The 71,890-nt window shown below is 30.6% G+C and overlaps 7 protein-coding genes and 3 long non-coding RNA genes across 13 annotated transcripts in view; 4 read left to right on the top strand and 6 right to left on the bottom strand.

Annotated features, from left to right (window-relative positions):
- The window catches only part of LOC116766774 (uncharacterized), a 32,691-nt gene extending 18,291 nt beyond the window's left edge, over positions 1-14,400 (top strand). The window contains exons 3-14 of one of the 3 annotated variants that reach the window (XM_061521618.1): positions 280-305; positions 1,624-1,660; positions 4,418-4,483; positions 4,895-5,109; positions 5,492-5,608; positions 6,714-6,806; positions 6,988-7,137; positions 10,683-10,872; positions 11,480-11,613; positions 12,157-12,286; positions 12,855-12,945; positions 13,312-14,400. In XM_061521618.1, coding sequence (XP_061377602.1) covers positions 280-305; positions 1,624-1,660; positions 4,418-4,483; positions 4,895-5,109; positions 5,492-5,608; positions 6,714-6,806; positions 6,988-7,137; positions 10,683-10,872; positions 11,480-11,613; positions 12,157-12,286; positions 12,855-12,945; positions 13,312-13,441 — 1,379 coding nt within the window. In that variant the 3' untranslated portion in view covers positions 13,442-14,400. Of the gene's footprint in view, positions 1-279; positions 306-1,623; positions 1,661-4,417; positions 4,484-4,894; positions 5,110-5,491; positions 5,609-6,686; positions 6,807-6,987; positions 7,138-10,682; positions 10,873-11,479; positions 11,614-12,156; positions 12,287-12,854; positions 12,946-13,311 lie in introns of all 3 variants that reach the window. The other 2 variants (XM_032656864.2, XM_032656865.2) reach the window with 2 other exon arrangements.
- A 192-nt stretch (positions 14,401-14,592) lies between these two features.
- LOC116766851 (PCI domain-containing protein 2 homolog) lies at positions 14,593-16,633 on the bottom strand. The gene is made up of 3 exons (XM_032656979.2): positions 16,233-16,633; positions 15,905-16,073; positions 14,593-15,823 (listed from the first exon to the last, which is right to left on the bottom strand). Exons 1-3 carry the CDS (start codon positions 16,443-16,445, stop codon positions 15,018-15,020), a joined length of 1,188 nt encoding a protein of 395 aa, XP_032512870.1. The 5' UTR covers positions 16,446-16,633; the 3' UTR covers positions 14,593-15,017.
- A 3,663-nt stretch (positions 16,634-20,296) lies between these two features.
- On the top strand, positions 20,297-22,802 carry LOC116766749 (MKI67 FHA domain-interacting nucleolar phosphoprotein-like). The gene is made up of 8 exons (XM_061521587.1): positions 20,297-20,457; positions 20,532-20,702; positions 20,811-20,988; positions 21,122-21,222; positions 21,316-21,377; positions 21,570-22,106; positions 22,188-22,309; positions 22,457-22,802. Exons 1-8 carry the CDS (start codon positions 20,377-20,379, stop codon positions 22,546-22,548), a joined length of 1,344 nt encoding a protein of 447 aa, XP_061377571.1. The 5' UTR covers positions 20,297-20,376; the 3' UTR covers positions 22,549-22,802.
- Positions 22,713-24,760, bottom strand: LOC116766750 (protein AAR2 homolog). The gene is made up of 5 exons (XM_032656834.2): positions 24,452-24,760; positions 24,103-24,305; positions 23,763-24,005; positions 23,370-23,496; positions 22,713-23,301 (listed from the first exon to the last, which is right to left on the bottom strand). The coding sequence occupies exons 1-5, from the start codon at positions 24,652-24,654 to the stop codon at positions 22,887-22,889; spliced, it is 1,191 nt and encodes a 396-aa protein (XP_032512725.2). The 5' UTR covers positions 24,655-24,760; the 3' UTR covers positions 22,713-22,886.
- Positions 24,761-29,340: 4,580 nt separating this feature from the next.
- On the top strand, positions 29,341-31,450 carry LOC116766925 (uncharacterized). 2 transcript variants are annotated; one of them, XR_009752692.1, is made up of 3 exons: positions 29,341-29,806; positions 30,198-30,407; positions 30,707-31,450. It is a non-coding gene; the product is annotated as an uncharacterized LOC116766925 (long non-coding RNA). The 2 variants fall into 2 exon arrangements; XR_004353279.2 differs by having other exon boundaries at positions 29,800-29,864.
- A 2,246-nt stretch (positions 31,451-33,696) lies between these two features.
- Positions 33,697-39,683, bottom strand: LOC116766880 (pyruvate kinase-like). Its single transcript, XM_032657022.2, has 9 exons — positions 39,593-39,683; positions 39,381-39,513; positions 38,889-39,112; positions 38,406-38,735; positions 36,666-36,812; positions 36,354-36,455; positions 36,005-36,250; positions 35,641-35,863; positions 33,697-35,310 (listed from the first exon to the last, which is right to left on the bottom strand). Exons 1-9 carry the CDS (start codon positions 39,629-39,631, stop codon positions 35,126-35,128), a joined length of 1,629 nt encoding a protein of 542 aa, XP_032512913.2. The 5' UTR covers positions 39,632-39,683; the 3' UTR covers positions 33,697-35,125.
- Positions 39,684-40,299: 616 nt separating this feature from the next.
- Positions 40,300-48,129, bottom strand: LOC116766875 (pyruvate kinase-like). The gene is given in 10 exon segments (XM_061521624.1): positions 40,300-40,389; positions 40,533-40,722; positions 40,893-41,115; positions 41,269-41,511; positions 41,718-41,828; positions 41,920-42,069; positions 42,152-42,237; positions 42,240-42,474; positions 42,563-42,789; positions 48,011-48,129. Coding segments are annotated over 10 exon segments (1,629 nt in total). The 5' UTR covers positions 48,126-48,129; the 3' UTR covers positions 40,300-40,340.
- A 210-nt stretch (positions 48,130-48,339) lies between these two features.
- LOC133318978 (uncharacterized) lies at positions 48,340-57,784 on the bottom strand. The gene is made up of 5 exons (XR_009752696.1): positions 57,596-57,784; positions 57,299-57,434; positions 54,518-54,556; positions 54,345-54,393; positions 48,340-49,044 (listed from the first exon to the last, which is right to left on the bottom strand). It is a non-coding gene; the product is annotated as an uncharacterized LOC133318978 (long non-coding RNA).
- LOC133318957 (uncharacterized) lies at positions 51,896-52,595 on the top strand. The gene is made up of 2 exons (XR_009752678.1): positions 51,896-52,455; positions 52,529-52,595. It is a non-coding gene; the product is annotated as an uncharacterized LOC133318957 (long non-coding RNA).
- Positions 57,785-65,039: 7,255 nt separating the features above from the next.
- LOC116766879 (uncharacterized) lies at positions 65,040-68,071 on the bottom strand. Its single transcript, XM_032657018.2, has 8 exons — positions 67,975-68,071; positions 67,707-67,779; positions 67,298-67,521; positions 66,645-66,782; positions 66,223-66,309; positions 65,861-66,109; positions 65,564-65,786; positions 65,040-65,350 (listed from the first exon to the last, which is right to left on the bottom strand). The coding sequence occupies exons 1-8, from the start codon at positions 68,026-68,028 to the stop codon at positions 65,166-65,168; spliced, it is 1,233 nt and encodes a 410-aa protein (XP_032512909.2). The 5' UTR covers positions 68,029-68,071; the 3' UTR covers positions 65,040-65,165.
- Between the last annotated feature and the right edge of the window lie 3,819 nt (positions 68,072-71,890).

Here is a 71,890-nt window from a genome sequence, read left to right as displayed (position 1 = left end):
ATCGTGATCATCATGTTGACATAATAGGGGGGTAAGGGTAAAAAGTTAAGTTATATGTACATATCGTAACAACAAGGCATACATTTTAGAAATCTTGAGTTTCAATGCAAAAAGAAGTCTCATATTATACATATAGGATACAGGAGTATATAGGAGATATAGGATATAGGAGTATATTTATAATATATTAGATTTAACAAAAAAAATATAAGTTTTTTTTTTATTATAATACATTTTATACGAATTAATTAAATTATAAAATACGTATATTTGTTCCAGGTCACGAGAATGGCGATCTTCAAGCTGTAAGTACTTCACCAATTACACGAAATAGTTGAGAGGACATTTTAATACGAACAAATCAATTATTCAAGTGACTTTTGACGTAGTTTTACTAAGGATTTTTTTCTCTACATTTAATATTATTCTAGATAATATTATTTAGATAAGCATGAGAGTTTTTGGGGTTTTAATAATTTTGTTTTGTTCCAGAGTATTAATGTATTGATATTGGGGAAAATAAAAAAAAACAGTTGTTAGATTTTCTTTGTATTATATTATATAAATATCCCAGATTAAATTTAAGAACACGTACTCATAGAGATTTAATATAAACACATATCTTATTACACCAAACCCCAAACCTCAAACCTGCCTTTGTCTTAAAATACAGATCTTAGTATAATTTAAGGTAATATTAACTTAATAAATTATTTTGTAATAGAATTTCTAAATTCATGTTACAAAATAATTTATTAGGTTAATATTACCTTATATTAAATTTTAAATTGTACTAACAATAAGTTATTGTCGCATCCAGTTGAAAGCAGTAGAAAATCTCATAATATCCCTTATATAACTTAAGATTAAAAAATTTCCACGTTTTTTGAAATTGTTTCTCAAATTATTGATTTGTTAAGCACGAGGCAATGCACGTGTCAAAACAGCTGAGCAGTTGTTATATTTGCTATATTGAATAATAATGAAATTCAATAGAAAGTTTGAAATAGTGAATTCTTTGTTATAAAAGTCATACGAGCGCAAATAAAGGGACGGTGTTTGTTAAATTTAAATCTTATGTATGTACACATATGTCTGAAATCGAGTTTGGTATCACTATACGAGTAAATTATTGTCGAAATTGAAAAGCGTCTGCATTATTACAGAAATAGTAACATTGTTACAGAAATATAAGATAAATTTTAACGATGATTTATTATTTTAAATCGTGAAGTATATTAATATTCAAAACACCTTGCTGAGTATTCTAAAAGGATTTATTATGGTCGTACAGATAAATGTTTTTTTTTTTTAATTATAACGCTCAAAGAAGATAAAAATTATTTATAGAAATATTAAGATGTTAAAATATCAGATTATATTTGACCATTAGTATTTTTATTAATTTATTTTTTTGTACAAAAATATGAAAATAACTATTATTAGTAGTAATTTATTTTGGTTTTGTTAATATTTTGAATCATGGCTTTTATGGCTATAGAATTAAGTTTTAAATTGATATATCGATCTCATGTTCAGATGTTTAATGAAACGTTTGTTTTAAAAACAAATATTAAGAGTATAAAAGCCTTTTCAAATTGATATAAACCTTGTCTTTTCCAGGATGTTCCCGTTAAGGAATTGGAAAACCTTAAAATGGGTGAGTAATGTTGAGGTTGAATTAATATAATTTAATTTTTATTTGTTTTTTCTGTTTTGGCTAACGATGTAAGCATGACCCGCTTTGATCGAGGATTTGTTTGTAGCTTCCATGACAAAGTAACAAATATTTGTATAAATTTTAAAAGATTTGGTTTCCAATTTACAAATATAGAATGGCTATCATTAATTAAATTGTTTACGGAAAAAAGGATGAATGATAATATCACTGGTTTATATGTTATAAAAGTAAATAAAAGTTTTGTCTAGCATTCAGAGTAGTTTAGAACGTAATATTACTATTGTATGCTAACTTGGTTTTTGTATTTTTACGCAATGTCTATATGTATGTATTATGTAAAACCAGGATTTTATTGTTAAATACACTTTGCATTACAACACTGAGAATTAAAATTTATCATGAAAGATTCATATAGGCACATTTTATTATTGATTGGGTCTTAATCCTATTTGTTGAAGAACTCGTGCCGATGGTGAAAACTATAAAACATTCGTTTTTCGTTCAAACAAATAATATTTGTTTTGGGTTTTATCCGATTCCATATGGCTATGATATTTTAAATGTATTTATTAATTAAATGAGCTTTATAATAATTTCCACAATATTAACTTCCTACACTAAGAATATATATTCTATATATTAATGGTAATATTATTACACACGAGAGAAGTAACAATATTTTTTTATTCTATGACATGATCGTTAACATTTGTTATGTATTGGGTGGGAAAGTATTCTGTGACGATTACTAAGAGCTTTTTTTAGATAACGCTCTCGATAACTCGATAACTTTATCGATTTTAAATGCATTTGTAGATAATAACCGGCTTGTATATATCCTAAAAACGAGTGGTATATATATATATAAATATATTTTAGGAGTAGGAATAAAGCTGAATATCTATGAAATTTATGTCCATTTATTTGAGAGTCGTTACTAATACTTGATTAATCGCTCGGTTTATAAAAAAAATTGCGTGTTGAAAAGTAATAAATTGATAAAGTCATAAATAACAAAACCGTCATAAAGGAATATAGGTTAATATATATTGTGAGATGTATTTTCTTATTACACATAAGTTTAAGCTAACAACCGATGTGTTCGAAGCGTGTCGCAATCGATTCTCAAACATATTAGTATGCGGTAAATCTATCAACATCAATCTAATATGACGTCTTCTCGATCAAACTGTTTTCGGAACACGTGAAAGACCTTTGATGAAAAACCTCGTTGGCTCTAAATATAATGAAAAAGTATAAACTTTGTTAACAAATTTATTGTTTTTATATTTCTAAATGTATAACTACTAAGCAGAAAATTTAATTCTTATTTTATTAAAGTCCACAGCGACATTATTCCAGTAGTTTTTTAATAAATTCTAGAACGAAAATCCCGACTCTAGATTTTTTTATGATTGAAATTCATAACTTTGTAGAAATAGTTAGGTTTCTCCTAAAAGAATGTTATTATTTTAAAAAGTTTAATGAAAAAACTTTTGCTGTTGCTGTGTTTTGAATCATAAAATATTTCGAGATATTCATAAATTATTATATCGTAACTTCTTTGAAGCGTTTTAACGGAGTATTTAAACTTACGTGCTTATTTTTACGTAACATTACAAACAACTGGAAACAATAAATTAAAGATAAAAAATCTATACTGAGAATAGCCAGCAAGCTTTCTAATGAGTGGTTTTCTTATACACAAACATAGGTTGGATAATACACTGAGAAAATTTCGTTATATAAAGCGTCCCCTTATTTATTGTGATATATTTGAGTCTAGATACTATAAATATTAATGCGGCCTCGCCGTCAAAGGTCCGGGGTCAGTCAACAACTCTGAAACTCTAAACTTCGTTATTTACTTGTTTCGTAATTAGGTAGGTACGACAAACATATAGCTTAGTGTACTAACTCCAGTTAGCAATGGTTAATTATCATTTTGTTATCAATTTAATTTGATTAAATATTTTTATTTTCGTTTATTATAAATCATATAACATTTTAAGTTCATAATAGATTTTTTTTATATTCCTGTCTGCTATATAAATACATTATAAATTGTAAACGTACTATATAATTATAAAAGTTAAAGTCAAGTTGAGTATTAGATTTGCCTCTGCATCGCGTCGCGTAGTAATGCTACATGCGATAGATGTAAGAAATAAATTCACGCGATTTAATAAAAAAAAGCAATAAAAAAAAATAGGTTGAATATCAATATAAAATTATTAAAAATATATTTTAATTATATAGGACATCAGTATAATATAGACTAAAAAAATATTAGAGATCTTAAATTGATGGTAAAAATTTTTATTTGTAATAACTATAATAAACATTAATTAAATGGAAGAGTTTATACTATATGTTAGTCTCATGAAGAAGTTAAGCAAGTCAGTCTCAGCTAAGTCAAAGCAATCAAACTTCTTATGACATATATTGGTAAAGGTCAAAAGTGCCGAGAATATACGCCAAGGCTAAAATTAGGTCATATTATTTAAGGAGATACTGAAGATTTATTATGTAAGGATAAGTAAAACATACTCATTAAATCTTCGTTAGATTTCTGTGGTTGGGATTCTGAATACAAATGGTACAAAAATATTGTGTCCTGACAATGGATTTCTTTAATATCGAGATGTATGTAGATATATATTTTCCATTGGCTGTGAGTTAGAATAATTCTGTTGCAAATTATAATATTCATTATATACTTTAAATTAATTGTAGAAGAGTCGAGCAAGGAAGTCGATCCCGGTATCCAGAACAGGGAACATGTGGAAATCCACAGACTTGGTACGTACGATATTATATTTTTATTTTCAAAATAAATTACGCCCTGTATTTGAATTTGTATATTTTATTTATCGCAAATTAATATTTTCTATTATACCCTTATAATGAGAGTTAAGTATAATTTATATCTATCGTAAGTCTATTTTCTTTTTAAGATGTAATTAGTAGTATTTTCATTATTGTTTCATCTATATGTCAATCCTAATGTTAGCCCAAGAAGCTGAAACGACGTCACAACTAAAGTTTACCCGTTTTATGACATATAAATACCTATATTATATTACATATACTCCTCAAGACGCTACAAAACTACCATAAAGTGTTTTTTTTTTATTAAATTAAAGTTTCACGACCGTTATACAAAATGATATTGTTTTTATTTGCGGTGATAATATTTAAGTTTTAAAATAGGCGCTGTACAACAAAACGGTGAATTGGTATCACGTGTAGAACAGCATGCATCCGCTGATAGCGTTGGTGATGAGAAGCCAAAAGTACACGCTCAGACACAGCTTGATGTGCCGGCTGAGGGAGTCCACAAAATGATTATACAGGATGGAACTCATGTTAGTGTATTGGAAGGTACCGTTCATACCACTCCAGCCACTGAGGAACAAACTACCAAGGTAAAGTATAAGTAGTTGCTGATAATAATAGTAGTTACTTTGGTAATGTTAGCAGTAACGTTAGACGTTTGATCGCAACTGAAATTGTTTTTCGTTACACTTAGATTTTGGTTTAATACTTTATGAACTACTATATTAAATAATACGGCTTATTTTTATTTCATCTCTTCCATATATATAAATATTTGTTAAAAAAAAAAACAATTTATTATAAAAAAAATCCCATTCGATTCAAGGTTCAATAACAGTCCTGCGGTACACCTTTCGTTTTGTAATTGAATTTTCTAACAGAATACATTACTACATTGTAAGATAATCATGAAATTAAACTACCAACACTTATGTAATAGAACAAATGACTCTTAAATAACGAATATTCTAGATATTCCACGGAGCTGCGCGTTTGGTTCAGACTGGAGCGGCCGCTAATACTCCAACCAATGGACACACCGCTGTAAGAAGAGCTTTCAACGATGTAACAAAGGAATTTAAGAAGAACGTAAGTAAACATTAATTGTAATGTTATTTCCTGCCAGCTTCATTAAAGTTTTACACCGAAGAAGTAGGAACATTTAGCTTAAAATAGAATAGCGTACTACCAACGTGAATGGGCATCGTTAAGTTGTTTTATGAGTCTCACAGACTGCGTTAGGCCATAAAGAGAGGTTATACGCATACCTGCTGTTTGTCCCCTTTTCCTGTAATATAACCTTTACAATATAAATTGGGATTTTGAGCGTTTTATAGTACTGTATTTATCCTAAGCCCCGCTCAATAATCTTATTTTGATAAATATCATTGAAAAATATCAATTATTCGATGCTAATACATATACCTAAGTGCCTTTGATTATTTATTCAACTATAGCCATTACTCTAGCCTTACTGCATAGAAACCTCTTTATTATCATGAAATATATTCATAACAAAAATTGTGCCAGTATTACAGTTACAGCTATAATATGTAAAGTTACCCTACCGCATATGCTTGCTATATCATGACTTATTATGACTAAGAGCATCAAATAATTTCTAATGTTCAAACATTACAAAAACAATATGATTTAAATGAATTCGTATGGAAATTCTTGGCTGAAACGTGTATAATTTCCAATATATAAAATACGTATATATTTGTAGTCTCACCGACATGAGATTAGTTTTAATATTTAACTCTATAATGATTAATTGTCATATGCTAAATCATGTATTATGATCAGGACAAAAATTTGATCAGAATATATATATATATATATATGACAGTAACATATATCATTTTATATATATGATTCTCTTATAAAGCGATGTCTCATGAGATCTTACGCGGGTACTCATTTAAATAAAACTTATAGTTTCGGATTTAATACGAGTTTATAATTATTTTAACTGAATACTCCCGACGTTTCGGTTACTTTGCAGCGACCGTGTTCATGGGCAGACGAGACGCATATGTCTGTCAGTTGGTCTTGTAATTTGTCGTCTACCGCTGACGATTTCTTTAAGAAAATATGAGTTTTATTTAAAGCTATGTCTCATATATCCTAAGTAGTTGAAGCCAGTTGCTATATGTCATAATAGGAACGCTACCCATACGCTGGTATCCAGTATTCACCTTTAGACATGGCGGAGTACGTCTTCTGGACGGGCGACGAACGTGGCGTCACCACGGCTATAGAAGATTTCCTCCAAGAAGGAATGGTGGGTTATGCACTTTTTCTTTCATACATTGTTTACCACTTTAACATTTTATAAATAATTCAATACACGAATCAGATAACTCCAATTTATTGTTATATTTTTGTAAATTATATTCTTTAAAGTTAGTTATTCGTATTGTCGTACTTGAATCGCAACTTCACCCTTTTATTATGAATTTAAGATGACTAAAGAAGACGCCATCGCCTTCCTACAAGAGATCAAGTTTAATATCGACTACCTGAGAGCTCATTATACGCAGAATCTCAAAGCAGCTGAGGAAAACGCCCAACAAGAAAAGCTGAGAAACTTTATCATGGAACAAAACGCTAAGGTAAGCTTATGTTTAGGTTTTATTCTTATCTGAAATGGAAATAAAATTACAAGAAGGTCGAACAAGGTCATGTTTATTATCTTGATTTTATTTGGTAGATTTGATAATTTCATAAAATATATAAAAATAAGGACAGAGTTTTATTATGGACATACTTTTTTCAGCAAATGTTGATTTATAATAGAATTTATAACGACCAAATATTTAGGAATAAATTCGTACGACAGTTATACATTTCTGCAATGCATAATATCATATATGAATAATTAAATAAAACGCAAAAAAATATATATACATATATAATGAATTTATAATGTCTGAAATTATACATTCCAATAAATTATGGAGGGCCATTCTGATGATAAAGATTTTTAATCGATCTTTAAATGTGACAAATCGCTTTATTGAGAGGGTTTGTCAAAAATTAATTGTTTATCACATTTATTTTCTTAAATTCGAGGAAGGGAATAGAAAATGACTTCAAAAACAACTTTCGTTGACATTGTCACTTATTATATCTGTCAAATGTCAAGAAGTTAGAAATATATTTATATTTTGTGTACAATATTATTTCGGTTCTACGATAGGTAGCTATCGTTTGTTCATTTTCCTTCAGAGACAATTATATTAATTTTCATAATGAACTAATCCTGTTAATAGATTCCTCGCCGTCAAATCTTCGTTATTGTTAAGTACGCGGCCTTAGACGTAATAACGAAATTGTAGTCATTTGTAATTTAAGCAGCTCATTTGTTACTTTGATATTTTAAAATGTACGTTAAAAAAAAACGTAATGTATAGTAATTTCAGGATAGAAATTAAGAAGTCTTTGAATATTTTTTTTATTATTCCATGTGAGATACACATTAATAGTTCTAAATACAAAAAATCTATACTACCGTCAATTTTTTGTTAAATTAGCATATTAGTAAAATTTGAAAAAAATAAACATGAATGTAAGTAATTTTTAATAACAACTCATGCGTGTTCTAGTGTTGTGTACAATATGTTATGGGTTAATTCATCATTCGGGTTTGATTGTGTATCTAACAATGTTGTTTGTTCGCACAAACACATCAAGTTAATAAAACATGTAACATTGATTTATCAGAGGAAATTGGATGATCCGATAAGAGAATAAAGTTACGTTAGACACGTGTTGTTAACAAAAACAACTGTAAGAATCTATATTAAGAATTAATTTATATCGTTTGTATTTTATTTCATAGAAAATGAAACGTAATCGTAGTGATTTTTTTTTAGAATTAAATTTTTTCTTATATAACATAACATAAAATATTTGTGTAGTGAACAAATAAATCTAAATACATATCGTAAGACGTTTGACAGTCGACATTAATTAATTGTCTATTTCAATTTCGATACTAGGATAGAAATGTCATTATGTTTGACATTTAGTGGCAAAACAAACATTGGAAATTTACCCGGATTGACGTATATTCGTGTGTCAAAGTCTTGATAGTGTGATGTTTATTTTAAATATTTTAATATAATATAAAAAAAAACATGGTGCGTTCTTTCATATCAGTATTGACTATGTTAAATTCCACTCCCCGTTCGCGTAATTCGCTTCACATGTTGATATTAAAGATAAAGCTTTTACAGAGATTATATGACATTCATAATTTTCGGTTGTAATATTTCATGACAGAATTTCGGCATATTTTATAATAACTTTGTGCTAAAAAGTTCACCCTTTAATGGCACGTGCGGCCAAAAGCCATTAGTCTTCTTTATTTATAATGAACTAAGTCGAACTCATCACATTTTTCTTTATTTAGTTTCAGAGGCGTTGTAATACTCTGATATGCGTGTTATATTTTATGTTGGTATCGAAATTTTGGATGGAAATTTGTTGCCGCTTTATAGTTTGACGAACTGTTAATAATGAAGGCATGACAGTGGTAAACTGAATTAACTAACACTCGGCTGGTTCTCAAAATGTTTATAAAATAACGTATTATTCGTTATATATATTTTCTCATACAAGAATATAAAAAAAACTTTATGTTCAGAAACTTTTACGAAATCTAATAATAAAGTTTATATTAATCATATTCTACGTATTTGAATCTCAACTGCAACCCTTTTCTCAAAATGAGATGCAGGCGTCATAAAGATGTTGAAGTTGTGGCTCGGGTTCGCGTTATCGTCTGATTCATCAGCTTTATTCAGGGATCGCAATAGTTTTGGGATGAGTCTTAAGGCCATCGTAGCTCTATAAACACCTAAAAGTGTCCAAGAGATATATCCTGGGGAAATCCCAGGATGAAGTCGTTACATCGCTCCCAAAAGACAAAGATAACCCAGAGCTGGAGTCACGACTTCAGTTTATGATAGGAGCACAAAGCAACAGAGTAGGGTTAGGATCAAGCAAGAAGGCCCAAGATACGGACATATTGAAGTCTTTTATTCGGCAAGACGAGAATGATAAATATAAGATCCATGTAATGAGTTTCGAGATGCAGAACGAGTGGTTAGACATAGGAGATTTTTGCATCCCATTAGCACTAAAATGGCGCAACTTAATTCATGATTGGTCGCCAGCATTGCTAAAATTTTATCTCAATGCGTTTCCAATTACTCTCCCAGATCAGTGTAATTTAGTAGGATGGGGTAAAGTTATCGAAAAACTAGCTATATTTGTGGGAAGGCAGTTGGAACTGCTAAGCATTTGCTAGTGGGATGTCGGGTACTCCTGGATAGCGGTCAATACTCGCGTCGTCACAATAGGGTTCTGGAAATCATACGTTGAACGGTTAGTCTTTTGGTAGCACTAGGCTAGCACTTTTGGCACTAGGGCTACAAAAACAAACGTCAAGCCTTACTCTATCCTTAAAGCGGCTTCGGATTGGACTATAATGATGGATGCGTATAAGAAACAATACAAAATCCCAGATGATATTTGTGCGTCGTCCTCCAGACCAGACATATTTATGTATCCGCGAATTTCAAAAGCGCGTTGTGATAATAAGGCTCACGCGTCCTTGGGAAACTAATATCCCCAAAGACCATGCCATCAAGGTCAATAAATATTACGAGCTCACTACCGAACTCACTCGAAATAGGTTCGTCGTGGATTTGTACGCGGTAGAAGTGGGAGCGAGAGGTATAACGGCAAAATCTCTCTACAACCTACTAAAAGACTTGGGCCTGTCTAAAACTAATATCAATTAATTCTTAGAACGTACTTCGAAGGCAGCCCTAGTAGGTTCTTTCCTAATTTGATTAGGCAGAGGGAGGAGCTTGGACGGTGGAGGTGACTGTTTAACGCGCGTTAGATAGGGGCCCCTTAAACCAACACCTGGGTTGCAAGTCCCAGACACTGTTGAAGCTCCTCTCCCTGCAACGCGATGGACCCGGCACGCGCACGATGAAGCCATTGAATGCTAAGAGGTTTCGTCTCGTCTCTTTATGTTACCAAAAATTTTTTAATACTCCACCTCGGCAAAACTACATTTGTTAGGGATCCTTACAAATACTTTAGACTTAAGGCCTAAGGTAAGTGAAAGTACATTTTACAGGAGTACCAATATCGTCCGACGCCTCTCCAATTCCCCTTCGGAAGTAGCCCCGAGGTGTTCAGGACTCTACCCGGGAAGACCTGGGATGTCAACAATCTAGGAGTTATCCCATCTATGCAAGTTTCCAATGACCTTCGACCTGAACCCGTCAAACGGACCTACGACCCAATGCTCCAGACTAATGTTATCAGTAAGATCTATACTTATCAACTAAATTATTTTTATCATTCATTTATTGTTAATATTATGACCTTTTTTCGTGCCAAATATCATCTAAATTCTCTTCACCGTAAAAAGTAATGAACGCAAATGAAAATGGATTTATATTTCAAAAAAACTTGAATTTAAATAATGAACTAAAATAATATATAAAGATAGTGTTTCTTAAGTAAATAACATACATTTTTAAGTTTTCTGAAATAACTAAAAACAATACATACATACATCTAGATAAAACTTACTATACATGTAAGCATTCCAAAGTCTATAACATTAAAAAATTCGGTCGGTATATTAGATACAAATGTACATATGTATGTAATAAAACTAGCTTAGCTATAAAACTATATTCTACAGATGTTTTAGTTTAAAAAAAATTATATAATTTTTTTTAATTGTATACTGGTATATATATATAATTCATTCACTTAAATACTCTACACATGACTATATACATATTATATAATGTACATACAGAGATTATAATGTATCGAAAAATTATATGTACAAGTATATATAGGTTATAAGTTAGTGTATATTCTCTATATAATATACCTATCATATATATAATTATTCAGGCACATCGGACTACGACCGTGACGGTCAGATCATCAGTGAGGAGGAATACGAAGAGATGATGGACAAACTCCGCGCCGCTGACTCGCTCTACACGGAGTATACCCTCGAAGAAATTATATATCAACTGGCGAAGGTACGTTTGATATAACTTGTATTAAGATATTTTACAAAGTAATGCTATAAAATATTATTATTTTTGTCCAATAAACAGTCTTTTATTTCTTAAATGATCAGAATAGGTCATGTATTAAAAAAACATCTATGTTTAGTGTTCTGCAAACTCACAGTAATAACAAAGTTTAACTAAATTAAACTAACAGTATTTACAGATTTAGTAAATTGTACGAGTATATTTTTCATTATAACTCTTATTGTTAGGCTATACCGCAAAACAAATGATTTGAAACTAAAAAATGTTACAAGTTTCGATTGGCTATTTCAAATTTGATTTATAATTAGAATAACAGTATAAAGCAATACCAATGTCAATGTGGTCGTTCGAAAAGAGAACGTATATTATAATCAACCAATAACAACATTTCCGTACGTATTTGTCACCGATATTGAATTATAAAAACAATATAAGGAAATATGTACGTCAGCGTTGTCGTTCGAAAATAGAACTTAAATTATAATAAGCTAATTATAAGATTTCCGAACGTATCTGTCATTACAGATGATGTTCTCCCAGTCTTTGTACCGCTCTCCATCATCAGCGCGCGCCGCCACACAGCGGTTCATGACCTTCCTAGAGCTGGAGGCCGAGCGGGGACAGCTGTCGAGGACCATCGAGAAGAAGGTTTTGGGTGAGTGATGTCACAAAAGTCATTAACACCTTTCTCATATTATGTTTCTGTCGTCACAGCAGACGTAGCTTTTCTAGTTTTCCATACATAATCCCAATTGGTAGTTACAAATTCCATAGTAATTAAAAAACTAACAAAACAAAAAACATACACAATACATAGCATATACATTATCTTTCTTCACAACTCTTTTAGTCCTTTTCTAGATACATGGATACTATACTTACTTAACCTGTGACTTACCTTTATAAAAATCACCAGCAATTTACAACGAACTGCTGTATTTTGACTTGATAATATTAATAAAAACACGTTAATAAGAGATAGAAATTCGGCTTATTTGAATAAAATAATATGTTATTCAAAATTATTCGTTGCGACACTGGCGCCATCTCAAAACATTGTAATGTTTTTTTGAAATCCACTGATATGTAATTGTTTTAGCCGTGTTTAATATATGTGATTATTGGTGTTACCTTATCAAAAAAAAAAAATTCTGTAAATTTTATTACTTGTACTATAAGTACATTGTAATAACTATTGAATTTAAGCAAGTTTTTTTTTACAGATGTAATGATGGCAGCTCTAACGGACACGATCGGTGACCATCCCGAGTTACTTCAAGCGCGAGACGGTCTTGGTATCGCTCCTGCTAATCGGTACGTGTTATCTGTTTAGAAATCAATTATTATAAAAAATATTGAATGACATTCATATAATATAATATTGGTCTTAAGTTAAAATCTGTGTGCAAATATTCAAATTTAAATGAAAAAGGTAGAATGAGTAGTTTCCCGATAATTGCGACTTCTTGAAAGTCGCAGTTGCTGATCATATAAGTAAGTGTAAATAATGAAATGTATGCGTTATCTATTTTAATATAACAAAAAATAATATTCGTGTACATATCAAATTTTATTATATTTAGGACTATTTTTGGTTTTGATAAAAAAATATATATATTAAAATCAAATCAGCGTATAAAAGTAATGTATATTTTTAGAATAGACAATATATATTTTTAGAATAATGAATCAATTTCTGGAAACGAGTGCGTCGGAGCCGAGTATGTCACGCGCCATTCTCGCGGCTTACAAGGACGAACTACTCAAAGGACCCCCATTGCACAAACTGGGCTTCACAGACCGAAACTAAATGTAAAACTAAATAAAAATCTTCATTATTGTAATTTATTTTATTTATTGGATTTTGCTTTATAAATTTTGGCAATATTGTTAAGCCAAATTGTAGCCAAATTGTTTAAACATTTTACGGTACAAGTGTTACCATATTTAAATCAATGTTTACATGTTAGCTTTCATATTCAGTCATTTTAATTTGAGTCCTTTAAGATTAATTAATAGGTACCTGACAATGTTTTGTTAAAAATTATGATGTACAATAAAAAAAATATGTGTCCAAAATAGTTGTAAAATATCAAGTTATTTATTCCAAAAATCTTGAATCTATATTTACAAAAACTATTTAAAAATGCTAATGGCTTTTAGAGAATTATAGCAAGTTTTATCAGATTTTATTATATGTATAATAAAGGTGCTTACAGGTATATTCATAAAAATTACCTCTGGTATATATTTTTTTCCATACCTACTTCAAATACCAAAGACATGTTAAATTTATAGAAATCTGTCGTCTGCAAGCACCTTTCTAGTAGCTTAGTCATAAGTGATTTATATAAAAGTATTATTAATATTCCATAGTAAAATATCTAATCAGATATTCTTATTACATATTTTTCTACTTAATCTTCTTAAAACGTGGTGTGCTTTTTGGATATTATAACAGCATCAGAATTATGAAATTTCTAATGTTTAATAACAATTTGGTCATCAACAAAGCCTCATATCAATGATAGCAACATATCAAAATTCAATATTTTGAAGTTTAAATGAGAGTATGCCGGAAAGCACATCACTACATATCTTTCTATTTACATCTTCCTTAAATGGATAAGACTCGGTGAAAACTTATTAGAAATTAAAATATCTGCAAGACTAAAATTCAGCATTGTTAGGATCGATGCTAAGGGATCGGCGTAAAATTTATTATATTTATATTATTCTTTGACATTTAATAAAAAATATTTAATGTCATTGCTGTTTTATTACAACACAATGTATATATATTTTAATTTAGTACCCAACCCTATTTGACTGGTTTCTTTAATTGACACTTAACTGTCTATAGGCAGTATAATTTCTATTACAGACTTATACCTATCAGACATGATGTTATCTTTACAAATATGTATATCCCAATATATTTTGGCAAAATATATAAATCAGTAAGAGGAACAATTTTTATTCATGTAAGTTTAAGTTTCTTATCTACAATTAGAGAAATTCAACAGTTCACTTTATAAAACGGTATCACAGCCCAACAAACACTACACATCTTTAACTTCATAATAAAGCTGTTACGGCTTTCACAGTTCAGTTGAAACAAATACTATCTTCTGTACATACATAGTTTAACTTTTAACTTTTCTTGATTTCCATTTAATTATGTTTTATAAAAACATACTTGTAAATGTAACTGCATTATATTAAATAGGTGTTATTTTTCAAAACACAATATAGCTATATATTGTGTAGATTTCATGTGCTTAACACTTGATTGTTTTAGATAATAGTTGTGTAGCCAAGACAGCTTCAAAATTTAGTTTTATTTATGCTTCTGTGTCGGTGTCCTGTTGGTCTGTGATTATATCTTACATGGATGATAAAGGCGGAAATGCTGTCTGCTTGCTCACAACAACTTTCTTGTGTTGATATGAAATGTACCCCTTTATTTTGCCTTGGTATATTAAATTAGCGACAATACACTGTGTCTCGTCAGTATCTACATCCTTCTCACCCATCACCTGCAATGCAGCTTGAAAGCTCGCTATGTCTATCTGGTGAGTGTTCTCAACTAGGAAAACTTTCCTGAACAAATTTCTATATGCTGTTATTTTTAATTTTTCAACAATCAAGTATATCCCAGCGCTGATGAAAAACTTTTCATGCTTCTCCATAACACTGTCAATTCCTCTCAAATCTCCATTTTTGACAACTGATACCAAATCCCAAAACTGAAGAAGATTATATTTTTCAAGCAACTGTTTTGTGGGCATATAGCCTAATAGCATTTTGACTGGAACCAGATATGTTAAAATTAATCTTTTATTCTTATGGCTCTTCTTGTGGCAGTTTTCAAATGCAAAGGATAGATATTCATTTGCAGCTTGATACTCCGAATCAAACATGGCTTTTCTCCCAACAAAATATCTGTAAGTAATCTGTTGAGCAAGTGGAAATTGATACCAAAGGGATGAAGAATCTATAGCTCTTATCAATGGTTTGCATAAATGCAATTTGTTAATACGAAAGTATACTTTAAGAAGCTGATTTGCGAGATACAGCATTCCATGTCTTTTGGTATCTTCCTCTGATGTTCTGTTATCGGCACAACAAACTCTGAAACAGGATAACAAGCTCTCCGCAGCCTTTTCTAGGATCTTGCCATTACTTTGTGCTGAAATACAAATCATAGTTATTGTTTATACTATAACCCAAAACAGATTGTATTATTATTGGTAAAAAACAATAATCTTACGTTGGGTAGCTTCAGCTTTCTGGGCAACAAGTCTCAAATCCAAACAAGTTGTGTACATGAGCGGCAAACACCAGTTTTGATCCTTTTGGGACATGAGTACTTTTACAACAGACACCACACATTGACTTTGGTGACTATATGCTGCCAGGTAGTCTTTTTCAATAACAGCCTGTAAAAATGTTTAGTAAATAACAATACAATTATTTTCTAACATAAAGTATTTTAGGCTGTACAGTTATTGTTAATATCTCATAGTTGTGGTGGAATATAATTTAGTAAAGAAAAAATTATACTAAGAAAAAAATGATTAATAACGGTTATATTTTACCTTTACGCATAATAAATGGCAAATAATTATTTCATCAATGGGGGCCACACAGTTTCCTTCAACCAAACTAGCAATATCGCTTGATCGAAGGTTTCTGTTAGTAACATGAGGATCTCTGAGCGATATAAGTCTAGCGAGCTCATCTCCTTCTGAAAGTCTGTACATTCGCTCTACTGTTTGGATATATTGGTTTAGAGTACCGGTTGATGTCATTTTGTATTTTGTTTTAAGTCGTATATAATATTTTATAGAAATATCTTCGAATTAATAAAACATGAACATAATAATAGATTTACATAATGTGCTGTTGTCACAATTTATATAAAAATTCGCTTATAATTACTAAAGCACTGCAATTATAAGTTTTACCATAGATTAAGGTACCTAATACCAAACTTCAGTTTTTGACACGTAATTTTTTAGAATAGATCGACTACAGATTATAGAAAAATTAAAACACTTTTTTTACAGAAAATGTCTTTAAAGGATAATTTTAATTCATCTTTTTAAGATATATTTAAAACAGCTTTCAAAGTATTCATTAAATAATAGTCTTTAAAATGATTCGAAATTACTAGAAGCTCCTTCTTCCATTATTTGAAATCCATATTATTTTTCACATTTCTTTGTGAAAAATAAATAATATCTATTATTATTTCTTGTTACACATACATTGTTCTTATATAAATTCGGAAAGGACTTCTTTAATAAATATGATTGTTACCAAAAAAAAATTGCAATGCATGTTTCGTTTTAATACTGTATAAAATTAAATGTCGTTTTTTCTTTAAAATTTCCCAATTTCAATTATCCGGAAACCCTAAAAAAGTTAAAAGGTTATTACAATTAAATTCTAAATCCACGATGGAGAAGTTGAAAGATTTTAAATAATTTATTAAAAATATTTCAAAAAAATTATAGTTGAGAAATAATTGAACTGAAAAACAATCTTTCAACAAGTAATTCTAGTCAAGGTTCTTTTATCGTTTTAGAAATTCTTTGTTACCTTCTACACCTGTGCAAATAACACAATCTCATTGTTGTTGTTATTATTCCTGTTTAATTTCATAATTATTAATGACTCCATCGCATTGTAGTTTATTGAAACAGCTTATGGCTATATTTTAAGCATGACTCTATAACGTGAGCATTCAAAATAAGGCAAAACTATTTATATGTGATAAATCCTCGTATTTAAAAATATTGGTCTTTCCAATTCTGCTAAGATTCTGTTGTTTAATATTGATTTCAGACCAATAAATAATAAAGCTGAATATAGAGTATTGAATATTTTATTGTTTTTTCGACTTTTGAATTGACCTTCAACCTATCGTTGTTTGGTAACCAGGATGAGAAGGTGGTCCAACATTGGAACTACCCTCAAATTTAGTTTTGGAGATCTCAAGAATGCGCCTGTCCTAAGTGGACGGGTAAGGATTAAGCTGCGTCCAATCCAGAAGCCTCATCTAGTAAGAGAGCATTTCAATTTCTCAAACCATGGATACATTATCATGACATAAGGAAGCTTTTAGTGTTTCTTATGATAGTATAAATAAGAGAATATGGAGGTAGTATAAGAAAATTCGAGGATATGAAAATAATTACTAATATCAAAAGCAATGGCAGAATTTAGAGAAATTCAAACCTAACTTAATATCATTAAAAGATTATTAATAATGTAAATTCACGATCTGTCTCTAATAAATTTAATTTCAAGTAAACGATATCACTACTAAATGAACTACCGTTTCATATTCGTTAATTAAGAACGCAAAAAGACGAATACTCAATGACTGTTATATAATATTATTCAAGTGGCTTATGTGTGAAACGTTATGTGTGAGCAACCGTTTTATGACATTGTTTTATTAAGTTGTATTTAGTAAAATGAAAAGAATTATAATGTTGTTTATTTTATGTGTGATAGTTAATTTGGTAATTTATTTGACTATACGTAGAATAAAGATATATTTAAAGATAATTTACTTAGAGTATTTTGTTTTAGGTAAAAAGTGGTCCCGTTCTTGATGGACTAAATTTTATATATGATAAATTCAAAATGAGTGTTAACAAACTTGTTAGCGACGTGAAAGATGACTTAAACGGTGTTTGGAATAGCACAATGGCGGCTGTAGACCTGTTATTGGGAGCTACAGAAGAATATAGGGAATGCAATGATACTAATTATATATAATAAATGTTTATAACTTATAAAAAAATATTGAATGCAACAAGTATCTTGTTTCCAATAAGTAAGTAAAGTAGTTTATTAACATATTTAGAACTTTAGGTTTTAGTCTTATAATTAATATTTATAATATTAACGCTAACCAAAATTGTTCGCAGTTTTCAAAATCTGTTCAATATGCGTTGTCTTAAGTAAATTATAAATTTTTCGAAGTTTCACTATATATGTATAATTAAAAATATGAAAAATTTGCGTTGGATTTTTTGTAATTTCTATATATTAGAGTATGGAATGTGTCACTTGTTATTGTTGTTTACATACTAAAGGTCAGTTGGAATAAATTAATCATAGATTATGTTTAAGTGATTAATTATATGTGTATGGGGCCGTTCAAGTATTACGTAAGCACTATGGGGGGGCGGGGGGTTCTTTGCTTTGCTTATTTTAGATGACATGGGGGATAGGGGAGTCTAGATGATGATTACGTCATCGGTAGTTATTTACCCTTTTACCGAATGGGAACCCTCACATTGTCTTAGCTTGAAAACGAAAAGCATTTTCGGGGATTCCCGTAAAAAATGCAAACGTTTAGGCGCTCGTTTTAAAACCAAGAAGGGGAATTACCGCGCGCTATTCACTTGTAGTAATTTCCTCTGTCAGTGTATTGTTTCGTTTGGATACTATAGCGAGTAGACTATTGACTTCGTTCAAGTTCTATATCATGCTTCCGTCAAGTCACTAACTCGTCACATCGAGGAGATCCATAAAAAAGTAAACACGCACACTGATAGGAAAGTAAGACCTGTAAGAGTCGCTGCTCGTCGTGCTAATGAACTGATGTGCATTATTCAAAATTTAGAGCACCATGATGTTGAATGATAACGACGTAGACATTCCAAAATTAAATGGAAGGGAGCAGACTCACAATACTGAGCAGCAATCCAAGCAAACCAATGTCATCGAAAACTTAGAATCATGGATACGGGTATCATGGACTGAAGATTGTTAATTTGAATTTCATGCGTGTACCAAAAATTAAATAAGTTTGTTATGTTTGTAAGATTATAATATTTTTGGACCTTACTGTATATTGAATACGGTATCAATCAAATCTAATCTTTATCCTTAATCTATTTTCTTATTTTTAAAATTATAATTATTATAATATTTAAAAAAAATACAATAATTGAAAATGTTTACGTAAGCATGGGGGGAGGGGGTAAGAGCTTTGTTTACTTTTGCTGACAAGGGGGATGGGGGGGTAAAAAATTGTAATAAATCTGCTTACGTAATACTTGAACGGCCCCTATACATTAGTTTTGTCCTCTCACTAATGCTAGTCACATTCTTCGATATGTAGTATGTGGTAAGACTAGGAAGAATTGACTTGACGCACACGAGGGTTAATGACAATTAAACTCTGGATAATAAAGCATAAAGAAGTGAACTATGCTATTCATCGTAATTATGTGCAATGACAATCATGGTTTTATGACTGCCATTATGTTTCCTTGAATTGAAACAATGGATATAAACTTTAAAAAAACTGCCTATATTTGTACTCAGCTATGAGGAATAACATTTGGATTTGCGTTTTTTATAACTTTTACAAAACAAAAGAAACAGTTCATATGCAGCTGACTTTCATTTCAGCATTTTGTTAGCTGATGTAACATAATGAAATCACTTGAAATATAAACGATTTGTAGTTATGGTGCCAAAGTTATGTACATTCAAATATCCAAGAGCGTATATTTAAACTCAAAGGTTACTAAAGTTTTTTAAGCGCAAGTTTAATACAACTTAACCACTATTCTGACTTGTGCATATTCTACACCTATATATTTACTGTCTGTCTTTCGACTATCTAATGACACTTGAGTCTTGACAGTGTCATATGTAATTGCATTTGGTGAATCTATTGATTTTCAAATATTGAATTTATAATTTGTAAAGATGGAAGAGAGTGTAGCTTTAGATACGTCAAAACAGAAACAATTTGTTAAATCTGTAAGAGGTATAAAAAAGCTGCTTAAGGTATGTCACATTTTTCGATTTATACATCAGACTAACCTATTCGTGACAATGTCTTATTTATATTTTTGTTATAGAAAAAGGGGAAAGTTTCGAAACCGCCTGCGGTTAAAGAAGCTGAAAAAGAAGTTGTTGAAGAAGAAGTAGTTGAACAAGAGGTTGTTGATAGTAAGAAAAGTGGTAAGATCACTAAGCGCAGACGACGGGGTTTAGTCTATTTGGCACATATACCACATGGTTTTTATGAGGTTAGTAAACATCATTAAAATTATTATTGTAATTTAAAGTAATGTCAATATTAAGTACCATTTTATTAAATAAAATATTTTGCTACATATACTATCAATTATTTTCAGCATGAAATGACAGAATATTTCAAACAATTTGGAGTTGTCACAAATGCTCGTGTTATAAGATCTAAACGTACCGGTAGTTCTAAGGGATATGCATTTGTTGAGTTTAAGGAGCCTACTGTGGCAGAAATTGTTGCGGAAACTATGAATAATTACCTTATGGGCAAAAGGTTAATTAAAGGTGTGTTTTTTTTGTTTATTGTTGTTTATTGTACACAAACTTTTAATGTTGCTTTTTTAAGCTCTTACAACAATTAACAAGATTATAACAAGTTACTTCATTGTTTTAGTAATTTCGTTATTTAATTTTCCAGCTGTTTACATACCTCCTTCAAAGCAAAAACGCAAAGCTCTTAGAAAAAAATGGAATTATCAAAATAATCCAACAGCTCGACTTAGAATGAGACTGAAAAGGGTATGTAAAAATTAGAACAAATTTTCCTTAATGATTTTTTAGTATATTATTAGCAGCAGGTTTTTTTTCTAATTAACGCAACTTATTTTTCAGCGACATAATGCTAAGAAAAGTGAGGATGAGGAGCTTAAATATGCTCAGAAAATGCTGGCTAAGTAATATTCCACTATGATCAGTCATTAATTGTTGTTAATCAAATGTTTCTTTTTGAGTATATTCCTTTTATTTCATAATATATATATATAGTTTTCATTTTTAGTTATATATATATATATATAACTAAAAATGAAAACTATATATAATAACTATATATATAATAACTATAACTATATATAATATAATTTCAGTCTCAATAACACTAAGAAAAAACTAAGTAATATGGAAATTAATTATGATTTCTTCAAACCTGTTGATGTACCAGCAGAGTTGATTGACAAGATTCAGACTGATTCTATGACTGATGTCAAACCTAAAGAAGAAGTTAAGGAAGAACCAGAAGTAAAACCGAAAAAGGCAAGGAAAGAAGTAAAAAGTGATAATAAATTAAAAGTTACACAAGAAGAAATATCAAAACAAAGTACAAAAACAAAACCTGGAGCTAAAGCTAGTGTAACAAAATCTAAGAAAGTATCAGATCAGAAACTTAATGTTGAAGAGGCAAACAAACAGAAAGATAAGCAAGCTAAGTTAGATAAAGCTGGAGTCAAGGCATTGGAAGATTTCATACAAATCAAAGATTCCGATGGTGATAGTGACAGCAGTGTGGACTTCGATTCAGATGAATATGAAAAAATGATAGAAAATGATAATGATTCATTGTTTGACGGTGACAGTGATGCAGAGGAAAATGTAAAGCCACAGAGTAATAAAAAGAAAATTAACAAGTAAGTATAGATGTTGGAGCACATTCAAATATAAATATGGCTCACTTAGCAATAAATTAATGTATAAATTATTAATTTCAGAACAAAAAAGGATATACTTCCTAAAAAAAAGAGTGTTGTGCAAAATCAAGGCACTAAATTGAATAATAAAAATGTTAATAATAAAAAGATAAAACAACCACAAAAGCGGAAAGCGGCTACAAGTAAGTTATAATATTTTTAGAAAAAATTATTATATCACTTTTGTCTCTGTACATTTGAGTTTTACTGGGATAGTGTTAAAAAGGTGCCTAAAGGGTCAATATTTAGTTACCATTGTTAATATAAAATGTGTCAACTTATTTTATTAGTTTCAGAATCGGCTGTAACAATAAAGAATGCAAAGTTTGAGAAACAAAATAAAAATAAGTCTTTGAACAAAGTAATGAAAAAGAAGAAATAAGGGAACATTTGATGGTGTATTGCTTTTAATTAAGTAACCATTTAGTAGGCTTACTCTATGAGATAGTAATGAGTAGCAAACCTTAGTTATATTCTCAAGAACTAGTTATAAAAAATTAAGATTTCGGTAGTAGTTTCAGGGTGGAGTGAAAATAAAACATTACAGAATTTACAATAACTGTACTATGATCATAGACACATACTTAAGTCATCCAGTATTTTTTTTATTAAAAAATGTGACAAATCAAGTAAGAATTGTGATTTATTTGTTGAAAACTTTTATACCTTGGCCTTATTTAAGTTGGATGTAGCCAGATTTTTTTTCTATATTAGATTGATTTAATCTGTGTCATTTAATTTTACAACCACTGGTCTTTCATCATCTTCATCGGAATCTAATCCTGTAAAGTCCCATTGTAACTTCTGTGACAAATTTTCTTTGAGTCTTTCAATCAATGTGAGTAGACGACCATCAACTTTACTCATGTACGCAGTTCGGAATAGTTCTCGTAATTTTTTATACACCAAGTTTTTGTTCATGACAATATCTGCCAGAAATTCTTCGGGCATCTCATCAATTTGAATTTCAATAGTTTTAATGAAGTGAAAATATATACTTCTATATTTGTGAATTGCATCTTCACAAGAGCAGAACAATATTACCATACTTTTCCAATGTTCAAATGCTTCGAGGGAATGGCTGATGAGAAAACACAAAAATGCAAATTGCATTTCACCTATTATATAAAGAGGCCTGAAAATTATAAAAAATATTACAATTGAATTTATCTAAATATATAAATACAGCGGTTAAAAACTTACTCATCGTGTGCTCTAATCATAAGTTCCAAAGTGTAAGACTGGTCCAAATAATGTTTAGTTATTTCTTGCGGCGCTGAACCAGGTGGGTATTTGTCTTTAGGTATTTCTGTAAATCTCATTGACATTCCTGTGAGAAGTTATCAGATTTTTTGTTAAATGGAGAGTAAGTAAAAAAACTAATATTTGTAATGATTATACCCTATTATGAAATAATGTGTAATAGATAGATAATATTTTTATGTCATTTTAGTTAATACTGATAATTATAGTTGAAAGTGCATGGCTTTTTGTATTTTTATAAATTATAGTTTACATCTTTGTGGAAAATGCATATGACAAGACTAGTAGAAAGCTAATATATATCCATAATTTAGTAATATCCATCTTATATACCAGGTGCAGGTTTTAAGTTTGGCAACATAGCTTCTTCTTTTTCTTGTTGTGTGGATCTTCTAGTCCTTTTGAGACCTGATTGACTGGGAGTTGAAATTTCATCATTATTTTCAGTGATGGTTGATACCTCTGAATTTTCAGTTACTTTAACACCTCGAGGTCTATCAGCGTCACTTGTTGAGAGCAGTTCCACTGATGATCTTATCAAGCCAGTTTCAGGGGATAGTTTTTTTGCTAGATCAGCTAGAAGTAAAGGATAGATTAGCTAGAATAGTCTAACAAATAATTTTGTCACTTGCATAAAATGTTATTACAAAGTCAGATCCTTTATTAGTCTTACCATTGATTTGTGAAGATAAAAGTTTCCATTTCTGCCATATTTCATATGGGTATGGGGCCAAATGTTTATCTATATTAAGTAAATTCTCCCTTAAACGCTGAATACTTTCTTCACTTATTTCTTCTCTACTAATATCTTCCAAATGTTTATCCCACATTTTCACCAAAAATTCTTTTTTATCAAAATAGTGCATAAACCCTGACCTAAAAATTGAAGATTTCAAATTTACACTTTAATAGCTCGTATTCTAATGTAATTACATATTAATACAAAGATTTCAGTGTGGTAATTGATAAAGTATAGAAATTATAATATATATAGTATTGGGTACAAGTAGATCTAAAATTACCTAGGAGAAACATCGCCTGTGTCTTTATTCACTGCAGCATAATGAACATAGTGAAGGCCCGGCGGAATCATTTTTATTCCACGAAAATCCTCATCGGTATTCCAACATTGCATATCAATTCCAAATTGAGTCTCTTGGGGCACTCCAAGAAATATAAAAGTTCCTCCTTCCACTAACAGCTTTTTAGCAGTTTCTTGATCCATTTTGGTCCTAAATCTAAACTGTAGTTTATAGGTATTGGTAACAAATACAAGAAATCTAAAATGTGTTTACATCCTGCAATGCTTTGCTTGAGTTTGACGTTTTGCATTATACTTTTGACATTTTGTCAAAAAAAAGTATTGCTATGCTTATGAAAATTTTTAAAAGCTATTACATATTTTTCAAGCTTATAATTCTACATGTCGAAATACATACATAGATAAAAGCTAGAGAAAAAGTTGAATTTATTATACTTATACGTTGCTTGATTTTGCTATAACGTTTTTTTTAAAAAGTTATTTCTAATATTGAATAAATCTTCGAGCAGAAGTTTACTCAAAAATAATTTATAAAGTTTTGCTTTACCTTATAGAGTCTGTCTTGACCTTAAAGTTTAAATTTCATGTCTATAATTAATTTTTATTCAATTAATTCTTCTTAGTTGGAATATGCTTTAAGGAGTTTAACTTATAAATATATTTTATCTAGTTAATTTAAGGCATTTTATTTTACAGAATTTTAAATTTTGTCAACAAATTTTCTTTGGCCAAATTTTTGAGCAAATATTTGTAAGTTTATGTCTTACTTATCCATCATAGGATTTGTGAAATGAGGATAATCGAGTTGGAGCTTCTGCATAAGATCTGTATAAGAATCTTTATCTTTAAAGATATATTAGTTTCTTTTTGGATATTTTTAAGGTAATAAATAATTTTAAAGTAATCCTCAAAGCTAAAAGGAAGGAAATGCATGTATTGCGCTGGAAGTTTATGTACACTGGAATTAAAGCTTTATTCTTCTCGAAACATAGTAATTCAAAATATTATTTAGAAGGACAAGTATTTGGATGTTATTTCGCCACATAGATGATCCTACCTTTCATATATATTTTTATTTTGAAGTGAGAATAGACTCAAATAGAACTAATTGACGTTGCAACGTTTCATGTGTCCTTAAAAATAGGAAATCGGACGTTTGAACACAGGGGAATATATTTAAAAATTTGATAAAAAGTTTAGATAGTCTTTTATTGTAAAAAGATGCTTAACTATTTCCTTAATTACTCCAGAAAATACGGCACCTATTAAGAATATTTATTAATAACACTTATCAGTGGATTAAGTAGTTTTGTATACGGAAAATAAATATTTTATCATTATTTTCACTAAAATCTACTTCATAGAATTAGAAAGAAGCGATATCTCACCAGCACGTGTGCGAATAGGACCAAACGGAAACAGGCCAGGGACTTTAAGCAAACCCCGTAACCAAGTCCTGGTCTTTATATAAATTTACTCTCAATTTATACCTCGCAGGAGAGAACGCAGTTACGACATTTGTCTATAGTTTTATAATTATTCTTATAGTTTTTAGACATCTCATCATATTAACCATATCATGAAAAGAAGTCTCTTTATTAAATCTAAATATACATATAAATTAAAATAAAACTTTTTTAACAACAAAATCCATTCATAGCTATAAATATATTGATATAGTTTTGCAATGAAAAGAAATCGGGCTCTCGACGGTGACTCAGTTGAATGAACACACTTAATATGGCTACTACCTATGTACGAGTATATTAAGGTTTTAATGCGAAATTTCCGTTGAAAATCCGTCTGGTTTTTACGAGTTGCCGCTAAGTGGTTAACACAGGGCCTGCTGTTAACTACAGCACCTGATTTTTTGTTTTAGTAGAGATTTTTTTGCCTAATTATTTTTCAACAGGTGACGAATTCCCGTCTCGAGTACCACTACAACGAGACGTAGCGGCAATCAAAAATAAAGTTTTAGTTATCGTTTGCAATTAGTGGGTTTTATTAACGGCTCTATGACGGTACTCATAGATTTCGGGGATCGATTAATAGCTACCGGTAGGTTTGTTAAGACTTAAATTATCGATATATTGAATTCTTTACATTACGCCAATAGCTTGTTAGTGAATAACAAAACTGCAATTTATATATTGTACGATTGATTATAATGAATAATGAGTGATTATAAAAATAGTTTTACTCTTTTTATTTTAGTTTCATATAATTAAATATTTCATTAGTGACACAAAGGGTAGAAGTGAATAATCATAGTTAATATTATTATTTGTTATTGTCATGAACATTCCAGATTTTAAATTTAAATTAAATGTCATTTAAAACCAAATGGATAACAAGCTTTATTTTTTAAAAATCATTAGCTTTATTTTGCTTGTAGTAAACAAACCTTAAATATATAATTCAGCAGCCCGATGCGAGATAAGTGCCGATTTGTTGCTTATAATGTTTTATTTAAAGCGATCTCATTTTACAGGTAGAGTTCACAAAATGTAGAATTCATTTTATGAAATATTCAATTGCATTAAGCGTATAGTCAAACATGGTTTGATAAATTTCGATTTTTGATATCGCTGACGAATAGACTCGACAATATACACCTGGGAAATTAGGATGCAAATTTCACTTCGCCGCTTCCGTGAACCTATATTCAGGGATTCTTTGTTTTCATCGGAAATTTAAGGATAGAAAATCGCTAGGGAATGCGATATATGCTGCCGAAACTGAAAAGGAACTGGCAAAGTAATAATATGCGATATTTCAATATATGTTATTTGAAGAAACCACGTCTGTTCAAATCCCAGAGCTACGTGAAAAGACTAGACGGATAAACAATATACGTAAATGTTTCTACATTCTATTCAAAACTATCTATCTGGCTATCTATTAATTTGAAAATATGTAAATATTTTCGCTTCATTTGCAATGTCTCTATCTGAGATATGAAAATGGAATTGTTTTGAAAATGTTACTGTCCAAATATACGTAAGAGTTCATAAAAAAAAAAAAACTGGAAATCGTATAGCTCTTCTTATTAAATGATGTAGTTATTGTATTATAATTTAAACCTTACTATTAAAGAAGGAAACAAAACCCATTTTTTTATTCTCATAAATGTAGTATTTGACAGTTATTGTTACATACTTAATTTGCATATTCAAATGATACATTTCAGTCCACATTTTCTATATATCATGGAAACGTTCAGGAACACATACCTAAGGGTGAAACCAAATATAAAGCTGCACTTGTTATCATCAATTGCATTATCTTTTATGCTTCATTATATCCATTTACTGTTCAGCACTTATTTAGGATATTTGGTGTTCGCATTGAAACTCAACACAAACTTGTAGCGTCGGTGCTCTCACAGAGTTAGGCAAACTTTTAATAGTGTTTATGTCCCTAGAGAGCCTGAAACGTGCCGTCGAAGTACATCAACTGTGCACCGGTTATCTTGGAAGCTATTACACAAATACTATCGCCTGACTCCTTGAAGAAATCTCAACAGAGCTTTATATCTTAGAAGTTTTCAAATAACTTTTGACTTGGTGTTAGTGGTTTTGTAGATAGTATATAACGTAAGCCATTTTCTTGCCTTGAAAGTCTGAGCGATTTAAAATGTAAGGATAAAAATTTTATATGTAACATATGTATAACGTAGAATAAAAGTTACTGGCGACGTGTTTATTTCGTGAGCTAAATAAATAAGATTTAATTCTAATAAAAGATTTGATTTGAAAAAAAAAAAACTACAATGCGTTAAATATTCATTCCTAAATTTCAGTCTAAAATGCGGCCGAAACCTGTCGATTCTCGCTGTTTTTGCCTCCTAGAGTCAATTAGACTTTATGTTGCGATTGGCCAATATTTAACAAGCAGGGTTAGTTTATTTTCGATTTCTTCGCCCCCTAATCCGACGCCAGTCGTCCAGTTATTGTTTCTGTTATTGGCGCGGGAAAATTGAATTTGTCCACAATCCACGGGATTGCAATGCGGCTGGAGGATCCAAACCAAAACAAACATTCAATTTTCCAATCCAGATTTAGTCTGCCATTGTTGCGGGCACGATCGCAACGATGCAAGGTGTAAACTACAATCCGGCAATTATCATCGTACAGTTTTACATTACGAAATAGTTTTGATATTGCTAGCATTAACTTATTCTTATTGCTACTTCGTTAAACAATGTTTTAATAAGGCATTCACGTAAGATTGAGCATGTCACATATTATCAATTATTATCAAAACATTAAAAAAATTAAAAAAGCAAACACAGCTATATTATAATTATATATAACTAAGAAATAAACTATTATTAATTACGTAACTAGTATTTACTTTAATATCTGTATGTATTTATTTACAAAGAAAACATAAGAATAAAACTCTACAAGTAAATACATTTCTGACAATTACTGTATAATTTAAAATGTGTTGAATAAAAAATAAAAAAATTTAAATAAAAATTCAAAGAATGGGTTTTATTTGATAATGGAAAAAATGGTCCAATGCAAATAGCGTCTGCAATAAAAAGTGATCAAGTTAATTAGTGAGGCAGCTCATTGGCAACTAATTGCTCGTTTTTTTCGTATGTGAGCTCTTTTACAGATTTAAAAGTTTAAAGTTATCTGTATTCTGCACAAAGTATATATTTTTTTATAGATGATAAAATTTTAGTAATGTTTATTTTAAGAATATAAGTTAGATAAGATTTAAATAGTTTTTTAAAGACTGTATACATATATAAAGTGTTGCCATAAAACTAGGCTGTCTAATTTTTCTATTTATACATGACAATGTAAAAAAATTGTCTATATATTCTGTCTCGACAAAATGTTAAAATATCAAATTTCAAAATGTATGTATTTATGACCTCTTCTATGTGTCAAATTACTTTAAACGAACGTATAAATATTTTACGCGAAACTATTTTACGCGATTTCTGTCTGCAACGGATCTTTCTTACGTATCATTAAACTCAAGTGATAGTGCTGACTCACAGAACTATTCCTGCTTTTCTAAAACTTTATATAAGTGTATTGTAGCTCGCCTCATTAGCTTTGTTATTTTATGTACCGAAATGCGACGGCGTGGATATATTTCTGCGCCTTAATATAGCTATGGTGTATAAGATTTTAAGGTGTTGTTCAATTAATTAAGTTATTTGTTGGAATATTCTTTGCACCTCTCACTAAAGTTGGAAAATAGCTAGCGTTTGCTATCATGGACGTATTGTGCCGTATCATTGTGAGAGCTCGCTTGAAGGACTCGAACACCACTTGAATTGAAAGGCGAAGCGAAATTGTGCTTCTAAAGTGTATGAACGTTTCAAATCTTGACTTGTTTTACAAAATTTCCATTCGTCTGTAACGAAGGTTTTCTAAGTATTATTTATTAAAACATATTCCAATTAGATATGTAAAAAGCCTAAATATTATATGAGTCGACCTATTTATAAATGTTTTCACTCTTAACAATTTTCTATTGCTTCAAACGCTTTTAATGATGTAGCATATTCGTTTTAAGTTTTGATAAATCAGGCTAACTGCCAAAGCATTAACAGTTATCTTAATTTACTTTAGTAATTAAAGTAAAAAATTCATGATGTTTATTTTAATTGTACGTATCAAAACGAATCCTTGTTGGGTAGTTTAATAAAAAATTGAAACAAAATATTTTTATCATAATAATGGTGTTTACAATTCTAGAGTAACTCAATGGGTGCTGGGATTGAAACTTATCCCGTACCTAACCCTATTAAGAGCGGCTCACCTATCTAATGTGCATTCTGGAAGCTTGTTGGAGCCATAGCAAGCAATATGGCCGACTTAACCTTGTTAAGCGTACGCGACGCCTACCGCCGCTTCAAAGGAAACTCTAATGATTGCATACGGAACGCAATTAACATTGCAAAGCAGGTATGATTATAATATCATTTCATTGTGTGACGTGTTATGTGTTTTACTTATGTATTTATACAATTTGTCATTAAAGGGAAAGTTTAATATAATTCAAATGAATTGATAAAATACCATTGGTTGAAATCTTTAAGATACTGCAAAAATACGAGTTTGTAAAAAATAACCATTCCATTATTTCATCTCATTTAACTCGTAAGCACTACAATTTAGATCCAACAATTTCGTTCGCTACCTTTATTAGGCATAATTTTTTTTACTTTTCATTTTATCTTTGAAGTTCATTATTTCTATTCCAGTGATTTTGTTAATTCAACTTCATGCAACACAGGAATGATGTGTCTACTTTATGAAAATTACTGTTTTAAATTAAGTGAAGCGTATATTCGTATAAAGTTAACTTTTGTTTCAAACTTCTGTTTGTGCTAATGTTTAATAAACAGGTATGCTCTAAACAAAATTTCTCTTGTTCAATCGTACTTACCGTACTTATATAGTTGGTAAACATTGCTAGTGTTAAAAGTTTTTGTTTTAATTAAAATATAGAAGCTTGAGTAAGTTCAATGAATACTGGCAGTTTGTGTCTATTTTTCATAATCTGAGACATTGTTGCCATTATCTCTTTTTTATTTAAATTTCATTAGTGGGTTTGGTTTTAATGTATATAGATTTAATTTACCTGAAATCTTGTACTTCCAGTCCAGTTTACTGGTTTCCATTGTAACTCCTTATACCATATATTTTCCTTACTAAAATACTAATAGAATAATTCCTGGCTATAATTTTTGTCCATACCTTTATATTTTTTTCATTCGTTCTTTGCCCGTTTTGCTACTTTCATTTCTTCGTATGTATCCATGTGGCCGAGGGCGTTCCCTTGTATGATGTAGTAGGTCACAGGTCATCCTATTGCTTAAAGAGCGCCTCCACTTACTGTTTTTGAAAAACTTTTTGTCATTGAGATTTCCGTTTTGTTTTCTTTAATATTTTTTTCTTTCAGTCTATTTTTTACTTCTTCTAGATGTAATAGTAATAGATTTTCATTTTTTCTGGTTTTATAATAATTTGTATTATACTCGAATATTCTCAATTTGAGTTCAATTGTTTAATGAAATTTCCCCCTTAGTAATTGTTTTGTTCAATTGAGATGGAACTTTTCCAAATAATACACTTAGTGAAAGAGTAAATGAGCATTATAAATGGCGAATGGAAATTAAATAAGTCATATTTTGTTGTACAAAATCAGTAAGAACATGAACTTTTTAAACAAGAGCAATTTTTTCTACCAGTCATCTTTAAGATATCCTCTCCACGACGCCTGTAAAAGTTGATTATACAGTTTTAACAAAATGTGACTTTGCCCTCTGTTTTTTTAACCATTACTTAAATCTTGAGACGACAGCTAATCTATGTAGGGTATCTGTAAGAAAATAATCTGGCAGTATCGCGATATCGGAAAGATCGTATCAGTAAATTGAAAATATTCGAGAGCTCCAGTCATGAAATAATGCAACCGACTATTCGTTTAAATATTTTTATAAGAAAATGTTCTTTCGAATTTTAGATATGTGAGAAACTTATGTTTTATCGAAAACAACAAAATTAACAGGAATAATGAGTGAGAGCAAATAAATAGTGTCACATGCAAATGTCGGTATCATTACCTATCGGCAATCTCCGCTAGACAATCTGAGTTAGGTAAATAATGAAGCTAGGAGGAAAGGAAAGATGCAGGCTTAAAAAAATATCTTAGACTGCTCTCGTAGAACATGATGACAGAGAAATAACAAAAATAGTAGTAGTAGCAGTATTTTTACAATACTAACGCACTAAACGCACTCTCGCAAGCACGCACGCACATACATACGAATATATAAGGTATAGAAGAGATATAAATATACATTGTACATATATATATATATAAATAGTATTTTAAATCACATTTATAATTTCACAAAGTAACCACAAGCTCCAGTTCGTAAAGCAAAACCTTGAAACCTTAAGAACAAAGAAAAACTCATTAAAGTACTTAAGCAGTTGTTCTCTCCACAAAATCGTTTTATCTTTATAAAGTTTAAAGAAGTTCAGCCATAGTTTATTTATTTTATTTCAAGTATCGATTTCAAAAATGCAAGGTGATAATTAAATATTTCAATTAAATAAAGTTTTTTCGGATATACTATAACATACTAAGTTCTGAATAATATATCCAAAAAACATAGTTTATTTTAAATAGGTACTCAAAGTCTTAGATATCATTATTAATGTTAAAGATCAATGTTATGTTCATTACTTTTTATTTTAAAATTTCTTTGAGTGTTTTATTTAATTTAAGTAGAAGTAATGAAGGAATATTTTGATAATTCGACACGTAGGTATTATGTATATAGTATAGTAATTTATTTTAAAAAAATATTAAGATTGAAAGAATGCGAACAAAGGTAGAGAAAGGGAAAAGTTTCAATAAAATCGGAATTTAACTTCCTAAGAAATTACGTAAATAGGTCACAGCCAAAGCGAAGTTTAAAATTGGAACGAATCACGAAGTAAATTGATTAGCCCTTTGAAAAGCGAGGCGTCGGTGTGGACGCCGGTGTTTTGGGGATGGGGACAACGTAGATCGATCAAATTTTACATTGATGATTCTATGGAGATATTTCATTCAATCTTTGTATTATTTCAAAGGATTGACTATTAAAAAAATGCAACAAAAAATAAATAATTTTCTTTCCCTAACATCGTAATATGTTTTTGAATTAAAATTCCCAATCATTAAAATTTGTTCCAAGAAAATTTTATAATATAACATTTAAAAATAAGGAACATATAGAGTAAGAACATTACAGATAACAAAATTCAATTCTCTGAACCCTGTGTAAATTGCACCTTTTTCGGACCTTTGACAATAGCTGTCTACATTTGTCCAGCTCTCTAACTGATGTAATTGCATCCGCCCCAGACGATATGTTTCCCAAAGTTACCTTTGTAGCACCAATGTAAATGCATATCGCGAATAGTTGGCGTTAGGTAAACTGTGCTCGAGAGTTTAAACTATCAGATTGACGACATTTGATGAAGTTGAAACTAAAAAAGTATTCTAAAAAATTACTATGAAAAATTGAAAATAATGGTATCATTTTTAAAAATATATCTTTGGAATAAATGTATACGTATAAATGAAACTAATATTTTTCGGATGATTACGCGTATTTTATTATTTTAAAAACTACATCCTCCCAACGTTTCGGTTGCTGCAAAGTACGTGATCACGGGCAGACGGGATGTGATGATGAATCTTAGATCTCATTATTGTATACGTAGTTGTACAGTGAAAGTATTATTGATAATTTTAATTAAATACAAGTACAATAAAATATTTTATTTTTATAAGATAACATTAGTTCTTCTTTCAGAATGTATGTGAAAGTTATAAATCGTTTCAAATATTTGACTTGGTTTATAGAAAATGAGCAAAGAGAATTCTCAAGCAAAGCTTTAAGTCATCTATCGTATAGCCGCAATGGCTATAACGATACCTTTTGGCTAGGCGCGGTGCGGGACGTGCGAGCGGTTATATTAGTCTGTGACATACAGACAAAAGGTATTTCTAATTTAGTCTACAAAAGTAAAGACACATTTTCTGTCCGTTAAAAACAGTTGCAATATATAAAATGTTATGTACAATGTACAGACAAAACCATATACTGATATTTATATAAAGATCGCGGATAATATTGTTGTTTTATTAAATTTTAATATTTTTTGTGACTCTGGATATACATAGTTTATGAAACTTAAATTTTTTACCACCATAATTTTTCATGAATATTCGTTAAGCCAGTACTTGCATACTAAAGTATGTAAGCATTGTTTTTGTAGTAAAATACTGATATACTAACTCCGGTTTAATAAAGGCTATAGACGTAATAAAGTAATTATATTTCTGCCACTATTAAAGAATTAGACACGGATATTATATCGATTGGTCTGTATGTGGTTGGTGTGAAGCCGAGGTTACATAAATTCAATTTGAGCACCTCAGAGAGCTCTGCAAATTGCCTCTACCAGCAAGCACAGTTAACCCTTTGATGCCGATCACCGGCATTCCGTCACCCGACAATTCCGTGAGGTCATTTCAAATCACACAATTTAGATTCAGTAAGTATCGGTGATTTGAAGTCTGAGTTTGAAATGTACACGTATTAAAAATGTTAAAAAATCCCACTACTTAAATTAAGTAACACAAAAGCAAGCCTTGGATGTTATCTTTAATTAACAGTAATGAAAAATAAGTGCAATAGCGAACCTTAAAAAAATCATCAGATAAAATTATACGGAGAATAGGAATTTTTTGCAGAATGCAATAAGTTACCTAATATAATAAAGTCAGAGATAATTTAAGCTCAAGTTTCGCTGTGATTAATGATTGCACCTGCGAGTTACAGCGTAAATTCAGTAGTGAATACGACTTACACAAAAAGAATTAAGAAATTAGTCTCTCAGTATTTAAACTCATTAAAATTCTAGATTGAGAACCGTACGTTAAAACATCGAAATATAGATAATTTAAATTTTGTGTTAAGTTCAAATAATATAATATTTAACGGCCCCTAAATTAAATAACATCTATGTATATAAACCTTATATCACAAATCTAAATAAAATTCTAAAAATAATATGTATAACAAAGCAGACTAAATTATTTCCTTAAATAATAATCAGTTAGCGGTATCAGCAGTGGTATAAATAATTCTTGTGGTATTAGTATAACCAGAACCCTGCCTCCAGCCAGAAACCACAACAACAGCATCCCCAATTCTCAAAAAGCCCTGCTCCATTGCCCATTTAGTGCAAAAGTGTACGCGATTTTCCAAATCCATTTGCCAATCCACAGCCGGTCCAGCTGCAGACAAAAAATAAAGTAAAAATACGGAATCATTCCTAGAACCAGTTGTTGAACCATTCCATGAAGTGAAAGCTAGATTGTCCTGAGCATTAGGGAAATTTTATTTTAATTTTTTATATAAATTCATTATTGTCTCCATCGTAAAATAAAATAATCCAATAATATAAAAGAAATACTAATCTAAGTATACTTTTGCAATTATTATTCTTTTGTTTGTCAAGTTAATAATGTCTAATCAGTGAAAATAGTGTACCGACTCAGATAATGTTTAGGTAATAATGAGGAAATTACAAAATTGTTCTAATGTCTTCTAAATTATTCTCTCACCTTCATATATCAACGGTATTATTCCTCTCCACATATGTAGACTTCTGGCAATAGCAGCATACCTTGTAAGTGCAATAATGGGGCACCGTGGTCGATATTTGGCAACTATTTGTGCAGATTTACCAGAAGTTGTAATAACAACTATGACAGCAGCAAGACAACGTTGCGCTGCAATCACTGCAGCTAGTGCAGTGCCCGTTGCTTGATCACAAGGTTGCGGAGTCTGATAGACAATTAATATTTCACAAATAGCTTCCAGAACATATGTGTATCACTTTTCATATTAAATAAATTTACTCGAAATACAATTTAAGATATAATACATTTCTATTATACGTTCTAAATAAAATAATTTGTTAAATACCTTATCAAACATATCATGAAAAACTTGTTTAGTCCAAACACAGGCTTCAGCTTCTTTGCATGTAGTAGCCATGCATTCTACAGTGTCAACAGGATAATCTCCCACGGCAGTTTCTGCTGAGAGTACCAGGGCATCAGCGCCATCAAGGATACAGTTTGCAATATCCAATAATTCTGCTCTAAGAGGTATACTGTTGTGACGCATGCTACTTAACAAATGCGCACTCACACATATCGGAATGTTTGCCTGGAAATCACAATTTTTGTAATAATATTTCCAATAAAATAAATTCAAATATATTTGTTAATATCTTGAATTTATATGAAATTTAGAAGGATAATTAAAATACCATGTTTGCACGAGCTATCATATTTTTCTGTGCTATTACTAACTTCTTTGGAGTTATATCAGAACCTAATTCTTGTCGTGTTATCATTATGCCATTGGCAGCCTGAAAATGAAATATGATGTAAAAAATATATCTTTACTATTTTTACGGACAAACTAAAGTGGAAGATTCTTTTACATTTGCAATATATGTGTGAATATTTTACGACATTTTCGAGGTAAAGGTAAATATCTCATAAAAGGATGAACCCTTATAACTAACATAAAAGTTCGCACTCCATAACACTTATTAGTACTCACTCACGGCACTTACCGATAGAATGTCATCGAAGTTGTGAAAACCTTGAATAGTTTGGATGTTGGCAACAATAGCTATTTTCTTTCCTTTCTCTCCCATTAGGAGCCTGAGCTCAGTAATAGTATTAGACGAGTTTACGAAAGACGCGACAAGAATGTCCAACTAAAAGGAATTGACACTTTATTTCATTATCACAATTTTTCTTATAAAATTTTCTGGTTTTCAATTATAACACAGAAATGGGACTTTGATCGTTTAATTAATATAAAGGTTGTTTAAGTAATTAATTGAATAATAAAAAAACGCAATAGAAGTTATAAAATACAAAGTAATTAAAATATAGAATGTATTTTGTGAGAAATATGATGTGTTTTAAAAGTAAGTAAGTTTCTAATATTTAGTTTAATTATGTATTTGTGTTAGGTACATACATCTCTTAAGTATGTTTAATTTATCATTATTAAAATAATGTGAAAGAAGTATTTTTTTTTATTCTATGTAAAAAACATCGTGTATTAGATTGTGATATTTATACTAATATTATAAAGCTAAAGAGTTTGTTTAATAGCGCTAATCTCAGGAGCTACTAGTTCAAATTGGAAAATTATTTTTGTGTTAGATAGTTCATTTATCGAGGAAGGCTATAGGCTATATTTTATTCATAAAAATTAGAGATCCGTAAGAAAATAGCTGCTTTGTAAAATCGAAAACCTATATATGTGTGCGCCGCAAAAACTATGGACAATACAACAAAATAATGTAGTACGGGTTTATAGGTATACCCATTAGGATCTAGAAAAATGTCCGAGAGAATGTGTCTGAGAGAGAATGTTATTAAATCGTCTTAAGAAATAAACTACGTTAAATGCGTGTCGTAATATTAATCCTAACCCAAATTAATCGTTATCTTATCAAGGGAATTTATTTAGAAGTAAAATTATTTTTGTTTAATCCCAATCGGACATTTTGTTTAGAAGTTATCACGAGTATAAGACGCTGAGAATGTTACCTAATAATGAATTATTTGCCAAAGAGTTTTATCAACATAATGTACCTAATATGAAACTTTAGTATTTCATTGTGAACAAAATTATCATTGAAATCATCAAATAACTTAAGTACAATTAAGATCTTCGAATAGTATCCCGGCTAATATTAAAAATGCGAAAGTAACTCTCTCTGTTTGTGTCATTTTAACGCCTAAACCGCTGTATCGATTATGATGAATTTTGGTATAGCGATATATCATATATGGAACCTTGGAGGAAGACATATGCTACCTTTTATCCCGAATCCCGAATCCCGATTCCGACCCCGATCCCAAAAGTATAAGAGTGAAACCATAAAGTGCAGTTCAGGTTCAGTGGCCGTAGTGTTATTTTTTTTTACTTTTATTTCGATCCCGATATCAACACCACCCGGGTGGAACCCTAGAGTGCAGTTCTGATTTAGTAGCCGTAGAGGCAGAGAACAACTCTGATGTTCACGCGGATGGAGTCGCGGGTAAAAGCTAGTTTGTAATATTTTTATTCTATAAAAATAAAAGCATAGAGGTCTATAGTTAAAGTTTTAAAGCCAACTGGCCCATTCTAATATTTTCATTTAATAGAAAGTTATTAAAATTTAAAGACAATTTTTTTCTAAGAGATACATGTTGATATGGTGTGTGTTTTCTGGCACAGAAGAAAGCTTTGTTAATATTTTAATCGAAGCAGTTGAAGCCGCGGTATCAACTGTAACATAAGTAATACTCACTTGCATATGAATGGCCATATCAATATATTCTTTATCATGTTCAGAATAGTTTGGCATATCAAATGTGACATTAGGAACGAAGACATCCTTATAGGAGCCTAGGAAACCACCTCTTTCAATTTTGCAAGTTAATGTCGTGGCAGATATCATTTCAACTTTAAGTTTAATAGTTTCATTGTCCAATAGAACCAGGTTCCCTTTATCCATTTGTTCGGCGAAATGCATGAAGTCTATGTACACAGTGTAGTTAGAACATCTGTCTTTATAGGTTTCATCCGTCGTTAGACGTACCACTTCACCCGTCTTAAGTTCGACAGTTTCACCGAAAGTCTAGAAAAAATATTGATCTACATTTATTTTATAATTTATATGGGTTCTTGACCCGTCCTGGATGGTTATTGAATATTTTTCTGCCATTAGTGCCATGACAATTCGATACAGAGTTAATGTCTATAGCACAAATAGTTAAAGGGTATTAATTACATCAGCAATACAACCAGTTCTTATTTTTCGACCAGGGAGTCTTGCACCAATTGCCAATGGATATTTTTTTCCACATTTCACGCTATAATTTTTAACTGCTTCACGAAGATTCTTTATGGTTTCCATGTGTTCCTCCTTGTTACCAAATGAAAGGTTAAGAAGTGCGATGTTCATACCAGCAGCTATCATTTTCTGCATGACTTCTACGTCGTATGTTGATTTACCTAAAATAAAAATTATATTTAAGAAACGTTGATAAAACAAACTAAACAAGATGATCTCATAACCAAGCATCACATTACAGTTATAGTAAAAAAAAGAATGTAAAATACAATGATATGATTTCTATTAAAACGGATACGCCTATGGACTACTTTACAAATATTAATTTAGACGATTGCTGCTTATAAGTATATTCATTGAATTCTTCAAGGTTGGGCCACCGTTAAAAAACCACTATTTATATATTTTTATTAAATTTTAAAGTTTTACCCATAAATGAAATAATCCCAGTGAGACGCTGACAACCAGCTGGAGCGCTAATATTAAGGTTTAGAATATGATCTAAAGTTGTACTAGCTTGGGCAGATTGCAGTTGCTGTCCTGGCAAATCCATAGCGTCATACTAAATTTAATAGGTTAATGTTTATAGTTTTGAGCTCATATGGACAAGTATAATTATTGTACGCATTGTTTAAACTTACCTCATCCAGTTTAACATCAAATTCTGTGGGCCAGACCATTATTTTGTTTATTGTATAATAAATAAAAAATGTTTGAAAATATACAATGACAAGAAAAGTCTTAATAGACAACGAAAAGTCATACGGAGGTGTGAAAGCAAATATCTTACCCATCTATAGGATTTATATGCTAAGCTCATATAAGTAAGAGTAACGAGTATGCACAATTGAGAATTTTAACACCCTCCCGTGTCGTTAATTTCATAATTATAAAAGAAATATATTTTTGGTTAAGCAAATTGAAACAATTAAAAAAGAAATTATGTGAAACGTTTTTCGTATAGTAAACATTGGTTTTTATATTTTTAGAAGAGTCAAATAGCGTTTTTAATCAAAGACTAATAGACAGAAACTGGGAAAATTTCAGTCAATAGTACATGTCTATATACTAAAAACTTTTATATATATTTATTACTCATATTATTGCTGTCCTGTCAAGCACTTTTCATGTTACACTAAATCTGCGCCCCACTGTAATGCGACATGCGATAAAAGGACGAAAAAATTTGAGTGCTGGATAAAACTTCACTTTAATAATACCTGAATTGAAATTTTTGGTAATTCAGTCATAGATTAAATACAAAAATACCGCCTTTAATGAATAAAGACTATGTGTAATAAATGTAACTATCAATCATCTATAACAAAATACCAAAATACTATTTCTATATATATCTTTTATTTTTTAACATAGGAAAATTACAGAATTTTAATATAAAAAAGTTTCAGACAATTTTTGATCTTCTCCATCTTCACATCTGTAAAATAATGTTAATTATATATTTTTATTACATAATTAAGAATACTTTTATTAGTTAATAATGTGTTCGCTACGTTTTATATTGCTTACGCTTAATTAATACAAAAATTCAATTAAATTTTAGTACAGTTATTAACTTACTCCACTAAAGTTTTCTTGCTAATGCTGACTTTACAAACCCTGACGGTATCACAGAAGGAGGTTGACTCCGAACCCCTTTCAAGAGTTATGTAAGTGTCGCCATACATCAGCCAATTTCTGTTCACAGCGTAGTCTATGGCGAAGTAAATACGTGCTTCCACCGCTTTGGACCATTCGTTTTGTTGTTCCTCTAACAAAATAATAATTTCCAGTTTAGATGTCCAATCCTGACCAAGTTGCTTCCACTAACGTATTACGTAGATATTTAATTGGTGTAAATTTTTCAAATAAATGAGTTGGAATGAAAATTAAATACAGTTTTCAGATCTGCTCTGTAATAGGACACAAGATAAAACCTACGAGTGAACAAAAGCGGCATAACACTCCTGTACGTTCGTAATAGCCGCGTGGTACGGATTTCCGGGCTCACTGTTATAATGAGGCAGGACGGCCGCATCCAGTGTAGGTACTTCATTGTCGTTCCGCTTACTGTCGGTATTACTATAATATTTGCCTGTGTTTGATTGGCGACTGTTGCACAAGCGATAACAGCAGCTTCTGCTGCATTGACGGGCATTTTCACCTAAGAAAATTGATTAAGTTTTGTATTATATGACATCGGTAAAACAATTTGGATTAGGCTAAAATGTGAAGAACATTTGGTTAACTGTTTTGTGTTTAGTGAAACACTAAAAAATATACATTGAACTAAAAAGATTATAAATACTATATATACCTCATCAATTATCCTGTGGAACTTCGACTTACTCGTGAGTAAAGGATCAATAGTATAACACAACTCATTAATTCCTTTCAATACATCAAATGTCACAGAAGAGTCCGAACTTTCCTTGAGTAGGAATCCACTGACATCATCCATGAGAGCGTTTGTTACATCTGATATTTCACAGTCAATAAATTCTCCTGTTTTCAAAGCTATTTCAAAAACACCACCAGATATATAAAAAGGTTTCCCAGCCTTAAACAAATAATGTAAATATTTGAATATTATAATAATTTATTAGGAATAAATGATTTTGTTTTCTAATGTTTATTTTACTATAAACAGTAATATCATATATACTATACTGTAGTTATAATTCATAAATATAAAAAAGCTCTTCTGAATTTGTTCTAATAAACTCTATTTAATGCGAAATTCAAATTCCGGTGATTTGTTAATACCTGTATACATTTTCCTGATAACCATTTCTGAATATTTGCGAGACGATACATGTATGAAGCTTTTGTTTCGTACGGTAGGTATTCTCTTGACATAATTATTCCATCGCTTTCCTGGTACAGGTTTAATTTGTTCTCAATAAATTGTTTATTATTAATGAAATTGTACGTATTTCAATTTAATTAAATTACTACAAGTTTGAACCTTTATGATATCATCAATGTTTTCTAAACATTCCTCGGTACAGATTCCACTGAGTATAACAGGCCTTTTAACTTTTTTGGACTTAATAAATTTCTTGATTTCTTTAATACTATCCGCTTGGCGAACATAGTTAACAATTACAACATCTATCTGCAATGTGGACATACATAAATTTAACCATTTGCAATAATTTTTATTTCCTTTTAATTTTTTTTGAATATTATATTTATACCTGATATTCTAAAGCAAAAATGATCGATTGAAAATCTTCTTTAGTTAACAATGGTGTTGAATGTTTTATTTGCCGTGCGCACTGTTGTTATTTAAGGTACCGTTTTTTGTAACGATGCATTTTATTGTATTATGATCAATTCGAGATATACATTTCATAATAACATTGTTACCATCAATAAAAATATCCCCACCTACTTTTATATCGGTTAAAATGTATTGGTTATCGATAAATATTTTGTTATCATTACATTTATTTAGGTTCGCCATGTCATATGTTAGCAAAACTTCGCTATTTTCTTTTAGACAAATGTTTTTAGTACGCTGAAATATAAGTTATAAAATGATGTTTGTAAATTATTTAGTATAAGTGAAAATATCGCAAAGTTTTTTGATGAAATGATATGCATACATCTTCCGTAGTACCGGTATTAACGATACAAGTCTTTAATTCAATACACGTGGCAACTGGCCAGTTTGTGACGCCATATTTAGTACAACAGGCAAGTGTAGCTTTGTCGATTTTCCCAAGTAATCGTAGACTTTGACCCTTGCTATTTTGTGCTATTTTAATCTTCACTAGACTCATTCCAGCTTCCAATAAATTTTGTATCTCAACAACTGTGATATGAGGATCCGCTGTAAAGATTGTATTTTATATTTTCATTCAAACATTCTCTTTTTGTTACGATTTTTCTTTTAAAATTAAATTCTTATCAATAACCAGAGATAAAATACCTAATGAGCCGATGATGGAACACCTCCGAAACCTATAAGGTGGTTGTTTTAGAATCAAAGGATTTGTTATGTCTACATCTGAGAACGTAATAATTTCAGGAAGTTTTTCAGACATTTTAAAAAACTATAAAGATATATTATAAACGCGTTGTGTATATTTTAAAAATATCTTAAAGACTTTTATAAAACTTCACACAAGACAGATTAATATAGTCAATTTATTGACAGTTATATTTATATTGTACCTCTTTTCTTTTTCTTTTTCTTACCATTAATGATATGTTTACTATATATAAATGCTTTAACATATTGTTTCACTTAAAATATCAGTTTCTTTCACATTAATGAAAGTATTTATAGTGATGCAGTCAATTGATCAACATAATAACTATATGTAAGTCGATACACATTCTTATATGGGGATTTAGGGTAATATTATACAGTTAGCCAATTGATATGGCTACCAGCCAAGTGGATACTTCGTATTACTCACACTATTTGACAGTTTTGCCAATATACGAGTATTTCATTTCAAGCTATATCACGACTTTGTAAATTCTATTACAGCAGAAACTGTAATATTAACATGACACATTTTACTTTGGAGATTTTTTTAAAATAAATACGAAAGAGAGATTAAAATGTTTCCCTGCTGTTTCACAATAATGTTTATTGTACACAATCCCTCCCGATAGATTTTTCCTATAATCAAGAAGCTGAGAAAAAAGTGACAAAGCGTAACAATAGAATCCCTGGCAACGAATCGCTTTGTGTTTGTTCTGTCGCTAGCTAATGGACAAACAAGGGTCGCTGTGGCAATGTTGATTTTTAGTCAACGTGCACACTTCCTTGTCTTCCAAGATTTATTTTTACAATTCCGGTCAGTTTGGCTCCGTCTATTAATTATTATTTGGATAGGATAACCATAGGAAATAAAGTATTTGCAATGTCAAATATTCACTAATATTTCATACTATTATTTTAGTTCGTACTATATAGGAACCTACATCTTATCTTACAAGTCTTAAATTGTGAAAGTTTTAGTTACAAAAAACGTCTAAGTCTCGTCTCATCGAATTATTCCCAGTTGCAGAAACTACTTCTGGCTATCTCAACGTCTTCAGACCGGCTATTCCTAAAGGAGGATTCCCTGAATTATGGATAAAGTCGAGATCCAAAAAACCCTTATCTCCGCTCTCCGGCTGTATGTTTTTGATTACCCAGGTGTATACCTTAAATGTATGATTTGTGACGAAAAGTATCTCAGGGATAACAATACTTGAAATATTCTGTGCCTCAACTCTTTAACTATATGGAAAACTTTGGTTTTACCGTCATTTTAAACACTCTCTCTCAAAAACCATTATGAATAAAAAACTAATATAGAAAAAGGAATTAAGTTAATATATTTTGTTTATTTCCTATTACATGTAACTTTGTCATGATTGGTCATCACATATTTAGATAAAACTGTTACAGGTACACGTACAGGTATTTCGTTTGAAAGAAATATGAACGTGATAGTATTGAATATAACCAGGTATAATAAATAGAAAATATGTGAACGGAGAAGGAAATTGAAAGTTTAATATGATAGAATGTTATAGGTTTGATGTCTAATCTTGCTTTATATCGTCAGCACCGTCTCGGTCGGTACTTGTGGAGTAGAACAACTTCTAGGCAACTTCTATAGAGTTGAAAATCAACGAGAGCTAACAAAATATTTATAACTTAGTTAGTTATCGGCTTGTTGGACTTTAGTGGGAGAATTTGAAGCTAACATACCAACTATGCTTACTTATTTACAATGTTAGCAGACTTAGTCGATGTTAGCATCGGACCCTCGTAGTAATTAATTATTTAAATACAACTTCATTTAAAATACGTCTCCTTAGAAGGTATTGAACAAGTAAGACACAGTCATTGTGTGCCACATAATTAGTTACAATTACTCGTACTATGACATATGAGAAGGCGTCAGATTTATAGATGAAATTATTTAACACAATGTTTGTTTCGAACGTATCAAACAATTTTTTGTTTTATACTCTTTAAGTAGAATTCATAATTTTTTTATTGTTATATTCAGAACGTATTATTTGTAAAAATAATTATTTTAATATTAAATGGATTTAAATATCAGGTACTTACGGAGAGATTTAGTAACATAAAATAAACTTCCGATAAATCAAACAAATTCTCTTATGAAGGTTAAAGTTCCACATTCCAGGTCTATCAATTTCTTTCAATCGAAAAACGAAAGGATGGATCAAATTACCCTATTTGAATTGTAACAAAAAAACCGCACCTAAGCCCTTAAGTCCTTAAGCCCTAAGCTCACCCACCATAACCGAATACCCTGATTAACTATACCTTTGTTAATGATATCACGTATAAATTTAAGCATAATCTTACATGAAACTGTAGATCAAAATTAACTTGACCCATAACAAAGAATGTATTTCCTCATGGATAAATCACTAATAGTGGTAGGAACAGTTCAGAAAAAAAAAAATGCTTTTTATGACTCAAGACTCAGACAAAAAGTAAATAACTTGACGAATGCAAGTGCTTTCACATTGCAGAATGCCAACAAGTGACACAACTGTGTGAGTTGCATGCAGAAGTAGTATAGAAGTTCGTAATTAAAAGTAGGTATAAATAATTTAGAAAGAATTTATTATGTCTTGTAGTAGGGGTGTTTCCCAGTTAATTTCTCTGAGGCTGTCCTAAACGGGGAGTCGTTAAGCTTCACTAATTGCAATGGCAGTTTAATTAATGTCTAATTACGTATATTATGTGCCTTACGGCCCTCTGGCGTAAAAAATCCTTAAGATAATTTTTTCTAACAATTCTATGTACATTAATTTGTGCCACAATGTGTAATATTATCATATTTTATAAACTTTCCATAAAATAACGAAACCTTTATATTGTTGAGACAGCAACGCACAGAATTTTATTTGGAAGTCATGAATTCGGTTGATTAAAGTCAAAATAAATAAACAGAGCAAAATCCCTTTGGTGACCTAAATATATTACGAGGGATAAAACTTAGGTGGTAAAGCCGCAAATGAGCGTATATATTATATAACTTTAGAAGTTTAACAGTAATGCTGACATGTTGCCCAAAGTGAGAAGTTTGAAAATCTCTTCAACGTAATATCATAGAGTGTACGCGAAATGTCTCTAATATAACCTTATTCAGTTTCATATGAATTTAGTGATTGGAGATTGATTGGAAATATATCTTAATTACATAGCAATAATTCTTAACTGTAATGTTTGATCATTTTGTGTATAAACATCGTATCACAAATTTAAATAACTTATTTCGAAAACTATACGGTACTATTAGTATTGTTTTTTTTTTCTTAATAAAATATATAAAACCACTTTTAACTAGTAAGTCATCACGAAAACCTGTTATATAATTATATAGATATGGTAGATTAATGTATGTTTTTCTTATGTGAAATCAAGTACGGTGTGTTAATGTGTCTGACGTTCTGAAGGGATTCCTGACACGTAAAGAAGCCTTCACTGTTTACGCTTTAGCTAATACACGAGCCTCATTTTCTTACGAATGTAAAAGTATATTTTCAGAAATAAAGCAATTGCTACTTACTAACATGTTTCGGTGGTGTATGAGTTTTAGACAATGTTAGACTTTACGCAATTCGTTTACCAAAAATTCTTATGCACATAATAATTGTGTCTTCTTTTTTATATCAAAGACTTTTTAAAACTTTAGACTGTAAACATGTAGCGATATAAAATATCGCTATATGTTTAAAGAATCTTTTTAAAATCTTGTTTGAGTTTTCAAACCTTTGTTGAAAGTTATTGTTCAATAAAATGCATGTCAATGTTTTTTATTCAGATATAACTGTTGTGTGAGCCGTGAAAATCACGACGAAAACAATGTCTAACTGCATGCAGGAGAAAATAAATGGTCTAGGGGAGTTAGAAACAACATGGCGCCAACGACAAAATGTTTTCGTAAGTTGCATCGTTCTGATGCCAGACTTCGAAATTATAATAATATTTTCTTTGTATTACTGTTATTTCTCACGTTGCGGTTTGAGAATTAAATAACGAAATATGTTTAATATTTGAGCAGATAATTTTGTTCCTACACATTTGTACAAGACAAGGAATATTAGGTATGATTTCTTTTGTTGTTATTTTGTTTTTATAAAATAATAATGTATCCGTCAATTCAGAAAAATGATGTAAGTAAGTGCATTAAAGTGCCAGCTTTGAGAAATATGTTAAGAAGGCAGGAGGCTGTGGCTCATTTCATTATTGGAATTCTTGTAAAGTAGGTTCCTAGCGCGACGTCCTATTTACCGTCGAAATTGCTATTAGAGAGTTTCACGCCCGTTCGTATACATACGTTCATATATCACAATGTTTGACGTCACTACTTTATATACGGGCGTTACTTTGTATTATGAAATAAATATACAAGTATTAACTAAATAGAATGATACTTATTTTGTATAGTATATTGATGTTTAAGAGGTTAATTTAATTTTTTGTCCGTTTAGTGACCGATGTATCATTAAGTCAATTTACAGCGTTCAAACGCGTTTGAACGTTTTTAAACAAGCGCCGTTAAACTTTTTATTATCATCCCGAGTGTTTTCACGCTAATGGACGCGTAATTGGTCGTTTCGTTGACTAATGGACAATTAAACGGAGCTACGTAAATTCGTTTTAAAAGTATTGCTCAGATAGTTAAAAGTTTTATTTACTTATAACATACTTGAAGAAGATAGAATAAACATTGAGATGTCCAAAGATGTTGATAGTACGAAATATGTTTTCCATTATATATATTACCTGAACAGAGCATTAAAAAACAACATTTTTTTATCTAAAATATTTTGGTTTATGTTTTCTGCTTAACAATTTTATTTTATCATTAATATAAATATCTCTAATACCGTCGAATTATTTGTAAAATTTTGACACAGATTATGAACAAATAGATAAATAAAGTCACTATAATTAAGATTTATATTATAGTGACACAATATTCTTAAAGTAAGCTATTTTTATTGCGCGTCTGATTTACGGTGAAATCAGCGACCGATACTTGACTAGTCAATATTACCTGATACTTCAGAATCCAGAGGCACGATCTGTGGATATCCGATGGAAGAAGTCGAGTGCTTTGTCCACAAACGCTGATCTAACGCTTGCTTTATTTGCTTTCTATGGATATACATAGCCTATAAATAACTGTTTCTTATTATGTATCAAAATAAATCAAAGTTCTTCTCCATAACATATGGTTTGCTAGATATAAATTAAGTTTTATTATTTTGCATTAAAAACTGATATTTATTAGTCGTATTGTATATGTTCATTATTGATAGCGAGAATAAAACTCAGAACTCAAAGAGTATATATATTATTAGTTTAATTAAAAAATAAGTCTAGATTAAAATTTACATACCAGTTGTATAAATATGGAGACTATTTCTCAGTAAGCTTCAATATCGGTAATAAACGGGCGGATACGATGGCAGGCGGTATATATGATATTTTATGACGAACTATTAAAATAATATACAAGTAAAATGGGCAATTAAATCTCGAGTTCATCATATAATGATTTATGGATTTTATATAAAGAGGTCGTTGTCCTTCTCAAATTATTCTTAAACTGCAGACAAATTTTGAGCAATATTTGTTTCATAATCCGGATCATAAAGTTGGTACTAATATTCATATGCACAATATGTACAGACATTGACAGAAAGGGATACCTTTATATATATTCTTGGATTCTAAATATAATACATTTTTGATAAAATTTGATGACAACGAAAAATTGTAATAAATTAACAATTTGATATTATTTAACTTTTATCAAAACTTTATATTTCAGTGCAATTCTTATTATTTGAATAATAATAATCTGGTAGGTGGTACAGTTTAGCTGTGGTCAAGTTACTGAAGCTCGAACATGGGCTGGCTCGACCAGGGAAGTACCACCCTCTAGCTGAAAATCCGCGTGAAGTAGTCTTTAATGGCTGTGTTTCGTCCATTGAGTGAGAAAGCCGGTTGCTTTTCCCTTTTTCCACCATTTCCCACTTTTCCCTCCCCCTTTTCCCTATGCAAGGGTGTAACACATCTGCAAAACTATGTTGCCGATACTCAGTCCATTTCAATACATTTGGAATCGTATATACGTAGTAATTCAATAATATTTTCATACAATTCCTAGAGAGTAATAAAAATCGGTGGTTATTAGGCTTAAGCGGCATCTGTTGGCGATAACAGTTATCATGCAGGTAATAACGTCTTATGTATATTCAGAACACGTGTTGTTGAAAGCATTTTGGAAAGCGGGCTGCAACATTGTACAAAATCTTAATATTACTTCATATTAAGCAGTAAAGTTAATTAAAAAACTACGTAACTTTTATTATATATATTTTTTGTTTCCATGGTAACGTTCTATAAATTTAAAACAAAATATGACATAATAAGAAAATAAAATCTCTAGTTATACCAAATACGACTTTTGAATAAGTAAACTATTCCATTATAAAAGTTATCGCGTAAAAAATGACAAAGTACGTGTCAATTTAAGTTTTGGTAATAATTTTTTATGACAAAATAATCGAAAATTAATGAACCCTATAATATGAAAATATATTATTTTCCTTTTTTCCTTTTTTCTAAGAACTATATCATTTTTTTTTATTTATGAAACTACATTGAGATTTATTGTTCCGATTACGCCTTTCAAAAAAATGTTAGACTGCTAGAAATAATGAAGGTAAAATCAAAATCAGGAGAATAATTACAATATATATATCGGCGCAAGCAGCTTCAACGACGGATGCAACATGAAAATAACTGGCATCAATTATAATAACAACTTATTGGTCGTCGTTACTATTGTTAAAAGTAAAACGAAATCAAAGAGAATAGAACTATGTTTGAATTCTGGTTTAAATATGACGTCTGGACGCACGACAGGGGACTGCAGAGTTCAGCGAGTGCGGAGCATAAAGAACCTTCGAGAAATACAAGAACATTTAGAAGAATTGAAGTTTTAAAATATCTGGAACATACTGAAACAAGTGACATGAGAGACGTCAGCGAGGCTGGCGTCCTGTCTTTAAAATAATGAATTTGTAATAAAATCCGATATCAGAAGTGGGATCGCTCCTGTGATCAGTTACTGCCGGTCTTAGTGTATTTGTAAATCCTGATCCAGCTCAAGAAAATAATCATCCGGAGAACTTGCGTAATGAAGAACGCTCCTCAGTCTTTCATGCAAAGGATGTCAACAATGCAGAGCGTGACCGAACGTTTGCTACTAAAAAACAAGGGATACGATTAAAATTACTAACAAGATCATATTAATTTTATCATCTTTTGATCCCGGTGATAGTGTGTGTGTTCGGGATTGATTCAAACGCATCTTTACGGCTGTAAATACGTACCAAATCAGTAACTACGACATTCGAATTAAAGTCTTTTAAAGGAGTGAGCTAGAAAGTGTGCAGACGATTGGTTAGTTGCAACATCTACACAAGAGGCATTACGTGAGACCATAGCTAACATTTGTTATTATCCTTTGAGCTAACCTCGTGTCCATGATGTATTCTGAAGAGAACCATGAGATTCTGTAGGGAAGGCTTGTGGTACCGTGACAAGACAATTATACACCACAGATCTGGAGAGCGTGACCTCTGAGCTAATCACGTGTTACCCTTGAGCTAACCACGGGTCCTTGATGTATCCATAAGAGAACCATGAGATTCCGTAGGGATGCCTTGTGGAGCCGTGAGAAGACAAGTCTACACCACAGATGTGGAGAGCGTACCTCTGAACTAATCGCGTGTTACTCTTGAGCCAACCACAGGTCCTTGCTGTATCCTTAAGAATACCATGAGATGACGTAGGGAGGCCTTGGGAAGACTTGAGTAGAAAGGTACTCACTCGATCTATAAGAACTTGCATGATTTTAATATCAAACTACTAAGACCATTGCTTTATTTAAATACGACAATAGACATACTCTTCACAGTAATATTTGCAACATGTCTGGTTAACACACGGCAGTGCCTCTACAAAAACGATGCTGTAATTCAAACGAAAGCATACTCGACTCCAAAATCCTGATCAAATACATCTATTGCGAATATAACTAATTTCTGTTCCTTTTCTGCTAACCGTGATCATGCGTTTGAATCGTGTTTCCGACGAGAAAAAGAAGATGACGCCGAATTTCAATTCAATATCGACTGTTCCAGGTTTTGAAACGACTACTGATATATTAACCGGAGCAGATTTATTACGTGATAAGAATACATGTGGAAAATTTAGTATCCTTGCCGATGTTTTGCACATGCGAACAAGTCAATTATGCTTTGACAGTTTAGATTACAATTTGACAATCAGTCCGTTTAAATCGAAGTAATGCACCAACACATTCAAAACAGGATGGTCGAGGCGGAAAGAAGATACAAAGCTAGGTTTTTGAGAGACCGTGGATGACTTCGAAATGTGGCACATGACCAGCTACGAATGTGGCACATGACCAGCTACGATGAGACTTCACAGCGTCTGAGGGACGACACAGAATTACTAAGCAAGCAGTAAGGTGGACGGTTCGCCTACCTAATAATTATCCGGTGAGCGTATTTCATTTTGTTCAAATTGCTTCATTCAAACGCATTACCATTAATCATTGCTAGCAATGTGATTGTCTAACACTTAGTTTGAGATATATTACTATAAAAGATGCATTTGGCGTGCGGATCCGAACCACGACAAAAAAAAAAAAAATAATAAATAAAAAATAAATAAAAAAATAAAAAATAAATAATAATTAATAAAAAATAATATTGTACACGGGTGGAGACGTCTTACCCCAAACAAATAAAGAAAGAAAAAAAAAAAAAAAATGTAGAAGGGCGGAGACGTCTTAAGAAAAAAAAAAAAAAAAAAATTAAAAAATATTGTACACGGGTGGAGACGTCTTACGCCAAACAAATCAAGAAAAAAAAATGTTGTAGGCGGATGGAGACGTCCTATGACATATGTTATGAATGTTCGTGTGATGCCCCAAAGCCATAAGTAGATTAAATAATTGGACCTGATATTATGATTTCGTCTCACGATGAGTCGTAATAAACAACGTAACCCATACGACCACAACAAATTTGTTAACCATAACTATAACAATATAAAGTTATCTAGGTTTACTGTGGAAGTACCTAGACTACATAAGTATCTCTCTGTTATCACAGAAAACAATGCAGAGCACGCATCAGTATAACCGTATCGGCATGACTTCGGATGATGAAGCATCAATTCTTGAACCTGACCCATCTACTCTACGAGACCTGCAACGGGTACGAGAACATAACGAAAGCTAAGCAAGAGAGAACACACCACCAGGCAGGTGCAGAGCACGCACCGCCTGCCAGAATGGCCGTATCGGCGCAAGCAGCTTCAACGACGGATGCAACATGAAAATAACTGGCACCAATTATTATAACAACTTATTGGTCGTCGTTACTATTGTTAAAAGTAAAACGAAATCAAAGAGAATAGAACTATGTTTGAATTCTGGTTTAAATATGACGTCTGGACGCACGACAAGGGACTGCAGAGTTCAGCGAGTGCGGAGCATAAAGAACCTTCGAGAAATACAAGAACATTTAGAAGAATTGAAGTTTTAAAATATCTGGAATATACTGAAACAAGTGACATTAGAGACGTCAGCGAGGCTGGCGTCCTGTCTTTAAAATAATGAATTTGTAATAAAATCCGATATATATATATGTATATATATATATATAACCTAAAGTAATATAGGTATTATTTAAAGTGAAATATAATGTAACTTTAAATATGTACTTTGACAACAACAATTTTAAATGTAACTGGAATCAACAACGACGAATTTAATTTTTTTTCTATAAATATAAATCTTTCTATTTCAACTTTGCTTTATTCATTTGAGTTTAAAAGAAAATTACCTCCTTTTAATCGTTTTAAAATATAAGTTTAGTAAGAAAACGGAAATTGTATAATGCAAAAAAACCGAAAAGATCGTAGCGGTTGCTGCAATTCTCGTTTAAAAATGAATATGAAATTAAAAGAATAGCTTCTTGAAATTATTTCGAAGGAGTTAAAGGGAAAATTTTTCTGGAACTCAACCTACGTTTTTTTGTGTTAGCAAATAATAACCTAAGAGTACTTTATATTTAGCAAAAAACGGCGCGAATTAAATACCAGAACGAATTTCTTGCAAACTTCCTATGAAAGCAAATTAGTTAAAGTGGTTTTTCTCAAGTAGGCATTTTTGTTCAGTCACAAATCTTACTTTCCTACTTTTATATTTCTAAGAAAGAGAAAGAGTAAATGCTGTCTTTTAACGATAGAAATAAAAAATATTAAAACACTTCAATTTAGTTAAATTTAAAAGCATAACCTTTAATCTAGAAATGCATTCAATAGATTTTCTTGAGATAAGTCTTAAATATCTTCTTTATATTTTTTGCTGTATTCCTTAAGTTAATTTATAAAGGATAATTAAGTATGTCAAAAGGAGAAATTTAATATATTGACCTAAATTTGCTTCACCATAACATCTCTTATTTTTAGCTAAAAGGGAAAATACTTTATGACTCCCAATAGGTCGATACGATGCTTATAAAGTGAATTATCCTTTGGGAGAGAGTAAATAAACCCCCAAACAAATGGACTAACATCTAACGATGTATAGTTAGACAATCATTTCGTTAAGAAAGTACAAGTCAACTTATTTCTCTAGGGCGTGATAGAAAGTTCTTGGAATCACTATTTGTGAACTTTTAGCGGACATTATGACAAGTTTATACAAATTCTGCTTTGTGTCTTTGACCGTCCATTTAATATGAGTGTAATAGAAATAATAATATTACAACTCATAATATTTCAAAAATGAATACATCTTAATGTTCTTATATATATTATCATGTTAAACATATCTACACTTGTATTTGACTCTGTTTGGGACGTATTTCAAATGAAACCGAAACTCGAACTTTATATATAATTTTAAGTCAGTTTAAATACATTTGAAAAATGATTTGACATTTATATCATTAGTACAAACAATTTCATACGATATTATAAGGAAATATAGCTTTAAAATATTATACTACCAGAAAGAATATCTTTTAAAATCAAATTTATGTCTTTCGTACGTCAAGTAATAGTATTTGTATAATATGAACTATAATTTCTAGCAATTTCTAGAGAGCAGTATCCTAAGTGACACGAATAGAATTTTCGTGCCACCTCGGCTTGCTTGCAGCCAATATAAAACGTGCTCTCAATTTATTACTAGATATTCTAACTCTTATGTACGCTTATACGTAATTCTTGTCATAATAGAAAGTATTGATTTAAAAATATTTCATCAATATTACCTTTTACTATATAAAATCGCCATATACAAAGACGAATGCGTCGGCTGTGCTGTAATAAATAAGTTTTGTCATATTTATGTTGCTGTTAGTTAATACTATGAACGTATACCGAAGTGCACTTTGTCAAGGCAGACGTCCATCGAGTTAGAAGCCACAAATTGCTAGCAACTTACCCTTGTGAATGACGTTAACTTGTGTTGGTACTATGGCACCTGTAATTAAACGAGCTTAGTTTATAAAATAAGAAATATATTCAGCACATATAATTTTTTTTGTATGTGTATATACTTAATACTTTTATTGGAATTGTGTAGTTCGTTTCTTTACTATGTTGTTGAGTGACCATGATTGATCTCGCGCTGGCGGTATTTTTAAATCTAATTAAAACTTTACTTTATCTGTTAATTGCCTGTATAAAACTTTGCACTTCAATTAACAAGTTTGCAGTTAGAGCTTTGATTAAACTTAAAAAGGGCGAATGTTCACATAGTTTACGTAGATAATCAAATTTACAAACATCAAACAAAGTTCAACAATCTTTTATCCCTTCATCTTTATCATCCCTTTGTCTAAAGCTGAGTTGAAATGTGTAACATTTAATAAGTCTTCACAGTTATTTTTATTACGTGGTTATATATGTAGAGGTCTTCCTTATATTTTATTATTAATACATACATATTAAATCACCAAAAAACCGTGACTTATATAAATGTAATATTATTTTCATTATCTGCAACTAGGTACTTCTATATCAATCTGTTTGACTAATAACTATATATTTTACATCAGCATTTTTTGTCTATCTTAAAATTAAGGTATCACAATCATGATGTATGAACGCATTGTGTTAAAGAGTAAATATTTAAGTTGGATCTCTTATCAAAGAGAAGTAAATATGAAGTTCGTAGAGCAGACCATGCGGGTAAATGTGTTAATTAATTAAATACAAACACATTTATTGTATGTGACGGGCACAGTCATTGTAAGGTACTTCAGACGTGTTTCAAGTTAATATGTATTACGTGATAAAATTGTATTTTATCGTTATTAATTATTAACGAAAATTTTTTTTATTTATTTTCTTATTTATTCGGTTTTATATTACAATGAAAATGTGGTTCTCTTCATACAGAAGGGATTGTTCTCCGAATATGTCAATAGAGTGTAATAAAGATATTTGAATGAAGTAATTTTAAACAATTGATAAAGGATTTCTATCTAATTTAGAATGTCAAGACAGCTAAGAAGTGGGAATGGGTATATTAAAAGATTTTTGTTCTTTTAAGAAGTAAGCAATGCAAAGTTTGAAACATAACACTAGTTTTCGTCCCGAAAAGTTTAAAGAGTGTAATAATTTTTTTAATATTTAGTATAATACAAAGGTTTATCAATACTATTATACAAACAGGTAGTTATAATTCAAAGTTCAAGGGATTTGATGAGACTAACAAACAAATTACCTATAATGTAATTTGGTTTCAGGTCTTAGTTCGCTATCCCTTTTGAGCCAGCAATTTCTGGCTTAATTCCTGAATCAAGATATTTCAGACGAAGATAACTAACTCAGAATAATGTTCAGAGCATTCAAAACAAAAATGAACTAATATAAAAAAAACGTATTCTCTTTCTAACATAATCTATAAGTGACAAGTCAAATAAAGTAATAAAAATTTGGTGATAGACTATTACATTCAAAGAAGTAACTTTTAATATGTTTAAATTTATATATAATATGGGCAAAAACATCACCTTTATATATATTCTGACGAGGGTCGGTATTTAATATGCATCCAAGGTGTAAACGGGTAGGACATTTCAAATTAGTTGACGATTCTGAATACTAATTTAGCGAAATCTTGCTAACTTTCTCTAATCCTTGCTTGGGTACCAACCCAAACTAACTACTTTAAATATTATTTATTAGTTTATATGTATAAAATATTTCATTATAATACATAATACTTAATTTTTTTTTTGCATTACTCGTACTAAAATGCTATTAATTCAATATAAATTCATAACACATATTATATAGTAATTGCTGTGTCATGCACATATAATGACTACAATATGTTCGCGTTCTTGCGCTGGTTCGAAATCTACTTTCCATCCACACTCCGTAGAAAAAATTTGCTAATAATTTCTGCTAATAAGAGCTTCTGATCATTATAATAAGTTTTAAAATATTATTCATATTTTCAATATTAATTTGTATCAAGACTGACTGAGTTTATGATCTTATTTGTATTAACTGTCAAGATCACTCTGTCTGAAAAGTAGATAAAGGTGGAAACTTTGTTGCCTTATAATAATCTTATGTTCATATCAATTTAGACGCTAGAATTATATTGAATTTTCTCAACAGTAAATAAATACTAGTTTACTTAAGGGTCGCATCTTTCCCCTTGCGATCCTTCGAATAACTAGATTATGATTTCTTATACTTTGTTCTAGTACTATAGTTTAAATAACAAGAAATTTATTCAAATCTCTTTGATCCTTTTATTGATTAAGAAATTTATACAAAAACATAAAAAAACTTAGATAAATATTATAGTCAAACTGATTGTCCCAGCATCTTTGCTTATTCAAAGTTAATGAACTATTAGGATTTATAAAAAGCTGGTATTTTATGTAAGGGAATTAAATAATTTAGTTACAAAAAGTAATGGTAGAAATGTGAGTTAATTTTATCAATTAGATGCTCAACTTAGCGGAGCGGCGAGCTAATAAATCTAGTTGTAGTGTTCTAGCGTTTTCCAAGTAGATATTTATTTTCTTCTGCACTAACTTTATTGCTTCGTGTAATAAATCTTCAAAGATAGTCTCATCTTGGGGTCGCTTGTATTACAATAACATGAATATTTCAATATACCTTTATGCACAATTTCTACACCATTTAAAAGAAATATGAAGTAAAGCCGAGCAAGAATGTAGCAATTTAAATACTCAACCTTTATTACGTTTATACCCCCGCTGTTGCGTCTAAGCCGTATTTATACCCAAAACAAGGGAACAGCTGGTTTCAGTTCGCATCTTGAAATTTATGAGTGCACTTTTCGCGTATCCAAGAAGTTGAGGGAAGTATTCCTAAAATAGAATATAAAAAAATAATTTTGAATTTTTAGTAATGTTACTATTTAAATAAAAAAAAAACTGTCGCGTTTGCAGTTACGAAATGTTGTCGGGTGATTTTTTTTCCACGGCAATATTATTTTCCAGACAAATATATTTCATTAAATTTTTCTTACCTTAATTTAAAATCATGACATACAAATCTGTTTTAAATATGTTCTTCGAGTGTGTAACACATTCACAATCAAAACTCACGTGATGTATTCATCTTCTGTATTTATCGTTTATATCTAGATGAGGAACTGTTTTCCTAGAATAAATCAACACGTATACCAGTATGCTTAAAGTTTACAAGATATTCCACTCACAGGTGCCTTTTGAGTGCGTTTCTATGTTCTGTTTATTTAACACATAACACTATTGTGTTATAGTGACGTAGAACTTTTAATAAAGTATATTTATTTTGTATAGATTAGTATATTTACAATAAAATATTGTTAATTTATATTTCGTTAAATTTGATATATCCATCAATGACTTTGTGACTTAAGATCAAGGTTTTCTAAAGAGAAGTAGGTCTTTAAGTAAGATGTATATCACCAAAATAGCTTTTACATTTTAATGGATTTACAGATCAAAAATAAAACAGAACTCGATAAATCAATAGTTCGTTACGACGTGGTTGTCGTTTAAAATCTAGTTTTCCTAACTGTTTTTCATTAAAAAGGATTTGCTACATCAATTTGCTTTTTATAAGAAGTAATTTTAGTGTACTGCTGTGGTAGAAAATTATATTTTAAGTTAAGAATATTATTTGCGATTCTTTAATCGATACACCACAGATATTTTTTACGACCAGAAGGTGAGGCTATGTAAAAAAATATGTATTTTTTATATGTATGATGGTCCGAATTAATGTGATTGTTTAGCTAGCAAGTTAGAATAAAACGTATAGGTTATAGGTGTTGAAAGAGCAATTTCTTTGCTTCTCTGAATACCTTTGAAATTTTACCTCTGATGAAAATTTCCAATTTTTAAAAGGATCAAAAGGACAGCTACCCCGCCAACCGCTAAAACTAACTTAAGAGCAATTATGTCTTGACCTATCATAAGTGAACTGACTTAAAAAAAAATATTATTTGTTTTATCTTTCGCCATCAACATTACTAGGGTATATTTTCTGATAACCCAAACATACACCCACACAAATTTGCAGTTATAATATCAATTATTTATTAAATGTTACGTAGTTATTAAACTTTATTAGCGTCATGGAACCTATTTCAAAAATAATCGTTACCGGTTTATGTGTTAAAACAAAATTAACAATGAGAATTTTGGATTTATTTCATCACTTAAACTTTTTGCGTTTCGCGTTAAACTTTCCTGTTTTACGTCTCAAGTTTTTATTGCTTCGACGAGTTTACGTAACGTAATGCGACGAGAATAGTAATGTCAAGCCTATAATCATTTCAGGAAACTTTGATAGCTTTAGTGGTTTACACGGACCTTTTGCTATTGATTTGATCTTTTCATTGAGATTGTGAAGAGTCATATATAATAATATGTTTAAAATGTCAAGTTACAAATAAATAATGGAAAATTAAATGCTCAACGTCGATAGTTTACAATAGGACTCTTCTTTCTATCTCTTTAGTAATTAGTTCTTTTAAAAAGTATTGATTTCAAATTGAAATTTTTTAATGAGGGATATTATTTATAAAAACGAAGTTAAAACATACATTTCATTAATTGGATTAAAACTGTTTATCCCATGAAATGAATAATCTAAATATTTATATTTTCATAAAAACTACTTTTCTGAAGCGATTATATCTTAAGGAATTGTCTATATCTTTACATTAGTTAATACAATTTAAATTGTGAAAAGTATGTGTAATATATGTCATTTTATTATAATCCTTGTGCTCTTTAAAGATTATGACGTCAGCATTACTGACGTCACCAGTGCTTTTGTTCTTAAGTATCGTCAGCCTCTCCGGCTTTTGAAGGACACCTCGTAAAACTTTTAATGAATCTTTAATTTCGAAAAAGTCCGATGTCTACAACGGCTGGAGTAAAACTATTTATAATCTTTATTTTAACTTCGACTTGTACGTGGATCCCACGGGTACCTCTAAGAGGCCGAACCTTAGCTCAGGACGTCGTTGAAGGGAGGTTGGGATGATTGGGTGATGGGACTGCATGATGTCTTCCAAAGGCAGAATGTTTCAGACACGTCCTTGTATGAAACGTGACCTCGTCTTTGCCAGCGAAGGCAGTGTGTGCTAGTGATGATATGGTGTGTCTTGAGGAATATGCATGTCTGCGTTGTTGGTTGTTATATTGTCATCAGAGTCCAAGAAGACATCTTCCGAATGCCTCTTAGCTATCGGGGAATTTGGACACGGGGAAAAGTAGGACGCTTTGCCTGTTCACGGGTTGGGATGTATCATTTTTATTTTACTTCTCGTTTTTGCCAAGGGTTGGGGCTATCGTACAGTGTAATTTTTTGTGACGGGATACCTACTCGGCTGCTTCTGCTTAAGATGACTGCAGTGCTTTTTTAGCAGTTGACATCTATTTTCCATCAGTGAAAATATTTTCCTAAGGTGTTGGTCGCTTTTTAGGGACAAAAATGATAAAGTTAAGGGACCTGCGTCCCATATATACTGCGGTTTTATATTATGCGAAACGGGCTAGGTGTGTTGGTATTTTTGGTACCGGGATATCTCTCTTGTATAACGAGTACAGAAGTGGGAGAGAACGGAGACGGGAAGAAGAGAGGTTGCCTTCCACTCGATAGTGGAAAGAAAGTTTCGATAAGGAGGCTTGCATTATGTGTACTAGCCTGTCTGCACTTTTATTTCCAACAGTTTGTAAATCAAGCCGTTGTGCCAGATTTGTTGAATGCTTTCGCGACATCGAAAAAGATTGCACACGTCTTATGCTGGCGCCTGCTTTAAAGACCTTTGATGATGTGCTCCGTGAGGCAATGCACCGGGTGAACGCTAGAATGCTTATCTCTGAAGTCGAACTGTTCATTAGGCAGGAGTTTTAATTTCTCTATTTTTCTTTATGCTAAAGGGGACAACCGAGCAGACGGCCTACTTGATGGAGGTAGTGCCGTCGCCCATGGACATCCGCAACATAGATTTGCGGATGTGTTGCCACCCTCGATTAGGGGAGAGGGGGAGGAAATAGTGGGAAAGGGAAGGGGGTAGGAAAGGGCAACCGGCTCTCTCACTCATCGGACGAAACGCAGACATTAAAGATTACTTCACGCCAATCTTCTGTAAGTAGGTGGTACGTCCCCGGTTGAGCCAGCCCATGTTCGAGCTGCAGTAACTTGACCGCAGCTAGGCTCTACCACCTACAAGACTTCTTACTTTAGTCGGTTCAAGACCATCCTTGCGTAGATCTTGCAGATTAAAGAAGTGTTAAGCAGACCAATCGGCCAGTAGCTGCTCAGGGACTCCTTGCTTTACCTGGTTAATCTGTACCCTCGCCTCCATCTGTATCAACCGCACTCATTGTTATAACTGCACTTACACAGGTGCAGATGCAAAAGCGCACAGGTACAGTGCAAATCCTCAGGTGGTTATGCAGGTGATACCTGATAATTTTAACTACCCATAATTATTGAATATACAAATAATAGGAATTGCGCCGGTATAAACAATATAAAAATAACCAAAAAAATCTTTTCAGTGAATAAATATTTTTTATTAATTATTTTTATATTCTGTAAGAATTATTTAGCGTTATTAAAAATTTTAATTATCAGTTTCAATTACAGATAAAATATATAACATTTGCAATGGTTCAAGGACAATTCAATTTATAACAGTCTCTCATGACGTCTATATTTTTTTTATATTATACCGTTTCCAACTACTTCTTTTTAAATAATAGATCAATTATTCTTTATTTGTCAATGTTTATACTTAATCCAAGATTATTAATAAAAAAAAATTTATAATTTATAGTAAGTTACAAAGCGCTATCTATTATAATTCTTTACAACTTACTAAGAAGTATTATAAAACTTTATTTCGACGTTAAAATATTTCGTAACTTCATTTAAATTTTCACCTTTCGGTTTATCTTATTCAAATTTTCACTTTATACGCTTTGAATTCTTAATCAGACGATGAAAATATAAGAATTTAATTTGTTACTTTTAGAATGTTTTATTTAGAGTATAATTAATTATGAATATTTAAGAAATATTATGATAATTATATTAAATAAATAATAATATAACTATATACGTCAGAGGTCTTTAAGAATAACGTGATTTAAAATTTGGTCTGAAAATAAGTTTCCCCAAAGCTTGCAGAGATTTACATAAAACTTGTTTAAATGGTAATATTTGGAGATGTCACCCATCGAGGCCGCACCCTAAGGCCATCTTCACCAAATCTATCTCGGGAATATAAAAAATACCTACTTATATATATTTTAATTAATATTTTGTTCCTTACTTCATAGTAATATATTTTTATATGTATATAGTAGTGTAGTGTATTCAATGTCAGTAAATTTAACATTTCTTATCAATTTTATTCAAAAAGAAAAATTCATCGACATGAGCAAGATTAATCTGTTTTGATATTACTTTGTTTCAATTCGCATCCTATTGAAATAGCTGAATTTCTACTAAGAAAATAGCTTAGGCGGATTTGAACACGTAGTAATTATGGGAAACCCTGTGAGGCTATGAGTTACAAGTCGAAATCGTGACCTGGCTCCTTCCGCCTCTAAGGATGGGCGGAGACGTGACAAAGCCGATGTTCCGAAAACACTAACACAAATTGAACTGTAGACAATAGAATAATAAAAGTCTTTATTTTTCTAACTAATATTTCAAATAAGATATGTTTTTTTTTGTTAAGTTTCTTATTAATATGCCTTAAGTAGATTCAAACAGTTACCGCAGATAAAGCGAGTGAAGCTTACTACAGTTACGAGTGAAACAGCAGATAAAATTAATTATTACTTTTTAAATAAAAGTTTTGATTTTATTTCTGCCAGCGTCGTAATCATGTTTATTTTAACCAAACCACTTTATAAAGTAGTTACGCAGTGAAAATTATTATGGAGTGTGATTGTTCTGAGAACGCTGTCTGCGTAGCGACTTGCGAATTAATTTAATTAGTCGTCGTAAGTCACTTCTACAGACTCTGTAAAGATAAGTTTCTTATATTAATGATTTCAATTTAATAGAAGGTCTTAATTTTATGAGCACACAACAAATCGTAATGGAACTGAAATAATAAAGAGATAATAACAATTGTTTAAGAAATTATTATCAAAGAAGTCTTTTCAAGTGATTTTATAGAATCCCAAATGTTCTTTACGGTTTAAAAGAAAACTCATTGTCCTAAAAAGTTTTCAATCAATTCTAGATAGATTCATATTTTATTACATTTTCAACCGTTGTAGGCCTTTAACTCCCCTTATCCGTTTTACTATCAGATTTAATTTTTATTTCGAAATCCATTGACAAAGTAACCAATGTATATTTTATATATTTCTACAAATTTAAATATCTGACGATTCAGGCGTGCAATGCATAGCTTCAGAGAAATTCAACTGTAAATTTTGTTTAAGTAAAATGCAGTGTTCTGCTCGAGACATTTTGAATTTTCCTTATCCGAGTGCAAGTAATGAAGAAAATTCCTTAACGCGAGACGAACTAAAGGATTGTGTTTCTAGTTTTGATCAACAAGTCTATTCCACGAAAGGCTTAGCGATTTGTATGATGTAAGTTTTTAAATTTTTCTAAAGAAATAACTAAAATATTGTTAACATTAACATCATTATAAATTAATGAAAATTTGTTAGCTATTAGTTTTAGTTTCGATTAACAATAACATTAGTGCGATTTGTGTCTTTTAAAAATAAAAGTGATTTTTATACCAAGATCCACTTGACTGTCTATTTTTGTGCACCTTAACACAATTTTGCACCTGAATACTTTTATACTTGCAAAGGAATTGGTATTTTAATAGTTAGAATCTACTTGAAATTCATAATGGTCATGAAATAGTGGAGCTGAACTCCTTTGAAGAAAAGAAAACACTGGCATCTATTCCCAATGGGACGCACCTTAGCAATATCTCGTACGATTCTAAGTAGACACTTTGGAGGAAGTATATGGAGAGTTAAGTATAGTACTAGGAAAAGGCGGATCAGGGACATATTCCTAGTGATTTTTAGTATCGTGATCACAATAATATTATAAATACAATAAATAACAGAATATATCTTCAAGTTTTGAGACCTGCGTTTCATCAACTAATAAAAAATACTCGTAATAGTTATTTTTATTTTATTAATAAATATTACTGCTATTTTTATTTAAATATTGTCTTGTTTTTTTTTCAAGGAGAATGTTTTATATCAAACTATTTCTTTTTCATTTTATACGCTTAAAAATTTCATAACATTTTTCCAAAATGTTTATCACCATTTTTTCTCACAAATTAGTAAGATTTTATCATTAGCGAATAAGATTGCTTGTGGAGCTTTTATTACTTCAATAAAATACTCAAAAAAAAAAACAAATTTTAAATAGCTATATTGGTAATTCTTCAAGTTGTTGATCAATGAAGGTGTAAGTATAGTAAAGATGAAGTTAAAACAGACTTTCCTTTATATTGGGAAAGGTCGAGGACCCTACAATGTACGGCACTCGTGTAGACGAAGGAACACCACGTTCACAGACGGCTACTCTACCTTTAGTGTGCTTTAACAGAAAATAAAGTACCTTTTAAAAATTAACTCTTTGTTCTTTGAAATAATTGTATTATTTACGTACTTTTGATATTTTTAAATAAACTCACTGAAATAAAAGAAAGAGAAAAATACTAAAATGATGAGCTATTTAGTTTTGCGAGATAGCAAGAAAAATATTTACATTATTAAAAAGATTAGATCTAAAACTGTAATAAACGTTTTTACTAAGTTGTGTGTAATAATGCTTATTAAACAGAGGTGTGGAAAATCGGTAGGTCATCTGTGTACGTGTCGTGACATCTGCTGACGAAGACCTCTTGCCAAACTTGAGATGAGGGCCGGACGCGTCTGCTTTGACAAACAACAGGCCTCAGAACAAAGGTTTATAATTATGCAGTGGTGCATGTGACGAAATAAATTATGAATTTCGGCTGACGTTACGTCTGCTTACGTGTTTTTGTGTACTCGTTTTTTGATATTATATGCCTTTGAAGTGCTGTCTGCATCTGCTTGGAAATAAATTTTAACGAGAAAAATGCCAAACTAAAGTTTAAAGGCATGTGTAACACGACATAAGATATAAAACATATTTTGACTTTAGGTTATTTTATTGATTCCTAGGTAAGCCAAATACTTTTGCAACGTTAAGCAAATAAGCTCTTCCGAAATAAATATGTCTTTTCAGTATACCACAGTTTACTTGGAAATTTTTTATTGGAAGTGTAGCCACGCGTAAATTTGATACGGGTCGACACTCGCTAGTGCAAATAAGTGCGAACAGGCGAATAATTGAAAAGAAGCATTCATATAGCATTACAATTGATCTGGTCATGTGGAAAATGATAGAAATCTGTTACTTAAATTAAAATTATTTTATATTCCATAACTTTTAAAAGCGTCTTATTATTCTCCATATATTTATAAATGACAAAATATGTTTCATCTTATTTCGTTAAGAAAATAAAAAGGCACTCATACTTTAAAATAAAATTTGAAAACTTATCACTTATCACACAGCAGTGGAATGGACAAAATTCGCAAAGAATCACAATATCCATTTGCTTCTTCCGAGGGCTGTACCACCACTAATTTGGCTCCAAGCTCCAGCAAACCGATCTTCAAAGCGAAAGTCGTGCCAAAATGTATGCGACTCCAACATTTCTGATGCCAGTTTGTGGAGCGATTCGCTGTAATTACCCGACATTATGCTAATGTGTCTCTATTTATTGTGTTGCTTATAAATGAAGTAATTGCTAAGTACGGTGTGGGAGTTTGCTATAATTATATAACAGTTGATTTTAATACTTTTTTTTTATATTTAATTTACAATAATGTACAAAAGTTGATTTTTAAATTACTTTTTTATGTTGAAGCAAATAAAAAATGTTTAGGTTACTTACTTTTACAGAATAATGGGATGACTTTACGGTACATATGTAGTCGACGAGCCATTGATTTTCTAGATATAATACAGATGATATGACACGGGGGTGAGGTAAAAGATATCAATTGAGATGAAACACCGGTGACTGATAGTACTAGTATTACTCTGGCGCCACTTGTAAGAGCCGCCAGGGATGCCGCAAAAGCTGTAGATAAAGGTGCAAGCAGAGGTATTTTCGTCTGAAAATTATAATTTCGTTTTATATTCTGAGTTAAAATAATACAAATATGAGCATGTCAATTGTCATTTTAACCTTAAAGCTTTTCTCAAAATATTCTTTGGACACGTCAATATTTTTTTCAGAGTTATCAAGTGCTCTTATCAGAGAGCTAATCATTTCTTTTGGCAATTTTTTGTCCGAATTATCGTCCACTACAATTATTCCATCGAGGCGGTTCTTAACAATTCCATCAGCCATTACATTTATTAACCGTTCTCTATTTGACAGTTGGTAATATTCCTTTATTATATATTTTTTTACATAAAAAACCGGTTTTCGGTTCTGTAAAAATAGATAGTTTTTCTTACTAACGCAACGCGTTGGACTTATATACGATATTTGAATTTAACACTCTGCTGAACATAATCTTTTTATTATTTATTATTATTTAATACCTCTTTACAAAAGTCCAGAGGACAGTTACAAAATTCATCCCAACTTGGATTATCGTCGAAAAGATCTAACACAACTCCATCTGAAAACTGAAAAAGAAAAGAAGTTCATTTAAAAAATAGTTCTGTGATTCAATGATACTTATAACTATTAATTACTAATCAGATATCTGAATGTATGTGCATTCTTGTTAAATGGGAAAATTATTTCATAAATAAAATCAGACATAAATTTATACAACTAAAAACGAATACTACTTAAAGTATCTGAGCATATTTCTGAATATAAATCTGAGCACAATTCTGATTATAAATATTTAGCTTAAATCGTCACAGAAAGTGAAAATACTAGTAAAATAAAACGGAAGATTTTAATAATAATGTAAATAATTTCTCAATCAATATCAAAAATACATTTTTGATACCTTAACAATACTAATTTCCTCAATCGTCCACCTCGTCAGCCAGACCACGATTGTTTTGTTGTTGTAGTTTGGATTTTGCTTTTTAAAACTTAGCAATTCATCAACTGTTTTCACTTTTTTCAATAATATGATATCCACCTTAAATTATACATACAGTTATTTAGAATGGTCGAAGCTACGGGTGTTGGGATCGCGAGACGATCTCCAGCCACCGTAAACGCAGGTTTTCGGATGGCTAGCAAGGGTAGTTCGCTGCCCGATCAGAACCAGACCCGAGCGTAAGGCGTCGCGTACCGCTCGTGTCTCAAAGGGCCATCAAACCACCATAGATGATCCCCTTGAGTCGATGTCAACCGGTTTGCAGGTGCAAGCGCAATGATGTACCGCGGCCTGGCACGGAGCAGGAGCAGTCACGGGGAGTTTTTAGACAGTAGTAGTCTGACACTGACAAAATTTTCTCTCTCAAAAAACAAAGGTTACTAGGAATGTCTTATATAGAATTTGTACTTTGTTAAATTTCCCCTCTCAAAAAACAAAGGTTACTAGGAATGTCTTATATAGAATTTGTACTTTGTTAAATTTTCCCTCTCAAAAAACAAAGGTTATTAGGAATGTCTTATATAGAATTTGTACTTTGTTAAATTTAAACTCACTCTTTCGTTAATTTGTACAGATTTGTTGATGTCCATAGTAACTGATAAACCCGTTGGTCTGTAGTATGTAGATGGAAACATTCTTGGTAGATTTTCGGATTCAGTAATAACATCTGTGACGTTTTTTAAGAACGATTCATCTTCAGCCGTCATATCAACGTTGAAGATGTTGACGCCGCAACAAGTGAGACTGTAGATGTCATCTACGTCGTATATTATATGGTCTGGTAATGATAAAATTAATTTCCTTCCCTCTTTATTTTGTGAATTTATGTTAGAAAAAGAATATTTAAAAATAAACATGCATATTGGATATTGAGTGACATAATTATAAATTTTTTATAGTATTAAAAAAAATGTGTCTATCATAAAGCAAAACCTATTTATAATAACGTCACTATGCACTTACTGAAGGTAAATATTATATTGGAAGATTGATAAAATATATCGTTTTCATCATCCTCCATATGATAGCACAGAGCCTGAAATAGAAGAGAAATCGAAAATAAATTTATAGAACATTAAATTCTTTTTTAACACATCGATCGTAAAGCCTGCCACTATTGTTTAATCAGAAATAAATTTGAATGTGTGAGATGCAACTAAATATTGAAGGTGGTGATGTTAATGTACATACAACAAGGTTTTTTAACAAATAGAATAATAAATGATTTTACACCACAACTGCAAGAGTTAGAAGGTCGTGTAAACTTATTTATCCACCAGCCCATTATTTTTAAATTGATTCCCAGATTTTACCAACTATTTTGAGACAAATTCTTGACCAATGAGATTTAATAATTTTATCTATACATTTAAAAGTATATTCCTTTTTTAAAATTTTGGGTAACAGCAAAATAAATTTATGTGTAAAAGCTGATATTTTTTACTTATAGGGAAGAAGCTCTTCAATTTGTGTGCGTAATTAAGTGGAGTTTACGTTCAAGGTACTCGCTCGGCACTTTCTTGTGGTAAATGAAATTTACGTACATCTCTCTCTACCTTCAGAGTGTACGTTCAAGTTGCAAGTTAAAAGAGGAAGCGTTTTCTTATAAAAAGGTCTGAATTCATATTGTTATTGATTATTTTCTTTGTTATTAATTAAGAAATTTGTTAATTTGTTGGACATTATAAAATATATGAAATAAGATTTAAAATACTATAGGATCGTTACAAAATTTTTGGTATGCAGTGATCTTTCTGTATTAGTTTTTAACTTGCACAGAATTAAAGGCTTTTAGTCTCAAACGTAAGAAAAAAGGGTACCCGAGACGCTGACTCTGTTCAATTAATAATCTTTAGGTCGCCAAAAATGATAATTCGTTTCCTCGGGTTCATAGTATGCAGTCCTTTAATCATTGCCGCTTTGAAGTCTAATCCAAACTAATGATTTGACACTTCTATAAATATATCTCCCTTGATAGAAAACATTAATATGATATTTTTATATTATGCATTTCTTTAAAAGTAAATACGCCGTATATTAATTCCTAAGGGTAACACGGAATATTCGTATCCGACGGTTTCAGCCGACAACAGAAAGATATTTAAATTTCTTGTTCACACACCGCAATGTATGTTTTGTAGTGTTGGTTGCGTCGTTGTTTAATATTATATAATGAAAGCGGAGCAGACTTTATTGGAATAAAATATTCATCAGGTGACGTCTGAAGGTAACGACCGTTTTGATATTTGGGTTTATCTAAAACCTTTAATTTTGATAAGTGCCAACTTATTTACAATTCATATGTACATTTATAAAATTATTATTATATGACTATTTTTATTTAAAATGACTTTAGTAAAATTGCGTTCACTTTAATTTCAATAAAATTATATACAAAATGCATATAAAAAAATCTATCGTTTTAAATGTTATTATTATAAGGAGTTGAATTAAAATTAGGCTATTAAAGTTTTTGTAGTGTATTAAATAATTATGCCCTAAATGATTTAATGATTTTTCACTTTTTATGTTAAATTAAAAATAAAAGCAAAGATTTTGAATGCTTGTATAGATTTTAAGCGAGTCTAATATTTTCATTTCAATAAATTAAAATTTTATATGTATATGTAATATTTTTTCATATTATATACTAAGTAAACAAATTTGACTGTAACATTTGATAATTGCTTTATAAGAACAGATGACAAAGAATTGGTTTTATTGCTAATAATCAACGAAGAAAATAGTTTTAATATTAAAAAGATTTTAACTCAAAGAAAACTAAGAAAATGGTCATAGCGTGTCCGTGTCGTTGAATTTTTGAGTGCCTCATGTAAGTCTGGATGCATTTCGGATGAAAATATTCGGCTTTATAAGCAAAAAAGAAAGTCATTTTACCGGTCCAGGATTAATGCTAACGATTCCTGTGTTTTGACGGTCTTATACTACAACAGTGTGAAAATATGAAATTTATTACTGACTATTTGCGGACAAATAGCTGTTTTGTTTAATTCGATGATTTAAACAAAAATATGCCTTTTTTATGAGAACAAAAATTAAGGTCATTCGAAGTAACGAAGCAAATTTTCCGAATATATTATGAGATTTTCCTTATGTAAGTCTAACACAAAAGAATTGCAATATGCTCTAAGCACCTATAAGATTACTTATTAAGTAGATTATGAGGAAGAAAGTCAGGGAGAGGTGTACGCCCAAACCCATTCAAGGCCTGCAGACGGGCGATGAATTTTTGAGAGGCCTTGACGACGTGTGCCGAGAACTACTAAAAGCTTTTTTTTTTAGAAAAGGAATCGGCGTTGCACAGATAATGAACCAGACAGACGACGTTTTTTCACATAATACAATGTGCTTCAGATTTTTGACATATCTATATGTCCTCGGGTGGATGTTTAATATTGTGATTACAAAGGCTCGGAAATGTCTGATACGTGTTGGGTTTTATTCTTCACGGATGACGATTAATTTATATGATATGCATCACTCTACATTCTACTACATAAAAAATATGTATCTCTGTTTATGTAAACATGATTTTATCATTCATTAATGTATTCGGACCACAGCTGTTTGCTTTTCGGTTTTTAGAATACATCTGATTATTTTTATTGTGACGTATTTTGATATAATAAATTAATTATACTAATAAATGAAAACCCTTACACTCCAAAGCTCCTCGTTTAAATTGAGATAAAAAGTAATAAAATAATATATATACATATATAGTATATATATATACTTTATGAACGTTACTTTTACCGTAGTGTAATATAAAGTATATATATAAATACATACGTAAGTACATATTCTCTAAATCTGTTTTAAATGTGAAAAACAAACATCAGAACCAATCTGTTTCATCCAATTTAATACGAAAAGCTAAGACAAACAGAACAAGGTTCCTCGTTTCATTATAATCTGTGTTTATGTTTATCTGTAAAGCCACGTGAAATTAATTACAGGGTTAACAGCGAAATTAACTGGAATATGAAAACGCTCAAGGCTTCAAGGTTCTATATAAGGAAAAGTAAAGTGAACGATGTGATTTAATAGCGATTGATGTTCATATATATGTATTATATATATGAAAATCAGTTTTCGGTTTGGCGGATTGATGAAATTTAAATTAAGCTTCCTAGTATATAACACTAACATCTTACATATATGTTTATAGTTGTCCTGTAAACAATAATTTATAATTTCATATTTTACAAAGTAAAGATGCTAAGCCGTTGTGCATTTTTCAAATTAATCAATACGTATATAAAATTTCAGTTTTCGTTTCGAATTGATAGTAAAATTTAGGAGTGTATTAATAATATTTATATTATTTACTTAATGTTATTTCTTCGTATGTAGGTAGAACGAAATTTTTTTTTTGTTACTGTTGCTGAGTATTTTAGAGTTCGAATTAAGGTTGTAAAGATTTATTAGATAAACAGTGGTAAAGTAAGTCTGTATTTTTTCCTAAAGTTATTTTTTTTTTAATTAATTTCATCAGTATTTTTGATGGTGAGTAATTTGCAGATGGTTTTATTAGCACGTTAAGAGTAGCAAAAACTTCCGTTCAACACAGTTTTGTCCATTTTTAAGCAGGTTGCAATAATTTGAAGCGTAATGTTCTGTTTAGATTTTAATTTAGCTGAAGGATGGTTTAGATATTACGAAAACTTTAAAAAAGATTTTCCGACACATAAAAAGTAAAAAATATTTGAAAATAATGAACATAATATGTGAGGGCTATAATCTGATATGAAAATGAGGTAAGTTAAAATCTCTCCTGGGCTTTAGCCAAGCTCCTTCTTTAAATGTTACTTTCAAAACTTATTATTAAATTTTAGAAAATATGCTATTTTAAATTTAAGATGCAGATAGGCCGTCATTTGTTATAATTATATTATACTATATTGTCGAGCAGGACTTCATTAGTGTCTTATCCCATATTTCCATTAAATTTCAAGAATAAGATTAACATAAGTTGGAAATATAATTACGTATAAAGCTATGGGACTTTGTAATTAAGAACATTTCAAAATGTGTTAAGAGCGCTAATTATCGGCAACATTTGTTTTTGAATTTCTTCTTACAAATACTAAAAACAGTGTAGTTTATTTAATTAAGTAAAAAAA

This window comes from Danaus plexippus, chromosome 10 (genome assembly GCF_018135715.1).
Source record: "Danaus plexippus chromosome 10, MEX_DaPlex, whole genome shotgun sequence".
Classification (NCBI taxonomy): Eukaryota; Metazoa; Arthropoda; class Insecta; order Lepidoptera; family Nymphalidae; genus Danaus; species Danaus plexippus.
This window is presented reverse-complemented; position numbering and strand designations above follow the sequence as displayed.

Coding starts and splice junctions, on each gene's coding strand:
- LOC116766851 (XM_032656979.2), bottom strand. CDS start 16,445: ATGACATCAACCGGTACTCTAAACCAATATATCCAAACAGTAGAGCGA. Junction 16,074..16,232: donor GCCATTTATTATGCGTAAAG/GTAAAATATAAC, acceptor ACATTTTTACAG/GCTGTTATTGAAAAAGACTA. Junction 15,824..15,904: donor GAAAGCTGAAGCTACCCAAC/GTAAGATTATTG, acceptor TTTGTATTTCAG/CACAAAGTAATGGCAAGATC.
- LOC116766749 (XM_061521587.1), top strand. CDS start 20,377: ATGGAAGAGAGTGTAGCTTTAGATACGTCAAAACAGAAACAATTTGTT. Junction 20,703..20,810: donor TACCACATGGTTTTTATGAG/GTTAGTAAACAT, acceptor AATTATTTTCAG/CATGAAATGACAGAATATTT. Junction 22,310..22,456: donor AAAGCGGAAAGCGGCTACAA/GTAAGTTATAAT, acceptor TTATTTTATTAG/TTTCAGAATCGGCTGTAACA.
- LOC116766750 (XM_032656834.2), bottom strand. CDS start 24,654: ATGGATCAAGAAACTGCTAAAAAGCTGTTAGTGGAAGGAGGAACTTTT. Junction 23,497..23,762: donor AAACTTAAAACCTGCACCTG/GTATATAAGATG, acceptor AACTTCTCACAG/GAATGTCAATGAGATTTACA. Junction 23,302..23,369: donor ATGATTAGAGCACACGATGA/GTAAGTTTTTAA, acceptor TATAATTTTCAG/GCCTCTTTATATAATAGGTG.
- LOC116766880 (XM_032657022.2), bottom strand. CDS start 39,631: ATGGTCTGGCCCACAGAATTTGATGTTAAACTGGATGAG. Junction 39,514..39,592: donor TTGATGTTAAACTGGATGAG/GTAAGTTTAAAC, acceptor TATTAAATTTAG/TATGACGCTATGGATTTGCC. Junction 39,113..39,380: donor TGGGATTATTTCATTTATGG/GTAAAACTTTAA, acceptor TTTTTATTTTAG/GTAAATCAACATACGACGTA.
- LOC116766879 (XM_032657018.2), bottom strand. CDS start 68,028: ATGGGCTGGTGGATAAATAAGTTTACACGACCTTCTAACTCTTGCAGT. Junction 67,522..67,706: donor CAATATAATATTTACCTTCA/GTAAGTGCATAG, acceptor TATCATTACCAG/ACCATATAATATACGACGTA. Junction 66,310..66,644: donor AGGAAATTAGTATTGTTAAG/GTATCAAAAATG, acceptor TTTCTTTTTCAG/TTTTCAGATGGAGTTGTGTT.